The 72,089-nt window shown below is 43.8% G+C and overlaps 1 protein-coding gene across 1 annotated transcript; it reads left to right on the top strand.

Annotated features, from left to right (window-relative positions):
- Nucleotides 1-28,707: 28,707 nt before the first annotated feature.
- On the top strand, nt 28,708-39,369 carry LOC138367650 (tubulin alpha-1 chain). The gene is made up of 5 exons (XM_069329381.1): nt 28,708-28,848; nt 33,527-33,749; nt 33,921-34,093; nt 37,386-37,514; nt 38,365-39,369. Exons 1-5 carry the CDS (start codon nt 28,846-28,848, stop codon nt 39,190-39,192), a joined length of 1,356 nt encoding a protein of 451 aa, XP_069185482.1. The 5' UTR covers nt 28,708-28,845; the 3' UTR covers nt 39,193-39,369.
- The last annotated feature ends 32,720 nt before the right edge of the window (nt 39,370-72,089 follow it).

Raw genomic sequence — 72,089 nt, forward strand, 5'->3', positions numbered from 1 at the left:
CCTTTCCTCCGTTTTATGAGCTGTGGAAAAGAAGTTCCTGTAAAATAGTCTAATAGGGGGTATAGGTGTTGTGTTAGTTGTCTCTTCGGAGGTTGCATGGCTTTTCACTTTCCTTCTTATGATGTCTTCGATGAAACCATTGGAGAAGCCGTTATTGACTAGGACCTGCCTTACCCTACAGAGTTCTTCGTCGACTTGCTTCCATTCTGAGCTGTGGCTGAGAGCACGGTCGACGTATGCGTTAACAACACTCCTCTTGTACCTGTCAGGGCAGTCGCTGTTGGCATTTAGGCACATTCCTATGTTTGTTTCCTTAGTGTAGACTGCAGTGTGGAAACCTCCGCCCTTTTCCATGACTGTTACATCTAGAAAAGGCAGCTTCCCATCCTTTTCCGCCTCGTAAGTGAAACGCAGCACGGAACTCTGCTCAAATGCCTCCTTCAGCTCCTGCAGATGTCTGACATCAGGTACCTGTGTAAAAATGTCGTCAACATACCTGCAGTATATGGCCGGTTTCAAGTTCATGTCGACTAAGACTTTTTGCTCGATGGAGCAAAAAGTTTTTGCCATCGAGCAAAAACTCGATGGTTTTGGTTTTTGCCAAAAGTTTTTTGTTTTTGCGAAGAGACAACTAACACAACACCTATACCCCCTATTAGACTATTTTACAGGAACTTCTTTTCCACAGCTCATAAAACGGAGGAAAGGGTCCTGAAAGATATTGTTAATAGAAACGTTATCCCTACAGACAAAAATCAGAGGATACAACTGACGATTTACTATAAAACCAGAAAAACGGCCAGCCTACTCATGAGAAACTCTCCAGACACAAAACAGAACGCTTTAAAAGAGACTAACGTCGTCTATGCCTTCAAATGCCCACTTGGGGGCTGTAAGCTCCAAAAAACCCAGTATATAGGCAAGACAACAACATCTCTTTCTAGGCGTTTAACGATGCATAAGCAACAGGGCTCCATTAAGGAACATATAATCTCTTCCCATAACCAAACCATCGCCAGAGAAATCCTAGTAAACAACACAGAAATCATCGATAGATACAGCGATAGCAGGCGGCTTGACGTTTGCGAGGCACTACACATCAAGAAGTCAACACCAGCAATCAACAGCCAATTATTGCACAACTATATTCTACCCACCTCAAGACTCCGCTCCAATATAGAAGCATCAAGAAATATGGACCAATAGGCTTTCTACAAACACTTCTATTCAATACCCATTGTTTCTGTTCTGTCTTGTGTTGATACTTTTAATACCCTATTAATATCCCCTATTGTTCTGTCTTGTGTTAATGCCACATCACCCTTCCCACCTCACTCAAATGTAGATATAAAATCAGAGAAACGCAAGTTCTAATCAGTTGTGTATTTGTGAAGTCTTTGAAAATGTAATAAGTTTTACGAAACGCGCCCGTGTCGCGTCAGACTAGAAATAAAAAATGAATTTTGGAGAAGTGATTTTTGATTTACCTCCAACAGTGAAGCGTAATGTACGAAAGATTGAGAAAATTCGTGTTAGAATTATTAATCTTACTTTTTCGGTCATATTTAATAATATATGTCTACAGGAAAGACTGCTACCAAAATATACTAATATATATATATATATATATATATATATATATATATATATATATATATATATATATATATATATATATATATATATATATATATATATATATATATATATATATAATCGCAGACCTTAGGAGGATGGAAGACAGGATAGGTGACATCGATGCCCGCGATGCTTTTTATCTCCTCACCAAATGCCTATCCCTTCCGAGGCTAACCTACTTTCTGAGGTGCACCCCATCTTACGACAGCCGAAAGCTTGAAGAGTATGACCTTTTACTGAAGACCATGCTGGAAAAAGTTGTTAACCTCTCCCTCAACGAATGCCAGTGGAAACAAGCCACTCTTCCCGTTAGGCTCGGTGGCTTGGGTGTCCGCACGGCTACCCAAATTGCTGTCCCAGCCTTCCTGTCTTCCTCCTCAGCATCTGATGACCTGGTTAAGGAAATTCTACCTGACACCCTGAGTGATGTAGCGGGGATACAGGACCCCCACTACACGTAATGCGACACGAAATGGGATGCCATGGCAGACCCAGCACTAAGACCAGCGATGCCGAAAGCCAAGAAATAATCCAGTTGGGACAGCCCCATTGTAGACAAAGAAGCCACAGCTTTGCTGGAGGCAGCAACAACCCCCAGTGATCGTGCACGCCTCACAGCTGTGCAGGCTCCCCATGCAGGGGACTTCCTTTTGGCAGTCCCTATGTCTGCGACAGGCACACGTCTTGATCCGCAGGAGCTCCGTATTGCAGTCGCTCTCCGTCTTGCTGCCCCTATCCACACTGTTCATAGGTGTATTTGCGGCGAGGCAGATGCTGACGAATATGGATTGCATGGCCTGCACTGTGGAAAATCTGGTGGTTGGCACACTAGACACGACGAAGTCAATGACATCATTAAAAGAAGCCTTGCCTCTGCTCAGTGTCCAGCGGAGAGAGAGCCCCGCAACCTACTGAACCGTGACTCTGTTAGCTTTGCTGGCCGACCAGACGGAATCACACTGCGACCGTAGAAGGATGGCAGACAGTTGGCATGGGACTATACTTGTGTATCCACCCTGGCAACCACATACATCAACCTCTGCCGGCACAGCAGGAGCCGCGGCGACACGCAGAGAAAGAGACAAGTCAGCCAAGTACAGGCAATTAGATCATCGGTACAACTTCGTTCCAATAGCGTCTAACACCCTAGGCCCATGGGGAGAGAGTGCAAGAAGGTTTCTTAAGGATCTTGGTTCCAAGCTCATTGACACCACAAGAGACCCTAGAGCAGCAAGTTTTCTCTTTCAGCGCCTCAGTGTCGCAATCCAGAGGGGAAATGCTCGCTGCATACTCGGTTCCTGCCCGGCGTCGGAGGAGTTCGAGGAAATCTACAGCCTCTAGGAAGCGAACTTTTTTGTGTGTCCTCTTAATGTTCATTTTTTGTATAAAATCAGATATGTAACTGTATAGCCTTGCATAATAAAGTGTACACCATAAAAAAAAGGGGGGGGGGGGGGGGGTAGGAGAAGCGAACACTCTTACGTATTCAGAGTTAAATGGCAAGTTTTTCCCTGAATGCTCTGTGTTCCCTTCTCTGAGGCTGTGGGTCCCTATAATTGCACCAGAGGTGTTACCCCCCCTATATATATATATATATATATATATATATATATATATATATATATATATATATATATATATATATATATATATATATATATATATATATATATATGAAATCCTCTCCTTTTCTGCTTAGTCATCAAACAAGTCACAGAGGTCCTGTCCAGCGAGCTTAACATCTGGTTCTTGGATGATGGTACCCTAGCTGGTTCCCAAGACTCCCTCCTGGAGGATATCAGAAAAATCCAGGAGCAAGGTGCAGTTTTAGGCCTCACCCTGAACCCTTCTAAATGTGAAATAATATGTTCCAACCAGGGCATCGTAGAGAGAATAGAGGGTCTTCTGCCAAATATCCATAAAACTAAACCTAAAGACAGCACACTCCTAGGAGCTCCCCTGGGGTTGAAAGCCATCGATGAGGTCCTTGATAAGAAAATCGCCGACCTTAAGAGGATGGATGGGAGGATTGAGGATATTGATGCTCATGATGCACTCTACCTCATCACCAGATGTCTGTCCCTCCCCAGGTTAACCTACTTTCTGAGGTGTTCACCATCTTACAGTAGCCAAAAACTAAGTGAGTATGACCGGTTACTGAAATCAATGCTAGAAAAAGCCCTTAACCTCTCTCTCGATGACCTACAGTGGAAACAAGCCTCTCTTCCCGTAAGACTTGGGGGTCTCGGAGTTCGAACAGCAACGCAAATCGCTGTTCCAGCCTTCCTGTCCTCCTTATCAGCATCCGACGACCTTGTGAAGGAAATTCTACCTGCCCCACTTACATCAGCTGGCAGGTGTACATGATCCCAATTTTACACGTTGTGCCACAGAGTGGGCCTCTCGTGCAGGCCAATCACCTCAACCACCATCCCCAAAAGCCCACAAGCAATCCAGCTGGGATGGTCCCATTGTAGACCAAGTTGCTGCAGAGTGCCTGGGTCCTGCAACAACTCAACACGACATTGCTCGCCTCACAGCAGTAGCAGCACCACATGCAGGGGATTTCCTGTTAGCAACCCCAATGTCGGCAACTGGCACGCGTCTCACACCACACGCCCTCCGAATTGCTGTGGCCCTCCGCCTTGCTGCCCCAATCCACACCAGATATAGGTGTATTTGCGGCGAGGTGGTGGCTGACAGGTACGGCCACCATGACCTACTCTGCCAAAGCACAGGGGGATGGCACTCGAGGCACAGTGAAGTTAACGACATCATCAAGAGGAGCCTCACCACAGCTGGATGCCCAGCTGAAAGAGAGCCCCGTTACCTAACGCCCCGTAACTCTGATGCTCTTATTGGTCGCCCAGATGGTATCACAGTGAACCATTGGAAGAATGGCAAGCAGTTGGTATGGGACTACACGTGCGTATCAACCCTGGCTAACACCTACATTAACCTCAGTGTTGCACAACCAGGTGGCGCTGCCACCCACAGGGAAGCAGCCAAATCCCGTAAGTATAGAGAACTGGATCACCACTACAATTTTGTCCCCATTGCTTCTGAGACACTCGGCGCCTGGGGTAAAAGTGCTACCAGTTTTTTGAAGGAACTGGGTTCTAGGCTCATTGAAACAACAAGGGACCCGAAAGCTGCAAGCTTTCTTTTCCAGCGCCTCAGTGTGGCGATACAGAGGGGAAATGCGCACTGCATCCAGGGTTCCTGCCCGCCATCTGAGGAGCTGGAGGAACTCGACAACCTATGATAACCATCTTTGTAACCCATATGTAACTCCTTTTTTGTAACAAAGTTCAAATAAAGTAAATATATATGTGTACATACAAAAGAATGGGGGTGGTAGGAGAAGATAATATTAGTGTTCAGTGAGAAACCACAAGGTCTCCTCTGAATACTTTTTATTTTCTTCTCCGAGGCTATGGGTCCCCACATTGGCACCAGAGGTGGTACCCTCACAAACTTTAAAAAAAAAAATATATATATATATATATATATATATATATATATATATATATATATATATATATATATATATATATATATATATATATATATATATATATATATATATATAGTGACGGTAAAGCGTTGGTGTTCGGCTGTTTCAAAAGCTAGGGGCAGGGCCTCGTCACATTAGAGAAAAAAAAGAGAAAAGCTGGAGCTTTCGTCTGTGGTAAGGTAATGGGAAGACACACAAAACACAAGTAAATTTAACAATGAAATTTTAATTACTTTAGAAAAACAAGACATGAATAAAGTTAAGCACATAAAATATAAAAGACAAGTCAACAAACAAAATAATATGAATAATCACTGGCAAATGAAAAGTTACGTTAAGACAAGTGAGTTACAGTGATAGCAAAATAAATATGAATGGAGCTGGAATATTGGCTTCGAGCTGCCACCTCCCTTAGTACATGAAAGCCAAGGCTTAGTCTACCAGCGAGAGATGTCAACTGCAAGGAGCACTGAGATATTCTGACAATACTGGGCCACTGCAGCCCAGACATCAACTTGTGGCGGAGGGCGGAGGGCAGGTGCGACGGGACACCAGCCAATCAGCGACAGGCAGGCAAAGGACAAGCAGTTTGCTGTTTTACGGTGGCGGTAGCTAGCAGGTGTCACTGTGTGCTGGGTACGTTTTGCTCTCTGGGCAAAACGTTTGGCGATACTTGCTGGACGTATCTTCTATATTATCTTTTGTTTTTACGTACTTTGTAGGGAAGAGCAGGCTCAATCTCTCTTGAAAGAGATTATCGTCACAATATATATATATATATATATATATATATATATATATATATATATATATATATATATATATATATATATATATATATATATATATATATATATATATATATATATATATATATATATTAAATATGACCGAAAAAGTAAGATTAATAATTCTAACACGAATTTTCTCAATCTTTCGTACATTTCTTTTCACTGTTGGAGGTAAATCAAAAATCAATTCTCCAAAATTCATTTTTATTTCTAGTCTGACGCGACACGAGCGCGTTTCGTAAAACTTATTACATTTTCAAAGACTTTAGTTTACAAATACACAACTGAATAGAACTTACGCATCTCCGATTTTATATCTACATTTGAGTGAGGTGGATGGGGTGAGGTGGCATTAATAGGGTATTAATTTCATCAACACAAGACAGAACAAGAGGTGGCATTAATAGGGTATTAATTTCATCAACACAAGACAGAACACGAAACAATGGGTATTGAATAGAAGTGTTTGTAGAAAGCCTATTGGTCCATATTTCTTGATGCTTCTATATTGGAGCGGAGTCTTGAGGTGGGTAGAATATAGTTGTGCATTAATTGGCTGTTGATTGCTGGTGTTGACTTCTTGATGTGTAGTGCCTCACAAACGTCAAGCCGCCTGCTATCGCTGTATCTATCGATGATTTCTGTGTTGTTTACTAGGATTTCTCTGGCGAAATAACAGTGCTCTTCAAATGCCCACTTGGGGACTGTAAGCCTCAAAGAATTCAGTATATAGGCAAGACAACAACATCTCTTTCCAGGCGATTAACGATGCATAAGCAACAGGGCTCCATTAAGGAACATATAATTTCTTCCCACAACCAGACCATCACCAGAGAAGTCTTAACAAAAAACACGGAAGTCATCGGTAGATACAGCGATAGCAGGCGGCTAGATATCTGCGAGGCACTACACATTAAGAAGTTGACTCCAGCAATCAACAGCCAATTAATGCACAACTATATTCTACCCACTTCAAGACTCCGCACCAATATAGAAGCAAGATCATATCAAGAAATATGGGCCAATAGGCCCTTTGCAGTTACTTCCATTCTTCCCTTTAACTTACAAAATATTATACCCATTGTTTCGTGTTCTGTCTTGTGTTGAAAGTTTGTTTTCACCTCATCCAAAACTGTTGTAACATATCACCTCACCCATATGAGGTGAGGTGATATGTTACAAAAAATCGAAGCTGTTTTAAACTCTGTTCAGTTATAGTTGTGTGTGTGTGTAAACTAAAGTCTTTGAAAATGTAATAAGTTTTACGAAACGCGTTCAAGTGTTGCGTCAGACTAGAAATAAAAATGAATTTTGGAGAATTGTATTTTCAGTTACCATCAACAGTGAAAAAGAATATAAGAAACATTGAGAAAATTTGTGTTAGAATTATTAATCTTACTTTTTCGGTCATATTTAATAATATATATATATACACTTGAACGCGTTTCGTAATAACTTATTACATTTTCAAAGACTTTAGTTTACACACACACAACTATAACCTGCAAACACTAAACAGAGTTCTACTATGCCATAATTTAATTGTTGTTGTTTTAGATTTAGCTACTCAGAACGAAGTGTCCATGTAGCACGGGCTATGGTGAGCCCGTAGATGAGTTTGGTTATACGCGATAACCTTAACCTTGTTTCTGTGATATTTGGGTCTAAGTTTAAAATGGAGGAGGAGATTCCTTCGTTTTCCCTGCTTATTTATCACTTCTGTTTTAGTGCACTGGTTTTAATCTTGTTTTATTAACATTATCTTGGAGGCAGATGTAGAGGCAGAATGCTCACTAATGAGTTCCATTCCTCAACGGCTTTTCTAATCATTGTAGTCGCGGTGGAATGTGCATCCAATGCAGCTGCTGTCGTTGGATTAATGTTGAGTTTGATGCGCAGGGCTTCAGTAGCTTCACATTCCAGTAAGTAGTGCAATAGTGGCGCCTCTGCTTCAGTTTCACAGATGTGACACTCTTTAACTATTGGGTTCATTACCTCCCAGCAGCACTTGTAACCAAGTCTGAGTCTGTGTATGGCTACTGCAATGTCTCTGGATATCTTGAAAGAGGAGTAACCAGTGGCTTGTTCGTACCATATCGCAGTGGATCTTCCTTCCGCTACTTTGGCTCTGTGGCAACTTTTGATAGTTGAGAATATTTTCTTCTTGATTTGCTCCTTTATCTGTGAGAAATTTGGAGGTATTTGAACCTGTACAACTGGTAGAGCAGTGGCAGTTTTTACTAGTGAGTCTGCCTTTTCATTACCATATATGCCAATGTGACTTGGTATCCAATTTAGGGTGATTGACAGCCCTCGATTATGGGCTTCTTTTCCTATACCTTGCCTACCTTGAGGTTACCTTGAGGTGCTTCCGGGGCTTAGCGTCCCCGCGGCCCGGTCGTCGACCAGGCCTCCTGGTTGCCGGACTGATCAACCAGGCTGTTGGACGCGGCTGCTCGCAGCCTGACGTATGAGTCACAGCCTGGTTGATCAGGTATCCTTTGGAGGTGCTTATCCAGTTCTCTCTTGAACACTGTGAGGGGTCGGCCAGTTATGCCCCTTATTTGTAGTGGAAGCGTGTTGAACAGTCTCGGACCTCTGATGTTGATAGAGTTCTCTCTCAGAGTACCAGTTGCACCTCTGTTTTTCACCGGGGGTATTCTGCACATCCTGCCATGTCTTCTGGTCTCATGTGATGTTATTTCTGTGTGCAGGTTTGGGACCAGCCCCTCTAATATTTTCCACGTGTAAATTATTATGTACCTCTCCCGCCTGCGCTCAAGGGAGTACAGTTTTAGGCTCTGGATCAGAAATATGTTGAATTTATGCATATTTGAAAATATGCTCTCACAGAAATATGTTGAATTTCTGTGAGGAGTTGTATATTATCTCTGTGCTGACTGGATAACAATGCCTGGAGCGAAGATTTAGAGTCTGTATGAATGATGACATCATGTAAATTATTCTCAATTGTATAGTTTATTGCCTCCTTCAGGGCATATAATTCTGTTTGCAATGTTGAGCACCCACTATTCATGCTCCAGTAAGCTTCATGGTTGGTAGTGTAAACTGCTGCCCCAGCAGAACCTTTTTCTTGATCAACTGATCCGTCTGTGAAGATGTGAGTCGTTGTGGGTCTAGAGATAGTTTCCATTTGTTGTTCTATTACTTCCTTGAGCCTCTGCGGGCCCCATGCTGATTTTTTAACTGGTAATCTTTCAATGATAATCTTTAGATCCAATTCTTCCCATGGAGGAGGCTGTCGAAAGTATTGATATGGTCTATCTTCCCCTTTGTTTTTAATGGTCCATTTCATGTCCATTTTCTCTAAAATCTTGACCACATTATCCATCCATGAGCTTGTTCTATACTGTAGGTTTTTCTGAAAGGATCTCTGTATGCTGTCTTTGATTGACAGTCTGGCGGTTGTTCCAGTAAGTTTTCCTGTTATGGTGGCTATCCTTTGTTTCATCCTGTTTTCTAATGCTGGTAAATTTGTTTCCATTCTAAGGTTCTCTCTACGCGTCCATATAGGTGCTCCCAGCATTGTTCTCAGAGCATCATTTTGAGACACTTCCAGTTTCTCCCACTGGTTATCACTGAGGGATGTAAGAGCAGGAGCAGCATAGTCGATGAGTGACCTAACTGCTTGAACGTAGTACATTTTGAGTACTGGTAGAGATGCACTATCTTTAAAACTGGTCAGAGAGCGCAAAGCTGAGTTTCTGGCTTTACAGCGTTGCCGAAGATATTCAGTTTCTTGAGTGAATTTCAACTGGTTGTCTATTATGACTCCTAGGTATTGAAAAGTGGTAACCCACTCAATTTCTTGTCCTTGTATTGCGAGTCTGATGTCTTGAGTTCTCATTTTAACAGCCATTGCTTCTGTTTTATTGCTGTTTATTTTCACTGCTATGCGTTCCGCTTCCTTGCTGATAATATCTAGGCATTTTTGTGCATGGTTCATTGCGCCTTTGCCATTGATGATGACCACAAAGCCGTCTGCATAGTTAAGAAGTTTGGCTTTTGGTAACTTGAGCTTCATGAATTGTTCCATGAGACAGTTGAAGAGGAAGGGGCTTAGTATTCCTCCCTGCGGAGTCCCATTTTCCAGCCTCTTTGTGGTCGATGTTTTTCCTTGGAATTTGACTTTAGCTTCTCGGTTAAGCAGGCTTCCTTTGGCAAAAGCAAGAGCGTGTCCCTTTGATTTCCTTATCCACAAGGCAGCACAGTGTAGCTGGAGCACTGGCTAACTCGAAGGCTTTTTCAAGGTCTAGAAAAATAAGGATTCCAGGTTTGTCATTGATTTTATCCAGGAGGGAGGTAAGGCATTCTGTGGTTCCAACACCTTTTCTGTAAGCAAACATATTTTCTGTAAACAAGTTCTGTAAACAAACATCAACCCTCTAGGCTGGGTTGAATTGTTTTATGTATCACTGGATGACGAGTTGCCAATTTAGCAATTTCATCAGCTTTTTCATTTAATGGGATTCCAATATGGGATGGGATCCAGTTTAAAGTTATGTTGAGTCCTTTGCCTTTAGCGACTGCTCCAAGATACAAAATGGTGGTAATTATTTCCACATTATCTTTCCACTGTTTTTGTCCTAGTATTTGAAGTGCAGCTTTTGAGTCTGTGTGAATGATTGCATTTTGAGTGTTTTGTGCAATCACATATGCGAATGCCTGTTGTATGGCAAACAGCTCAGTTTGGGTTGATGATACTAGTCCTCCCAGTCTCCAATATGCCTGTACGCTGGTCGTGCAAAGAGCAGCGCCAGCACTCTCATTTTCTGTGTCCACCGATCCGTCTGTGAAGATGTGGGTGGCTCCTGCTACTGCTATGCTATACATTTGCTCTTCTATTATGCGCCTTAGGGTTGTCGGATCATAGGCAGCCTTTTTCATTGGGAGACTTTCTATTACTATTTTGAAAGTAGGCTCTTCCCACGGCGCGGAAGGAGTGTAATTTGGGTGTGGATGATCACCCTCTCTATCAAGAATCAGGTTTTTTAAATGTAGTCTGTTTACGACTTTTCCTGCTCTTGCAACCCAAGAGTTTCCATTGTTTTGGCCTAGTCCAACCACCAAGGCCTGCCGTACTGGGATTGGATCAGAAGAAATAATTATCTTACTAACAATTGTAGCTGTCCTTTGTGATATTCTTTCTTGTAGAGAGGGCAAACCCGTCTCCAGTCTAAGAGTTTCAAGCCTGGTCCACATGGGGGCTCCCAGTGCCGCTCTCATAGCATTGTTTTGGGCAACTTCAAGCTTTTTCCACTGTTGGTGTGATAGATTTGTGAGTGCAGGTGCGGCATAATCGATCACTGATCTGACTGCCTGTACATAGTATGTGCGAAGGACTTGCAGATTGGCTCCTCCAGAAAGGGAGGTTAGCGACCTGAGTATTGCCGTCCGGGCCGCAGTTCGCTCTCTCAAGTAAGTGACCTCAGCATTAAAATTCATGTGTGTCCAGGATGATTCCTAGATACTGATAGGTGTCGACCCATTCAATTGGTTGACCCTGTACTGTGAGTTGGATGTTGGGCTTCGCTATTTTTATGGGCATGGCCTTTGACTTTGAGGGGTTGAGTTTGATCCCAATCTGTTTTGCCTCTTTACTGATGCAGTCTAAGCATTTGGGTGCAAGGCGCGCCGCATCCCTTCCTTTTATGATGATGACAAAGTCGTCCGCGTAGTTTAGCAGCCTGCAGTGATGTGGAAGTTTCAACCTCATTATTCTTTCCATTAAACAGTTGAAGAGAAGAGGGCTGAGAATACCTCCTTGCGGTGTACCATTTTCATGTCTTTTGTACTCAGAGACTGTGCCATGAAGTTTTACTCTTGCTTCTCTGTTTATGAGACAGTTTTTGGTCCAGGAGAGCAGGTTGCCTCTGACCTCTTTGTCAATGAGGCAGCAGAGAATAGCTGGGGCGCTAGCGTAGACAGTGGGTCGCAAAGCTCCTCTTTACATTCTTTAAGCACCCTGGCAAACACTTCATCCGGCCCTGGGGATTTGTTTGGTTTGAGTTTAACTATTTGTTTAATTATATCCTCCCTGGTAACTGCTAAACTAGTCAACCTGTCCTCGTCCCCACCCACATATACTAGTTCGGCTGAAGGCATATTGTTAAGTTCCTCTTTAGTAAATACAGATATAAAATATTTATTAAAAATACTACTCATCTCTTCATCATTATCTGTTATTTGACCTGTCTCAGTTTTTAATGGACCTATCCTCTCCCTAATCTTTGTCCGGTATAACTGGAAAAACCCTTTAGGATTTGTCTTCGCTTGGTCTGCTATGCGAACTTCATAGTTTCTTTTTGCTTTCCTTATCTCTTTTTTAGTATTTCCAACCAGTTGTACGAATTCCTGTTCTAAACTGACTTCCCCATTCTTAATCCTTTTGTACCACGCTCTCTTTTTACCAATAAGGTTCTTCAGATCCTTTGTTATCCACTTTGGATCATTAGTATTTGATTTATTCAATTTATATGGTATACTACGTTCCTGGGCTTTGGTTAGAATATTTTTAAATAGGTTATATTTTGAGTCCACATCGAAAACCCCTTTTACGTCACCTATCGCTGGGTTCACGCCTAGCTCCAAGACCGGCCCACCCCCCATACCCAAGACTTTCCAATCTATTTGACCCCAAAAAATTCTTAGGCTATTAAAATCAGCTTTTCGAAAATCTGGTACTTTAACAGAATTTTCTCCTACAGGTCTATTCCATTCTATGCTAAATCTGATTTCTTTATGATCACTGTTCCCTAGCTCACTCCCTATTTCGATGTCATTAATTTGTGTTTCCCTGTTAGTTAACACTAAATCTAAAATATTTTCCCGCGTTGGTTCCTTAATGTGTTGCGTAAGAAAGCAATCGTCAATTAATTCTAGAAAATCTTCTGCTTCATTATTCCCTGTTTTGTTCAACCAGTTTATTCCACTAAAATTAAAGTCACCCATGACATAAATACTGTTAGATCTAGATGCTCTAGATATTTCATCCCATAGATGCTTTGCTTCCATTCTCTCTAAATTTGGTGACCTATATATAACTCCTATTATAATATTATTTGTTTTTTTCGTTTAATTCTATCCAAATAGTTTCTGTGTGTGGCTCAGCTTTGATTCCCTCTTTGAGACTACATTTCAAATTGTCCCTAACATATATGGCTACTCCACCTCCTCGTCTAATATATCTATCTGTGTGAAATAGTTTAAATCCATTTATTTGATATTCAGCTAATAGTTCTCTATTTTCTACATTCATCCACATTTCGGTAAGTGCAATAATATCTATTTTTTCTGTGCAGACAAGAGCATTTAATTCGTTTATTTTATTTCTTAGACTTCTACTGTTAATGTAATATATCCTAAGTGAATTGTTATTTTGAGGCCCTTCAATTTCCCTGATTATTTTGCCAATTCCTTTCTCCCCCAAACACATACTTTTATTATCTCCTTCCTCCAAATCAATTCCCATACCACTATCTACTAACAGTTTAAACCCAAACAAACACCTCTAACCACTGGTTCCAACGAGTTCGCAACAGCAACAACCCCAGCCCTCGATAGATGCACCCCATCACGAGCATACATTTCATTTCTTCCATAGAAGCGTTCCCAGTTGTCTATGAAAGCTCTTGCATTTGATTTGCAATATCTTTCCAGCCGGCAATTGACACCAAGTGCCCTCGACATCCATTCATTTCCCACTCCCTTTCTTGGAACAATGCCACATATGATCGGGATTCCTCCCTTGCTCCTAACTATTTCAATGGCTGTCCTAAATCTCTGTATTAGTTCCTCACTCCTAACTCGTCCAACATCATTACCCCCTGCACTAATACAAATAATGGGTTTGTTCCCATTTCCCGTCATAATATCATTCATGTTTTCAACAATATCACCAATTCCAGCTCCCGGATAGCAAACCCTTAATCTGTTCCCCCTATCTCTGGCACAAAACGTTCTGTCTAAATATCTCACCTGGGAATCTCCCACAACCAAAATTCGCTTCGGTACCGCCTTAACTTTCTGAGCAGCCTGAGGGGCCTGCGCTCCGCCGTTCCTCGCTGATTTCAAGTTCAAGTTCAAGTATGTTTATTGAGATAAGCAATAAATACATCTCAAAGGGATAGAGTAGCTTAGGCTATTTCTACCCCCCTCTACTTCAAGTCCCTCAAGGGGCGCACAAATTCAGTGAGTACAAATAGACATATAACAGTACAAGAATCCCATTTAACATTGCATACAGCAAGTACAGCATATAATTGTTACATTCTTGAGGTAAAATTTTTGTAGCTCCTAAGTATACTGTCTATTATACCATTATCACACATCCAAACAATTTGGATGTGTGATAATGGTTTCCAGATTTCCTTCAAGTTTCTGTTACTCCCAACTTTCTCTGCAAATTCCTGCCAATTCTTGCTCCTAATTTCCTTTCTCTTCTCCCCACACAGCCTAGCAACTGCCAGTAAAGCATTCTTCCCTTCCTCAGTCCTACCATTCCTATTCCAATCCCTGTGAGCTCTCCTCATTGTTAATGTCCACCCCTTAAGCATCTTGTCATGTGTATAATTTTCTTTTCTGGGGGGATGCCTTTTTATACTAGATGGTTTCCGGTTCAATGTTGCATTAAATACATCTACCTCCTTAATTAAATCTTCATAAAATGCTTCTGCCGAAACCGGCTTATAAGTATCATACCAAGACTTAATATGGCCAACAAGACCCCTTAATTCTCCCTCATTAAACTTTAACCTTTTCCTCTGAAGGCAGGCATGCTTTTTATCTAGTTTAAGCTGTATTTGTAATGCAAAATGATCACTTAGCATTTCATCCACAGTAAGACAATTCCCCTCTATGCCCCCAGCATTTATTAAACAAGCATAATCTAATCTCCCTCCCCTCAAATGAGTAGGAGAGGGCTCGCCCAGCAGTTGAACATCTTCATGTTCCTAGCCTAGACATCATCAAGCTGATGATGTCTAGGCATTTTTGTGCATGATTCCTAGCACCTTTGCCATTATTCTTATCTTAACTTATATTTAATTAATAACAAGTCAGGCAGCTTCAAGCAGCCTGCACACACACCTCACTCTCCAGGCATATCACGTCATCTCCTAGTGCGACCTATATATTAACTTGTAGAGCTGATCAATTCACGGGTTCACCATAGCCCATGCTATATGGACACTTTGTTCTGAGTAGCTAAATCTGAAACAACAACAACTGATCAATTATTCACTTGTATTTGGTTGTGTGTTGAACACCTCTTACTGTGTCATAGTGCCATAGTTACAATTTCCCAGACAATGGATACCAATACTTTAGCTGATTATTTCCCTAGTCTTCCACAATCGATCTTAGGCAACGTAAGGACCCTCTCTGAAGAATTTTCTGCGGACCAAATGTTAAAATTTGTTGAAGAGTCACTTTTGGATAATAATTTAACGCATGTCGATGCCGAATTTCAGCTTGGAATGTTGTGCGCATTAACTCTTTCCTTGCGTACGACGTCGGTCAGAATGACGGAGCAATGGCAGGATGTCCTTTGGAAAATTATTCACCTAACATTCTATCGATTCTCGAGGATACATGAAGAGGGTACGAGGATAAATTTCTATGCACTCATGTCTACTACCTTGAAACCCTGGATACTAACAATGTTCACAGACGCGGAAATTTGCCCTAACCCATACCAGCGTTTGAAAATTATGGCCTTAATCAACATGTTTCCAGATTATTTCTTGCAGGATGCCACCTCGGGAAGGCAAGCAGCTGCAGGGCTGTTGATCAATAGTAAATATATGGATAACAAACATATTAAGGTATCTGGTTTTTATAATATTATAGAGATGTTAACGAGGCTTGAAAAATATGACCACCTTGCTGCTATTGTTGCTGCAGCCGTAGACCAAGTAAGAAGAATTAATATTGGACCAGAAGTATCTTTACTCTACAATGTATTGCAGACCTCAAAACAAGTGGCAAAGGATGCTCTAGATAATATCAACCTATTAGGTTCATATGAGTTCGAGATATTAATCCCTTTGTATGTACGTGTTTTGGTGGATTTAAGGACCACCAAGAAGGCTTACGCAGCTCCTGGTTTGGCTAATGCCGCTGCAGATACCCTGGTTTCGCTCACGGTTTTAGTTGTTACAATTGGCTCGAAGTTAGAAGATGAGTATGGAGATCAATACAGGTTGTACGTGAAGCACTTAAATAGTGTTTATAAAGAAATATCAGAAGACAGCGAATATAGATCAGTTTATCAGGTTCTGCGACTTAACCACGGACAACATCTGTCTTTCCTTAGCAAGAAGGCAGCGGATTTCGGCTGTTGCGTCAGTCATTTCCCAATACCATTTACGGAATCATCGGAGGAGGTCCCGGAGGAGTTCACAGACAGCGTGACACAGGAGGTGATGGAGGCGCCGGTACTGCTGCACTCGTCCAAGAAGGTGATAGACGACTCGACGCTGCTTCGCCTGCTGCTGGAGTCCCCCTTCGACCCCTTCACACGGCAGCCTCTTGACCATGGCTCCTATAGTCGCCTTCCCGAACTCCAGGCGGCCATTCTTGCATGGAAGAAAAACACCAAATTTATGGAATAGTATAATTGATGGAAAAATCAACAATGGATGATAATATTGAAGACGTTAGAGTTAGAGAACGCCGCCATCAACTTGCAGCTTTATTCTGGTAATGAACTTTACTAAATTTAAGAGAGGAAGAAATTTAACTGTTCTATTTTTGTAAATTTTCAAGTTTTGGTAATTAAATTTAAATAAGTGTTTAAATGTGTAATTTTCTTGTAATAAATGAAGGCGACAATTTATTAACAGCGATTTATTCTCACCTATTGACAGGGTGGACACTCACCTGTCAAAAATATTTGAAAAAGTAATGCACAAACAGCTGAACTATTTAACTAATCAATGTTCTTGCCAATATGATCTCTTGGGAAGACAAGAACAGTTACATTTTTTGCTGGGATATTCCTGTGCGGGCCCTAAGTCTCTGGCTGGATCACTAAGTGTTACTTGTTTCTATTTTACTTTTGTTTTACTGTTTAGGCGGAGTATGAGTATTTATTTATGACTCGTATGTTCACTTCAGTAAGATTATGTTTAACAACTTCTGCTCTGTGGAATCTTAGTTGAGATCTTATTGGGTTTATAACTGTGTTAGTTTTTTTTATTATTATTTTCTACCACAGACGTGGCCACAATGCTAATTAGCATATATACATTTTCTTCTGTCCTCCATGGACAGGGTTAGAGATTTGTTAAACATATAGTTCAGGACAAATCCACAAGGCAGTGTCTGGGATGCTCCCGGACGCAGGTTCGAATCCTCGTCATGGCCCTTGTGGATTTGTTCATTTGATGCATCACGTTAGTGTGATCTCTGTGTGTGATATAGTTCAGGGATTTATTGAACATTCAACCACAGAAGGTGATTGTATAGTGCTTTTAAAATGTTAGGCTAAGCTACATACGTAAATACATAGATGCACCAATTTACGTATGCCCTACATAAAGTGTTCGATGTGTCTTTTACATAGTGTCATTAATGTGCATTTACAAAGGTGAAATGTAATTCTGATCAGCTTCCACATATACTTTATACACATACACACACATACATACATAAACCTATATACATATACATATTTTACTCTGACAGAGTGAGATAGCTGATTGAGAAACTAGCGTGCAGTTGAGCACTTAATCACTGAAGGTGATTAAGGTGCTTTTACAAGCTCAGGTTATATAGTTACATCACATACATACATTGTATAATTGGTACATTATATGGTCAATCTAGGGTACAAGTCCAATATATCATCAAGTGTTCCAGTACTCATATAGTAATTACAGAGTTCAGCATACCTTAGCCCACGAGGGCGAAAGTCAGTCAATATGGGACATTCTACAATATAATGTTCAAGAGAGTGCATGTTTCTCTTTCACAAAGTTGTTAGGTAATGGTCTGTCGGACATTTCTCCACATTTCTGTAAGTTCTGACATATATATTGGAATTTGTAAGTCATTTTCCCATGCACATGGGTATCCAGTCCTGAGGCGATTGGATACGGCTTTGGGCTTTGCCCCAAGACGAAGCTTGGGCTGATCTCTAATTTGTTTCTTGGGTGGAAAGGGAAGGATTAAAGTTAGAAAGGGTGTAATATCCCACGGTGCAGGAAAGAGCCGGTGTTATCTGTCTTGGTACAATTTATTTATTTATTCACCGTGGGATATTACAAAAAGGCACAATGTGTTTTATGAAGTACATAGCATTGATGTTTTTACATCACACAGAGATCACACCAACGTGATGCATCACCAACGTGATGCATCAAATGAACAAATTTACCCTGTCATAGCTCAGTCGATTAAGGCAGTGTCTGGGATGCTCCCGGACGCAGGTTCGAATCCTCGTCACGGCCCTTGTGGATTCGTTCATGTTTTTACATGAACGTAAAAGCCTTTGTAAAGCCATTAACACGCAGAGCGTTTCGGGCAAGTCCTTAATCTAACAGATAATTTTAAGTAGGAAATTTGTAGTAAAATTTAAAAAAAAAGTTAACAGGTACATTGTAATTAAATTTGAAGACAGTAGATACATTTTATTAAAATTTGAAGATTATCGACAGGTAGTTGTATCATAATTTTAGAATTATTTCTAGGTACATTGCAGTACAATTTGCTTTCAATATATCAACCATGATGTAAGATGATGGCAGATTACGGGCTATTCATGCCCGTGCCACCTCTTGGGTGGCTTAATCTTTATCAATCAATCAATCATGATGGCAGTCATTAAAACGGTGAAGTTGTATGACAAAGACACAAGATACAGTGCGAGTTTGAAGCACCTGGTAAAAAAAAAAATATGATGAAATTAAGAACTTTTTGGTATTACTTTTGAATAAGTGGTAGGTTGGACAGCATTTAAAGAGTGAGTTCCATAGACTAGGTCTTATTATGTGCACGGATTTAGTCTAACTAGAGATATCAAAGATATATTTATTTCTGTTGACCAGACCACACACTAGAAGGTGAAGGGACAACGACGTCTCGGTCCGTCCTGAACTATTATCAAGTCGATTGTGATGAGGGTATGTTGTTATAGATTCAGCTACTCGGAACAAGTTCCAGGTAGCACGGGCTATGGTGAGCCCGTAACTTACTTGGAGGGTATGTTGTTGTTGACCAGACCACACACTAGAAATTGAAGGGACGACGACGTTTCGGTCCGTCCTGGACCATTCTCAAGTCGATTGAGAATCGACTTGAGTATGGTCCAGGACGGACCGAAACGTCGTCGTCCCTTCAATTTCTAGTGTGTGGTCTGGTCAACATACTTCAGCCACGTTATTGTGACTCATCGCCTGCGTATGTTGTTGTTGTTTCAGATTTAGCTACTCAGAACGAAGTATCCATGTAGCACGGGCTATGGTGAGCCCGTAATTGAGTTCGGTTATTCGCGATAACCTTGTTTCTGTGATATTTGGGTCTAAGTTTAAAATGGAGGAGGGGATTCCTTCTTTTTCCCTGCTTATTTATCGCTTCTGTTTTAGTCATATTAACACGACTAAAACCTCCTCTATCTTGCAGGCGGATGTAGATGCAGAATGCTCACTAGTGAGTCCCATTCCTCAACGGCTTTTCTAATCATTGTAGTCGCGGTGGAATGTGCATCTAATGCAGCTGCTGTCGTTGGATTAATGTTGAGTTTGATGCGCAGGGCTTCAGTAGCTTCACATTCCAGTAAGTACTTTGGTGGTAAGTACATTCCAGCTACTTTGGCTCTGTGACGACTTTTGATAGTTGGGAGAATTTTCTTCTTGATTTGCTCCTTAATCTGTGAGAAACTTGGAGGTATTTGAACCTGTACAACAGGTAGAGCAGTGGCAGTTTTTGCTAGTGAGTCTGCCTTTTCATTACCATCTATGCCAATGTGACTTGGTATACAATTTAGGGTGATTGACAGCCCTAGATTATGGGCTTCTTTTCCCCATATGCTGACTAGCATATGGGGAAAGCTTATGCTAGTCATGAGAGACATGAGGGATAATCATGAGAGACATACTCTCACACCCCTGAAACCCCACATCAAGAGGATTTCTTCAGTGGTATATTCTAGGTTGGCCAACATAAGAACTGCCTTTAGAAACTAATGTAAGGGATCATTCAGAACTTTGTATACTACATATGTCACCCCAATCCTGGAGTATGGAGCTCCAGGGTAGAGTCCGTATTTAGTCAAGCACAAGGCTAAACTGGAGAAGGTTCAAAGGTTCACCGAGCTGAGAGGTATGAGATACTAGGAGAGAATATGGGAACTAAATCTCATGTCGCTAGAAGAAATAAGAGTTAGGCGAAACATGATCACTACATACAAGATTCTCAGAGGAATTGATAGGGTAGATAAAGACAGTTTATTTAACACTGGTGGTACACGCACTTGGGGGACATAGGTGGAAACTGGGTACCCAGATGAGCCGCCAGAGAACTTAGAAAGAACTTTTTTATTTTCAGAGTTGTTAACAGATGGAGTGCACTAGGCAGTGATGTGGTGAAGGCTGACTCCATACACAGTTTCAAATGTAGATATGATAGAGCCCAATAAACTCGGGAACCTGTTGATTGAGTTCAGAGGCAGGACTAAAAACCCGAAGTACAATTAGGTGAGTATACCCAAGCACTACAGTACTATGGTTAGTATACCCAAGCACTACAGTACTATGGTTAGTATACCCAAGCACTACAGTACTGTGGTGAGTATACCCAAGCACTACAGTACTATGGTTAGTATACCCAAGCACTACAGTACTATGGTTAGTATACCCAAGCACTACAGTACTGTGGTGAGTATACCCAAGCACTACAGTACTATGGTTAGTATACCCAAGCACTACAGTACTATGGTTAGTATACCCAAGCACTACAGTACTGTGGTGAGTATACCCAAGCACTACAGTACTATGGTTAGTATACCCAAGCACTACAGTACTGTGGTGAGTATACCCAAGCACTACAGTACTATGGTTAGTATACCCAAGCACTACAGTACTATGGTTAGTATACCCAAGCACTACAGTACTGTGGTGAGTATACCCAAGCACTACAGTACTATGGTTAGTATACCCAAGCACTACAGTACTATGGTTAGTATACCCAAGCACTACAGTACTGTGGTGAGTATACCCAAGCACTACAGTACTATGGTTAGTATACCCAAGCACTACAGTACTGTGGTGAGTATACCCAAGCACTACAGTACTGTGGTGAGTATACCCAAGCACTACAGTACTGTGGTGAGTATACCCAAGCACAACAGATATACTGTTGCGTGTGTATACTCGCAACAGTACTGTGGTGAGTATACACACGCACTACAGTACTGTGGTGAGTATACACACGCACTACAGTACTGTGGTGAGTATACACAAGCACAACAGTACTGTGGTGAGTATACACATGCACAACAGTACTGTGGTGAGTATACACAAGCACAACAGTACTGTGGTGAGTATACACACGCACTACAGTACTGTGGTGAGTATACACACGCACTACAGTACTGTGGTGAGTATACACACGCACAACAGTACTGTGGTGAGTATACACACGCACAACAGTACTGTGGTGAGTATACACACGCACAACAGTACTGTGGTGAGTATACACACGCACAACAGTACTGTGGTGAGTATACACACGCACTACAGTACTGTGGTGAGTATACACACGCACAACAGTACTGTGGTGAGTATACACACGCACAACAGTACTGTGGTGAGTATACACACGCACAACAGTACTGTGGTGAGTATACACACGCACAACAGTACTGTGGTGAGTATACACACGCACAACAGTACTATGGTGAGTATACACGCATTACGGGAATCAGAGAGTAGATATTATACCAACAATAGCATGGGAAGTCCGGAAAATGTTGAGAGACAAGACTAGGCTATTTGTCATGGGTAGTACACAAGGGAGGGAGCTGGTAATAGGCCATTTGTCATAAGTGCCAGACTGAGCCACCGGGATATGACACACTGTTAACTGCAGTGCGTGTACTCACCTAATTGTGCTTGCGGGGGTGGAGCTTTGTCTCTTTGGTCCCGCCTCTCAACTGTCAATCAACTGGTGTACAGGTTCCTGAGCCTACTGGGCTCTATCATATCTACATTTGAAAATGTGCATGGAGTCAGCCTCCACCACATCACTGCCTAATGCATTCCATTTACTAACTACTCTGACACTGAACAAATTCTTTCTAACGTCTCTGTGGCTCATTTGGGTACTAAGTTTCCACCTGTGTCCCCTTGTTCGTGTGTATACTAACAAAAGTACTCGCCAAATTGGGCTTCGGCATTTTAGTCCTGCCTCTCATCTCTCAATCAATAGGTTCCCGAGCTTATTTTTTATAGGGAGCCGGTGGATGACTGGACAGCACATTGGACGCGTGATCCTGAGGTCCCGGGTTCGATTCCCGGCGCCGGCGAGAAATGATGGGCAGTGTTTCTTTCACCCTGCTGCCCCCTGTTACCTATCAGTAAATAAGTACCTGAGAGTTAGTCAGCTGACACGAGCAGCTTCCTGGGGAGTGTGTGTGTGGTGTAGGGAGAAAAAAATAGTAGTTAGTAACAGTTGATTGACAGTTGAGAGACGGGCTGAAAGAGCAGAACTCAACCTCCGCAAGCACAACTAGGTGAATACAATGTTTGTTCATTGTCAGACTAGTAAATGAATGGAGAATCAAGTGGTGAGCAGACTTCGTGCAGCGGTAATGAAATATATCATAATATGATGGAGCCCACAAACCTATCTTTACACCAGCCAACTGTAGGATGATAGGCGCGGGGCCCATGAACTCAACCCCTCAGGGACAGCTATAGATGTGTATTCACACACCCACGGGTGTATTCACACACCCACGGGTCTATACACACACCCACGGGTGTATACACACACCCACGGGTGTATACACACACCCACGGGTATTGTGTATAGACACCCACGGGTATTGTGAATAGACACCCACGGGTCTATACACACACCCACGGGTGTATTCACACACCCACGGGTGTATGCATTTTCAAATGAGCACCTTTGGAAATATTAAAGCGTGGAATTTCCGCTTCTCAAGAACGTATGAAAGACGAAGACGGTCGTTCTTTTAAAAAAACGTTCGTTCCAACCGAGGCCATGGGTAATAAATGCATAGAAAGTAACGACAGTGAGATCTGAGGTGAAATGTCGCATTGTTTGCTGCAGTTTAATGTCGAGGGAGAGAATTATTAGGAGAAAGCGCCAAGCCTATTCAAGTTGGCTAGAGAAAGCGGTCTTTTTAAAACTCGCGATAACATACCTAGATGTAGTTGTAAATTATTAGAAGGTTGTAATGTTTTATCCCTTGCTGACTATCTGCCTACTGCTACCCAACTCAAGCAAATCAAATAGTGAGAGTAGACTGGAATCGCGAGCATTTATGATGAAACTCATTAGCCCATATATAAAAGATATCAGGCAGAGGCTATCATATCATAATATAATTGATGTTATGAAATGCAGTAATACAATCTCGAACATGGTAAAAAAAAAAAATTGTGATCGGAAGTGTGTCTGTATTACAAAATAATTGTTCTTTTCGAGGTAGATTTCTATAAACAGGGATTATTTTATTGCAATCATCGTAATGACTTTCGAGGGGACTGATGCAAGACCTCTACATCTGTAGGCTACTGACGGAGGCTCTGCCTTGGGGCTGTTTACACTTAAGGAGTATACCATGAACCCCAACAATTCATGGAATTGCCGGGGTTCATGGAATTGCCGGGGAAAGCTCAAATTTACGGAGAAAGTCGGAAATGCTTCGAGGCTGTAGAGTAGGTCACGCGCATGCATCGCCAGTCTTGAAACTATAGGAAAATGATTATTTAATACCAAATGGCTTAGAGATTTGGAAAGAATAACAATAATTTGCGAGGATAATTCCTTTCGAGGGTAGGAGTGAGGGTAGCATGTTAGAGAGATGACAGAGAGGAGAGCCCCGGCACTCCCTGCGTGGCTTGCCTCACCACAGATCACGTCACCCTCACCACGCTAAAAATAAACGTGGTGTAATGCCGCTTCCGGTAGAGGTGTTTGTCACACAGTAGTGTGGACGAGATGCAAGGCTTCACTTTGTAAGCAGATTTTCATTTGATTTGTCTATTTGTATATTTAATATTGTATATTTAATAATATACAATATTAATATCATAGTGACATCAATTTACGAGGGGAAAATACTACATTTTATATAGGGCTATATAATTATCAGTAAACAATCAGATTTAATTAGTAGCAAAAAGCTGTTATGATAATATTGATGTCAGTTACACTATAACGGGAACAAAAATAATAATGTCAATAATTTTAGAGAAATTTATTTTATACGTAGACACAAATATATTCAAACAAGAAATATTAATTTTGTCCTGAAGACTGAATTTATTGGATAGCGTCACTTACCTGATGAGTGAACACACTGTGATAGCAACATGCTCAGCATTCCTTAATAGGAAGAAACCCCGCTGGGTTGTCCATCCCGGCACCTGTGCCCAGACCCAGCTGGGAGTTAATACTTAGTCCCACTTAACCTTTAATAGTATTTGCTCCCTATTACTTGTATGGGTTCTCTTTTGCCTACTTTTGAATAAATATACCATATATGGAGCCTTCCTTACCACACCTGTCCCCCAAAGATTAAGTGCACCTTGACTATATTACGCATACTGATGAAGTTCGTGTTCGATCGAGTTCCATAGCTTCCTGTTCTCATGACACATTAAAAGTATTATACTGTAGTAATATTGTAAGTAGGCCTACAGATGTACAAAACTGCTCAATGCATTTTATATGTGTTAGTGTAAGGTTGCGAGGAGAGATTATTGAGTTAGAATAGGTTACATCTAATTACACTGAACAACTAAAGTACTAGAGATAAACTCTTAATTTAATATTTTAATTCTATGTTCGTACAAATTTAAATTTTGGCTTGTTGAAGAACAATGGTGGTTTTGCACATATCAAATTTCTAAGAATGAAGCCTCTTTATGAAAGCTAAAGGATTGTGAAATAAGAACAATTTGTACTAAAATTGTATCTAGAATTATTTGTTAATTACTTTTTTTTGAATGTATGAAAGTTGTGTAATTAGCTTTTACCTGTCTCCTCGTTTTGATCCAACCAAACCCACGTTGTAACAAGAAGGATAGGCGTGTCTGTCAGTAGACTGAGAAATCACACCTATTGTTGCTAACAGTGGTCAGGTCACGTCAGGTCAAGAGCAAAGGATATAATGATGTCATATATGTCGCGGTGTTAAGAATCTGATTGATATTATCACTCAAGATTAAAAGGTACTGCCGGGGAAACATAGTTAGGATCTCATTAAGTAACTCAATAACTATTGTCTTTTAAATTTCACCTCTTTTGTGTTAATCATACTCGACAAACATACTTTTGGGCTGACCTTCAGCGTTATACACAAGTCCCTTGTCCTCCTGTGTCCTTAATTGGTATTATTCCTCCCCGAGTGAGCTGAGGGGATGTTTGAAGAGAGGACAGGATAGAGGAAAGACAGGAGAGGGGAGAGAGGTGGAGAGGGTTCTGTGAGAGAGGATGAAGAGGGGTGAGTGGAGGGAGACGGGAAAAAGAGGGAGAAGGAAAGAGAGATGAGCAGTGGGGAGAGAGAGGCCTGGGAGCAACCGAAGGTAGCCCCCATTAGTAGTATATGTACTGTATATATATTTATATATTTTTGTTCATTTATTTATTTATGCATAATTTACATGTCTGCATCATGTGCAAGTTTTGTACTTTTGTGGATATCGTAGACATTGAGACCAGCCTATATTTCTTCAAATATTATTATGTATAAACTCTTGAACTTTATGCTGTCAAAATAGAGGGACTTGCATGATAAAGTGGCTAGAGTCCAGCAACCGTTGACAACATATCCTGGTAAGAGCATGCATGGCACGGTACTACACAGCCTCACCTTCAACACATACGGAGTGGATCGAGGCGTGTATATGTTATCCCACCTGCACTCAAATTACAAGAGCGACCTTCCCTTAGTTACCTACAATGATGAGAGCGACCTTTAAAACTCTCCGCTGTGACAAATAGTTGACGTAGGAAACTTTTTAGGCAACTATAATAATTTAGAATGATTGCTTAATAATATTCCAATTGTAAACTATGTGAATAAGAGCTGGGACATACTCTCCAACTCTATATCTGTGATTGCCCTGTTATCAGTGACCAGATCAAATGGTATGAAGTACTTTGAGCTCTGTAATTACTTCATACACTCAGGAATATTGGAAGATTTTCTTGTGCTGTACCCAGATTTTGATAGTGGAGGCTAATAGATCAGCCTTATATATCATGATCTCTCCTGATTACATGTATGACTAACCATCCTGTGAGATGGGAATATTCGATGAACTTATAGCTAGTTATTTATTTACACTGTGTAATCTTTCATACAGAATAGGGTAGTAGCACATGCTTGCTCTGTATACCTAAGGTTGCCAAAAAAATAAGACATTAGGCACTGTTCCTAATATACCTGGGAAAGTATAGGTCGACTCAGTCATGTGTCTGTAAATGACTAGGTTATATATGAGAACTTTATACTTATGGAATATACAGGAATGGACCAACATAATGAACAGCGTAGTTAGGACAACTTGCTTAACAAGCCGAGGTTTCTTAATATCATATATTTTTCATATTACACGCATTATATATATATATATATATATATATATATATATATATATATATATATATATATATATATATATATATATATATAATGTGCTTGCGGGGGTGGAGCTTCGGCTCTTAGGATCCGCCTCTCAACAGTCAATCAACCTGTATACAGATTACTGAGCCAATTGGGCTCTATCATATCTATATGTGAAACTGTGTATGGAGTCAGCCTCCACCACATCACTGCCTAATGCATTCCATTTGTTAACTACTCTGACACTAAAAAAGTTCTTTCTAATATATCTATGGCTCATCTGGGTACTCTGTTTCCACCTGTGTCCTCTAGTGCGTGTGCCCCCGGTGTTAAATAAGCTGGCATTACCTACCCTATCAATTTCTCTGAGAATCTTGTATGTGGTGATCATGTCTCCCCTAACTCTTCCCTCTTCCAGCCACGAGAGGTTTAGTTCCCATAGTTTATCCTCGTAGCACATACCCCTCAGCTCAGGTAAAAGTCTGGTGGCATACCTCTGAACCTTTTCCAATTTAATTTTGTGTTTGACGAGATACTGACTCCATGCTGGAGTTGCATACTACAGGTCTGGTCTGACATATGTGATATACAATGTTCTGAATGATTCCCTACACAAGTTTCTAATGGCCGTTCTTATGTTAGCCAACCTGGTATATGCCGCTGATGATATCATCTTGTATATGTGTGTGTGTGTGTAATTACCTAAGTGTAGTTACAGGATGAGGGCTACGCTCGTGGTGTCCCGTCTTCCCAGCACTCTTTGTCATATAACGCTTTGAAACTACTGACGGTCTTGGCCTCCACCACCTTCTCACCTAACTTGTTCCAACCGTCTACCACTCTGTTTTCGAAAGTGAATTTTCTTATATTTCTTCGGCATCTGTGTTTAGCTAGTTTAAATCTATGACCTCTTGTTCTTAAAGTTCCATGTCTCAGGAAATCTCCCCTATCGATTTTATCAATTCCTGTTACTATTTTGTATGTAGTGATCATATCACCTCTTTTTCTTCTGTCTGTGTGTGTGTGTGTGTAGGTATATGTGTATATATGTATATATGTGTGTATTTGTATACAGGGTATATGGAAGCTGGTCAGAATTGCATTTCACTTTCCTAAACGCACATTAATGACATTATGTAAAAAGACACCTTGATCACTGTTTATGTAGAACAGACGTAAATCTGTGTTTTTATGTTTGTAGGTTAGCTTAGCATTTTAAAATCACTACAATCATCTTCTGTGGCAAATTGTTCAATAAATCAATGACATATGTTTATCAGATCTCTAAGCCTATCCATGGAGGATAGAAGAAACTGTATATATGCTGGTTGGCATTGTAAATGCGTGGCCACGTCTGTGGTAGAAAATAATAATAAAAAAGTATTCAGTAAAAGTAAAAACGTAATCTGCTGGTGTACAGATTCTCGAGCCCATTGGGCTCTATGTGTGTGTATATACACACACAAAGAGTCATGTATATACCAAATTAAATACGTACTTTAGTATGACAGGAAAGGAAGTATATTACGAGAATAGGAAAGATATTTGACGAGCCTGTAAGTACGGTGGATCACAAAATTATGACGCAAAGCACACATAGGCTAACACAGCAGCATACCAAAAGCTGGTAAATGTAAGACCAGCCGTATATCCCCCTAAGAGGTGGGGGGGGGGGGGGTGTGGAGGCATGAGGAATGATAATGGAACTTTTTGAATTTGACTCCACCACCTGCGTTCCCATAATGTATTCAACTGCCATTTTGTATGAGCATATTTATAAAAAATATTACTATCCACCATATTAAAGTACATATAACATTGTTAGTTAATGTGACTGAGTGAGGTGGTTGTAGGTATAATATACTTGTGTTGAGTGAAGGGTGTGGGAGCCGGCCAGACCTGCGCACTCCCGGGGGCCGGGTTCTGCGCACGTCACGTGACCCGAGCTTATAAATACGCGTGCAACGTGGCGCCATCATCCAATTGCGGGAACACCCAAGCTGCTCCTGTGAGACGGACCGAGTCTTCGTGTCTTACTACCAAATCCCTTCAAAATGGTGAGTTTAGAGATCAATATTTACGTTAGGAGCAGCTAGTGGAGGAGGAGGAGGCGTGTGTGGCGGGGCGGGCGGTGTTTACGGTGATGAGAGCAACAGGTGGGTGTGGCGGGCCGGGGTGTCGGCCTCCTGGGTTGACGGGGTGCTGTGGGGGCTGTACATGGGCCGGTGTGTTGGTGAGGTTTGGAGTAAAGTTTGTGGCGGCCCACAGTTGTAGCACCCCAGGTTTGTCCTCCCTGGTGTGGCGCCCCCCTAGTGTGGCCTCCCTGGCCGGCCGCACCATGATGGTCGCCGGCGGCCCTTGACGGGCTTCTCTCCTGCCTGAATTGCGCGTCTCCCGCCTCTTGCTCCGTCACCCTCACGATGCTCCAAGCCCGGAGATGGTGAGGCTTTAGGCTTTAACAAAACTTGGTTTCCTGGGAGGCTGTAGTCACGTCTGAGGTGAAAGTTGAGAGCATGAGAGAAAATGGCTGCGTGGTGTGGTGAGGGCCGGTCATGCTTGGCGGGGCTGTAGCCAGACTAATGGGGAGCGGTGATAAGCTTCACTGCCACACCCTTCTTCACGTTAGCTAATTGTTGTTGATTTACTCAAATTCAAGGTTAAGAGTTTTTGTTATTGCATGGTGGGGTAGGGTTGGGGAGTTATGGTAACGGGCAGGGAATGGTGGCGTGCTGCTCCCCGAGCCCCGGCACGTCTTGCCTCCCAGCATCCCTCTACTGTGGTGCCTCTTGCCTGGCTCATGAGTAACCACCATGATGGCAGGAGATCTTAAGATGGATGGAGATAGGGATGGATGAATGGGGAGGAAGAGATAGGGATGGATGAATGGGGAGGAAGAGATAGGGATGGATGAATGGGGAGGAAGAGATAGGGATGGATGAATGGGGAGGAAGAGATAGGGATGGATGAATGGGGAGGAAGAGATAGGGATGGATGAATGGGGAGGAAGAGATAGGGATGGATGAATGGGGAGGAAGAGATAGGGATGGATGAATGGGGAGGAAGAGATAGGGATGGATGAATGGGGAGGAAGAGATAGGGATGGATGAATGGGGAGGGAGAGATAGGGATGGATGAATGGGGAGGGAGAGATAGGGATGGATGAATGGGGAGGGAGAGATAGGGATGGATGAATGGGGAGGAAGAGATAGGGATGGATGAATGGGGAGGGAGAGATAGGGATGGATGAATGGGGAGGGAGAGATAGGGATGGATGATGGGGAGGGAGAGATAGGGATGGATGATGGGGAGGGAGAGATAGGGATGGATGATGGGGAGGGAGAGATAGGGATGGATGATGGGGAGGGAGAGATAGGGATGGATGATGGGGAGGGAGAGATAGGGATGGATGATGGGGAGGGAGAGATAGGGATGGATGATGGGGAGGGAGAGATAGGGATGGATGATGGGGAGGGAGAGATAGGGATGGATGATGGGGAGGGAGAGATAGGGATGGATGATGGGGAGGGAGAGATAGGGATGGATGGATGATGGGGAGGGAGAGATAGGGATGGATGGATGATGGGGAGGGAGAGATAGGGATGGATGGATGATGGGGAGGGAGAGATAGGGATGGATGGATGATGGGGAGGGAGAGATAGGGATGGATGGATGATGGGGAGGGAGAGATAGGGATGGATGGATGATGGGGAGGGAGAGATAGGGATGGATGGATGATGGGGAGGGAGAGATAGGGATGGATGGATGATGGGGAGGGAGAGATAGGGATGGATGGATGATGGGGAGGGAGAGATAGGGATGGATGGATGATGGGGAGGGAGAGATAGGGATGGATGGATGATGGGGAGGGAGAGATAGGGATGGATGGATGATGGGGAGGGAGAGATAGGGATGGATGGATGATGGGGAGGGAGAGATAGGGATGGATGGATGATGGGGAGGGAGAGATAGGGATGGATGGATGATGGGGAGGGAGAGATAGGGATGGATGGATGATGGGGAGGGAGAGATAGGGATGGATGGATGATGGGGAGGGAGAGATAGGGATGGATGGATGATGGGGAGGGAGAGATAGGGATGGATGGATGATGGGGAGGGAGAGATAGGGATGGATGGATGATGGGGAGGGAGAGATAGGGATGGATGGATGATGGGGAGGGAGAGATAGGGATGGATGGATGATGGGGAGGGAGAGATAGGGATGGATGGATGATGGGGAGGGAGAGATAGGGATGGATGGATGATGGGGAGGGAGAGATAGGGATGGATGGATGAATGGGGAGGAAGAGATAGGGATGGATGAATGGGGAGGAAGAGATAGGGATGGATGAATGGGGAGGAAGAGATAGGGATGGATGAATGGGGAGGGAGAGATAGGGATGGATGAATGGGGAGGGAGAGATAGGGATGGATGAATGGGGAGGGAGAGATAGGGATGGATGAATGGGGAGGGAGAGATAGGGATGGATGAATGGGGAGGGAGAGATAGGGATGGATGAATGGGGAGGGAGAGATAGGGATGGATGATGGGGAGGGAGAGATAGGGATGGATGATGGGGAGGGGGGGATAGGGATGGATGATGAGGGAGGGAGAGATAGGGATGGATGGATGATGGGGAGGGAGAGATAGGGATGGATGATGGGGAGGGAGAGATAGGGATGGATGAATGGGGAGGAAGAGATAGGGATGGATGAATGGGGAGGAAGAGATAGGGATGGATGATGGGGAGGGGGGGATAGGGATGGATGATGGGGAGGGATAGGGATGGATGATGGGGAGGGAGGGATAGGGATGGATGATGAGGAGGGAGGGATAGGGATGGATGATGAGGAGGGAGGGATAGGGATGGATGATGAGGGAGGGATGGGGATGGATGATGAGGAGGGAGGGATGGATGATGAGGAGGGAGGGATAGGGATGGATGATGAGGAGGGAGGGATAGGGATGGATGATGAGGGAGGGAGGGATAGGGATGGATGATGAGGAGGGATAGGGATGGATGATGGGGAGGGAGGGATAGGGATGGATGATGAGGAGGGAGGGATAGGGATGGATGATGAGGAGGGAGGGATAGGGATGGATGATGAGGAGGGAGGGAGGGATAGGGATGGATGATGGGGAGGGAGGGATAGGGATGGATGATGAGGAGGGAGGGATAGGGATGGATGATGAGGAGGGAGGGATAGGGATGGATGATGAGGAGGGAGGGAGGGATAGGGATGGATGATGAGGAGGGAGGGAGGGATAGGGATGGATGATGAGGAGGGAGGGAGGGATAGGGATGGATGAGGAGGGAGGGAGGGATAGGGATGGATGATGGGGAGGGAGGGATAGGGATGGATGATGAGGAGGGAGGGATAGGGATGGATGATGAGGAGGGAGGGATGGATGATGGGGAGGGAGGGATCTTCTTGAGGTTATCTCGATTTCTGGGCTTAGCGTCCCTGCGGCCCGGTCCTCGACCAGGCCTCCTTTTTGTTACACCCCCCCAGAAAGCAGTCCGTAGCAGCTGTCTTAACTCCTAGGTACCTATTTACTGCTAAATGGGGAGGAGGGAGAGATAGGTGGATGTATGGGGAGGGAGGGAATTAATAGAGAAAAGCGACTAGCCATTACGACTATAGCACTTGAAAGGGGTTAGGATAGGGATTTGCCCAACCACTTGGACTGTCTGGGATTAAACACCAACCTGCATGAAGCGAGACTGTCACTCTAACGTCTAGCCCAAGTCAGAGATGGGGGAGGTGAGGTGGTAATATTAAAGATCGGCATAAAGCCAAAGTTGGTTGTCTAAGTGTAATTTTTATAGTAATAGAACTTTTTTCTACATTGATGAATCTCATAAATGTGCATTTTGAGTAAAAACTAAAAATTTAGTACAATAAAAATGAAAACTGGACATGACATGCCAGTCATTACATTGAGCCTTTTCCTATTAATGTATAAGTCGAGTACTGGAATTGTGGAGGGCTGCAACTTAGAGGTACAGATTTATAAGAGGGTAGACCACTTGCATCAACCTATTCACCATCTAGTATTAAATTTTATTAAAACAAAATTAATATATTGTGCATTCAAAACCCATTGTAAACCGTTTAGCAGGTTAGTTTTCCTGACACTAAAATATCCATTAAAATTATTGAAAAATAGATGGGGGAATGTCTTAAAAATTAATATTGAAAATTTTCCCCCTCCCCTCTTTTCAAATCTAAAATTGGTTAGAGGAATCCAGTGGGTGGATGTAGTTGCTGCTTCGATCCATTATGTAGAAGCCTGGATTTTAAAGTTTACACTGTGTATGGTATTCTGCAAATTTGGATCACGGTTACGGATTTTTGGAGAGAACATTTGAATAGATCTTAATTTAGTTGTCACTCATAGCTGATCAAATGTCCCCAAGGGTAGCCAACTTTACATGTTCAGAACTGGAATGACTCGTACAGGTTTCTGAGCTTGTTTGATTGTGGCCCCCATGCACCTAATTTGATTCGATGAATCAAAAGCTTAAATTAGGAAAGCGACTTGAATGCAATACTCTACTGCAATATTAAATTTCTTACTGAATGGGGTTTATTAAATGGTTGTGTGGTCCACTGAAATTTATGCAACTAAATATATGAAAATAATGACAAAGGGGATTTAATTGAACATTTGCCTTTAAAGATAAAAAGTTGGCTAGATCAAGGTTCTTTTCTATAATCGTGATTTGTTTTCAGCGTGAGTGCATCTCCATCCATGTGGGCCAGGCTGGTGTCCAGATGGGCAATGCTTGCTGGGAGCTTTATTGCCTAGAACATGGTATCCAGCCTGATGGCCAGATGCCCTCTGACAAGACCATTGGGGTTGGTGATGATTCATTTAATACCTTCTTCAGTGAGACTGGATCTGGAAAACATGTCCCAAGAGCAGTGTTTGTTGATCTTGAACCATCGGTTGTTGGTAAGTAAACTTTATTGTTTTTTAAGCAAAGATGTAGCATATGATACACTAAATTATTTGAAACCATTATGAAGACAAAGCAAAAGTATGATTGTACATGTCCTCCGAATTGATTTTTCTTTTTTAACTTGGCAAGTGTTGAATTGTAATACAGTATCTTGCATTTTTCAGATGAAGTACGCACCGGAGTATATCGCCAGCTTTTCCATCCAGAGCAGCTTATCACAGGAAAGGAAGATGCCGCTAATAATTATGCTCGTGGACATTACACCATTGGCAAAGAAATTGTTGACGTGGTTCTTGATCGGATCCGTAAACTAGCAGACCAGTGCACTGGACTCCAGGTTGGTATTGGCTAGTAGAGTACTGTAATAAACGTCAATCATTGAATTAAAAAAAAACTTGTTTGACAAATGGGTTATAAGTCTAGAATTAAAATTACATTTATTTTTCATAACCTAAAAAACACTTAATACAGAAAGTTCAAGGCAGCACACTTGAAGATTTTTAGTGGGAGAATATAGTTGTCTAGTCAGACTGGTTTTGAGCTTCAAAGTCTAAAACTTTTGTTTCAGGTGAACTTTAGTACTGTACTATACATCGTTGACATGGTTAGCACTGTCTCTAAAGGGAAGGGTCTGGCTGCACCTGGTGTTTTCTAAAATAGATTTGTCGTATCTACTAGACGTTGTGGTTTCAGTGACTAATTTGGGAACAATAAGCAACTCGCACAAATAGTACCTGTGATGGAATTAATACAGTAAAATTAGTTTAATGTTGGGGGGTGAGTTGGGCAGTGCTATTTGGATTGGTCTGCAGAATGGTGCTGATCAGTTTTTTAAATAATGAAATGGTGTAATTTAAATGCGTACTCAAAATAGTTTCAGGTAGATTTTATAATTTTTAGGATTTTGCCTACTAATTTGATAATTTTATTAGTTATAGTTGTAACTAAGTCTTAAACCATTCTTGTACCATACTACTTGAAAAAAACTTAATCTTTAATGAACAGTAATTAAATGATAATTTTTTGTTAGACTGTAATGTAATTATTTGTTAGACTGTAATGTCTGTTTAGTTAGTGAGTGGCACTTAATTGCTTTGGTTCCTGGCATGTTTACGGGGGTGGGGGGAAGGAGTATCCCATTGCTGCATGCAGTTTGAAAAGACTTGACTAGTATGTATTAGCCGCTAAATATTTATATAATTCCCCTGAATTTACCAGCAGAGCCACCAGTTCTAGTGGCCTTGCTAGGGCCCAGGAAATGGGCAGCTTACTAAAGAAACCCCTCCCCCTCGTTATTGCATATTTTTCCAGCTAGGCGTTTCCGGGGTTTATTACTGAATGGATAGGAAAAAGCATTTGGTTTTTAGTCCAACATGGTGGCTCCAGTGAGCTCAAGGCCATATTCACTAGTTACAACCTTGAAACTGCCAGTATACCTCGAGACAGTGAGCAGTGGTGCTCCTGTTGTCTGCAGAAAATTTAATGTATCTTGTAATATTCTAAATGCCTAAAACATTCTGTGGGTATTATCACTAGACATCTGACAATCATTTACCGTATTAGAAAAGTTGTAACATGTTTGGCTGCTCTCCTGGACATTAATACAAAAATTGGTAGCATGTTGGCTAAGGACCATTGGTGAATTTTATTACAGTTTGAGATGATCATCGATGTCTAGTTGTAGTGTTTTGGGTCCTTACGTGCAACAGTTTATTAGTTGACTGACTTCTGGTATATTTTCTGCTTTACATTTCTCCACAGCAACTGTCCTTTTTGAAGGTGGTCTGTGTTTATAGTAGTAGTGCAGATGTGGCTGCACTTGACTTGTACAGCTGAATGACGGCTTCTCTTCTCCTTAGTCAGATTTTTTTTATTCATTAAATTTGGATTTGATAAAAAAAAATCTGTACCCGTGTATTTTTTATCTTATCAGGCCTATAAAGTTTGTCATGCTTCCAACAGTGGTGTTGCCAATACACAGTTCCTCTTCTCTGAGTATTCAGTACATTTGGGCTTTTCTGTCCTTATCATTTATGATAAGGAAATGTTCAAGGACTGTCCTTGAACATTTAATTCTCTATGAATAAATAGTACATTTGGAAGTCGCTCAATGGTGGTCTAGTTTGACCTTAACTTGCTTTAAATGCAATGTATCAGTAACTGGTGTCTAAACATTGCTTCTGGCAGCTACTTGATCTTCACTAGTTTTGTTTTGATCATGTGTGGTTTTTCTTTATATTTAGCTTAGGAAGATCCTTGACTGGTCCTGTAAGTATTGTGGCTAGCTTCTTATTACTCTAGTTTTAAATGGTGTTGAACATGGTTGTCATGCTGTCTGATAACAAATTGTAGCTCTTGTATGTTTTCAAGCACTTCGGCAGTTCACTGCCTAATGTCTGATATAAAAATTTTGAATTCAAAATTTATTCAAATCATTTCCCCTAAATCATTGAGTGATTTAATTAAGGGAAACCGTGATAATGGTTTCCTAGTGTTGGTTTTGGGGCTTAGCGTCCCTGTGGCCCGGTCCCAGATCATTTTGTTGCTGGACTGGTCAACCAGGCTGTTGGATGTGGTTGCCCGCAGCCTGACGTATGAGTCACAGCCTGGTTGATAGGTATAATTTGGAGGTGTTCACGAGTTCTCTCAAACACTGTGAGGGGTCAGCCAATTATGTCCCTTGTGCATAGTGGAAGCAAGTTGAACAGTCTCGGGCCTCTGATGTTTGTAATTCTCTCAGGATACCTATTGCACCTCTGCTTTTCAGCAGGCACATCCTACCATGCCTCTTGTGTGTACAGGTTTGGGACCAGCTCCTCTTATTATTTTCCATGTGTAAATTATTGTCTCCCCCAGCCTGTACTCGAGAATACAGATTTGGCCATTTTAGTCGGTCATAATAGTTTAGATGTTTTACCGGGTGAATTCTAACAGGATCTCTGTACGCTCTCCAGGTCAGCAATTTCTCCAACTTTAAAAGGGGCTGTCATTGTGCAACAATATTCTACTCTTAGAGAGCACTAGCATCTCTAATCTGTATCATCATTGGTATAGCATCTTTAATCTGAAAAGTGTGCATTATCCAACCTCTCATTTTTCTTGCAGTTGTGAAGGCTACTTTGTGTTCCTTAAGGGTAAATGGACTCATTATTGTTTATGAAGTACTGTGTAAATTACTTGAGGTAGGAGTTTGTATCCATTTCCCTGCCTATAATGTGTAATTTGGTACAGCATCTTGACAAAACTTTTCTGTAGCACTTGGTCAGCACTTAATGGTTTCCATTCTTGTGTACGTGGAAAAAGTAATTGGCAAGTAGTGTGACAATCTTCATAAGGAATATTTTGGATTGTCCCTAAAATGAACTTGACAAGTGGTGTATGAATGTTAGGTAATTAAGTTATGGCTGAAACTAACTACAGTAGTTTTGGGTAAAATGAAAGCTAATGACATGCTGCACAAATGTGCATTATATTTATTTTGGTTAGGAAATTTAAATTTACAGGATTTGGCTCGATGGGTTATCTGCATTGTGATCTTGTATATTTTAATTTATTTATACTGTATATATTTATATATTTTGCAAATTTTCAACAGTTAAGATTTTAATTAACACAATGTTCCATTTCAGGGCTTCCTAATCTTCCATTCGTTTGGTGGTGGTACTGGTTCAGGTTTCACCTCACTGTTGATGGAACGCCTGTCTGTAGACTATGGCAAGAAGAGCAAGCTTGAATTTGCCATATACCCAGCACCCCAAGTAAGTTTTTGTTCTTTAAAATACAGTACATCAAGTATCCTCGTATGGGGGCGTTGGTACCCCAAGTTGAGATGGCTGGAAAATGTGTTTTGGTATCGACTCCATCCTGTGTTGGTACTGGACTGGAATGATCAGTGTTATTGGGCCATGTGTCCCACATAAGGCAGATATTAAAGCCCAACCTCCTGTTTACATAGTATTAGGCTAACAATGTAGACATTGACTTTAAAAGGCAATTTGTTCTAGAATGTGCCAAGCCATTATGACTATAGCACTTTGAATTAATAAAGATTTGGGATGGGATGGGGAGAAAAAGCAATTGCTGAAGCATAAATTGTTTAATTTGGTTATAAACAAATTTTCTATACCTTGGCATAAGAAAATAAATACTTCCTACCAGGGACAAAAAAGTTAACATGGTGAATTAGTATTGTATATGAGGTGGAGAAAAGGATGTGTGCGTGAATAAGAGATAGAATAGAATTAAATCTGGAAAAGTCTCCATATTTTGAGTATGAGGTCTCATTATATTGCAGATTAGTCAGGTTCTAGTCTTTTTAAGACATGGTTCACTTTTTTTAGCTGCAATAATTTCTTTGTGCAATTTTTAAGATTTGTTGGCAAATCAACAAATAAGTTTCTTGGGTAGGGAAATTTAATGGGTAAGGTTTTAAGTATAACTAGTCTGGTATACCATGAAGTTATATTGCAGCTTCTAGGTTTTAGTTTTATACTTTTCAGCCATTAGTGAAGGCAGTATATATTGTTTAGTACTTTCATGCCACCATTTGAGTATCAACATATATTGTGCATATAAAGGTTCTGATGTTTTCTTTTTTCCTCCCCATAGGTTGCTACTGCTGTTGTTGAACCTTACAACTCCATCCTGACAACCCACACAACTCTAGAACACTCCGATTGTGCTTTTATGGTAGATAATGAAGCCATTTATGATATTTGTCGCAGGAACTTGGATATTGAACGTCCTTCGTATACAAACCTGAACCGTCTTATTGGTCAGATTGTGTCTTCCATTACGGCTTCCCTCCGATTTGATGGTGCCTTGAATGTTGATTTGACTGAATTCCAGACAAATTTAGTGCCTTATCCAAGAATTCACTTCCCTCTTGTAACTTATGCTCCTGTTATTTCTGCGGAGAAGGCATACCATGAGCAGCTTTCTGTGGCAGAAATCACCAATGCCTGCTTTGAACCGGCTAACCAGATGGTCAAGTGTGATCCTCGACATGGAAAGTACATGGCCTGCTGTCTCTTGTACAGGGGTGATGTTGTGCCCAAAGATGTTAATGCTGCCATTGCCTCAATTAAGACAAAACGAACCATCCAGTTTGTTGACTGGTGTCCCACAGGTTTCAAGGTTGGCATTAATTACCAGCCACCAACGGTCGTTCCAGGAGCTGACTTAGCAAAGGTGTCACGTGCTGTGTGCATGTTGTCCAACACCACAGCTATTGCAGAGGCATGGGCTCGTCTTGACCACAAGTTTGACTTGATGTATGCCAAGCGTGCCTTTGTTCACTGGTATGTGGGAGAGGGCATGGAAGAGGGAGAGTTCACTGAAGCCCGTGAAGACTTGGCAGCACTGGAGAAGGATTATGAGGAAGTGGGCATGGACTCTGCTGACGGTGAAGATGTTGAAGATGGAGATGAATATTAAAGGAAAATTTATTCTCATTTACATACCGCAGTATTAGGTTTCTACTACACTTTCAGATACTGGAGCTTCACATTCCTGAATAGCCATACAAATACTTTCAGCCATACATTGATTATTTTTTTATGAACAAATAATTCTAAAGTTCAAATTTTTCATTTATTAAATTCTTTAATTTGATGTGATTAGTTTACTATCCTTTGACAACCTGAATGATGATTGGACAGAATGTTTAGTCTGAAAAGAAGGAACTAGTAAGTTTTGACATTGCACGTATATAACAGTGATTAGCAATTTGGTAGAGAAAGTACAGAGTTGATCACTGGCAAAACTTAGTAAACTGTGAATACGTTAGTGGGGCTAATACGCAATTGTGTAATGTGTACCTAAAGCTTTTTGACATATCCACTAAAAAGGCAAACCAATTGCGTTATTTGGTATAGTTTATTAATTACAACAATACAATACAATTTTATTTAGGTAAGGTACATACATTCAATAAATAATTACAAGGATTGTTTAACTTATAGGTATAGCTAGTACATACAATGCCTAAAGCCACTATTACGCAAAGCGTTTCGGGCATGATAAACTTAAATGACAAGCTTAATACTAATTGAGTAGAATGAAAACATAGATGAAAAAGCAGCACAAATACAATTATGTCGACAAACAGCGCTCTTTAAAGAAAAAAACAGACTGACAATAGAAGGGTAAGGTAGGTTACAGGGAATTTATTAGGTATAGCTTCGCTTTTAACTTAAACTGGTTGAGAGAGGTACAGTCTTTAACATGGTTGGGAAGGTCATTCCACATTCTGGGCCCCTTGATTTGTAAAGCATTACTAGTTTGATTAAGTCGTACTCTAGGAATATCAAAACTATTTCTGGTGTGATGCTCATGGGTTCTGATACAACCTTCTATGAAGCTTTTGAGATCAGGATTGGCATTATAGTTTAGCGTTTTATATATATATAATACACATGAGAGAATGTGCAGTGACTTAATGTCTAACATATTCAGAGATTTAAGTAGGGGTACCGAGTGATGTCTGGGGCCAGAATTGGATATTGTCCTAATAGCAGCTTTGTGTTGAGTAATTAGAGGACGTAAGTGATTTCGGGTAGTAGAGCCCCAAGCACAAATACCATAGTTGAGATATGGATAGATAAGGGAGTAATAGAGTCACCAGGGCAGGGCGTGGTACATAATATCTGATCTTAGAAAGAATGCCCACAGTTTTTGAAACTTTTTTTGATGTTTAGAATGTGTCCCTGGAAATTAAGCTTGTGGTCAATGAGAATGCCAAGGAATTTGCCATCTAATTTGTTACAATTTTTAATTTTTAATTATCCGTCCACATTAACGATGTGATGAAGAATGACTGATTAATCAAATTAGAATCTACCTCTAGCCAACCTCCAATCGCTGCCTGTCTGTAGAACAACGGTGTTCATGCAAGGTGGTGTTCAATCTCCGACCGTCCAAGTGGTTGGGCACCATGTTTTTCCCCCGTTCCATCCCAAATATTTATCCTACCCCCCTTCAAAGTGATAGTCGTAATGGCTTGGTCCTTTCCCTTGATAATTGCAGACAAAAATTACCACCCATCGTCATTTCTTAGAGGTGTAAATAGTTGCATCCTGGTAACGATAAATTTCATTTTTTCCATTGGCGAATATGTCACCGACTATGAGAATAGTATTATTTTTGAATGTAGGTAAAGATTTTTTTTTATTGGTATTATTCCTCTAGTGAGGCTTGCAATCTGATGGTATTGGAAGGCATAGAAAGTACAGAAGTTAATATTTTTTTTTAGTTGAATAACGTCTTGACAACGCATTATGCCTCACACGGGCCTGATAGCTGAGTGGACAGCGCTCAACATGCGTGGACATAAGTAGGTATGTTTGCGGGTTCGGTCCCCCAGTGGAGGCGGATATAAATGAGCAGTTTTTCGCCCTGATACCTGTCCACCTAGCAGTAAATAGGTACCTGGGAGTATGACGGCTGTTATCCTGATGGGATAACAAAGAGGAGGACCGGGCCGCGGGGACTTAAGGGACCAGATTAGTTTATTAAAAGTTGTTCAATGTCAACCAATATTTTTTGACTAGTTGTATATGAAAAGGGCTGCAATTGTTCAAAGTTTCAGTACTGCAGCCTAAATAGAAAAGAGGATTTTTTTTTTTTTTATATATATATAAAGAATATTGCATTTTCAAGTGTGTGTATACAACCACACGTTTCAGATATAACCATTCTGACACATCATATAATAAAGGATCTGTAGTTTCCAAAACCAGTTTAGTTTTCCTAATACAAAGTCAAAGTCCCCCCCCCCCAAAAAAAAAAATATACAAATGTAACTTTTATTGCTATTATAAAATCAATAAATGAACTTAGGAAAAAATGCTTTTTACAGATTTGTAGAGACAAACTTTACATATAAGTTTTATATAAATTGAATAAAAAATGAGTTATATGAACGTTTGTTACTTGAAATAAATAAGTCAAATACAGTCTAAGGTGCTGCAATCTGTGGCTGAGGTTGACATCAACCAATTTCCTGGCCCCCTTGGCATCCTTACAGATAGGCTTACGTGCCGTCAGGTGTATAAGTTGTATGCAAATCATCCGATAAACAAATAAAAATTGAAAAAAATCGATTATATATTTTTAACTTAATTTCTTTTTAATAAAACTGATATATATATATTAAAACTGATATATATATATATATATATATATATATATATATATATATATATATATATATATATATATATATATATATATATATATATATATATATATATATATATATATATATATATATATATATATATATATATATATATATATATATATATATATATATATATATATATATATATATATATATATATATATATATATATATATATATATATATATATATATATATATATATATATATATATATATATATATATATATATATATATATATATATATATATATATATATATATATATATATATATATATATATATATATATATATATATATATATATATATATATATATATATATATATATATATATATATATATATATATATATATATATATATATATATATATATATATATATATATATATATATATATATATATATATATATATATATATATATCAGCATATATATATATGCTATTGTGATAGCTGAGAGTCATAGACATGATTTCAGTTGACACTTTTGTTTGACAATCGTTTTTAACCATTTTGGGAAATGTATGACACCTAATTCAATATTTTTTCCCCTTCCTATCTATGCTACGATGCAGAGACTTGGACCAGATAAACCCCTTTTCCCAAACCCCAGTATAAATTTTACTATACAGTTAGTCGCATACAAGCGTTTGTCCGCTTTCGACAAGTAGTTAAGATCGATCGTTCAAATAAGTATTCTTATCTTCAAAGGGAAAAGTATCTACATAATGGTATAGTATATAAGGCTCGTCTTTCCTCACGTGCATTACGGGCTCACTATAGCCTGTGCTACATGGACATCTCGTTCAGAGTAGCTAAATCTAAAACAACTCAGCAAGTGCAAGGCTGCCGTTGGTAGGGGCGGCGGTGGTGAGGGCGCCACCCGCCCGTGTTTCACCTGTTGTCTCCACCCTCTTGATGCGTCAGTTTGTGTCCTTACCCCGTGCTAAAAGTGTATTCTTACATATACAAGCATTTTCAAGTAAGTTTTGGGGTTTTCTTTTGATTGTTACTTTCAAGCAAGTTTTCGTTTAGTAACAGAATTTTAAGTAATCCAAAGAAATACACTTTGCTATTGGGTTTATCATGCTGTTGACTTGCAGTGGCTATTTTTGCAATTTTACGTTATTCTATATCAACCACGGAACTTCACAGATTCAGCAAGATCCTGCGTGTCCACTGAATATTTGTCTGGTTTGTTGGTGGTAAACCTCGAAAGCTAACGCCTCCATGACATTGTACCTTCCAACGGCAGGTGCTGCTTTCAAGCTGGATAGTCTTGCATTTATGAGGCTTAATGTCTTGCATTGCTTCACCCCACCTGGGCAGTGCCCAGTGCCCCACATCCTTCACCCCACCTGGGCAGTGCCCCACATGCTTCACCCCACCTGGGCAGTGCCCCACATGCTTCACACCACCTGGGCAGTGCCCCACATGCTTCACACCACCTGGGCAGTGCCCAGTGCCCCACATGCTTCACCCCACCTGGGCAGTGCCCAGTGCCCCACATGCTTCACCCCACCTGGGCAGTGCCCCACATGCTTCACCCCACCTGGGCAGTGCCCCACATGCTTCACACCACCTGGGCAGTGCCCAGTGCCCCACATGCTTCACCCCACCTGGGCAGTGCCCAGTGCCCCACATGCTTCACCCCACCTGGGCAGTGCCCAGTGCCCCACATGCTTCACCCCACCTGGGCAGTGCCCAGTGCCCCACATGCTTCACCCCACCTGGGCAGTGCCCAGTGCCCCACATGCTTCACCCCACCTGGGCAGTGCCCAGTGCCCCACATGCTTCACCCCACCTGGGCAGTGCCCCACATGCTTCACCCCACCTGGGCAGTGCCCAGTGCCCCACATGCTTCACCCCACCTGGGCAGTGCCCAGTGCCCCACATGCTTCACCCCACCTGGGCAGTGCCCAGTGCCCCACATGCTTCACCCCACCTGGGCAGTGCCCCACATGCTTCACCCCACCTGGGCAGTGCCCAGTGCCCCACATGCTTCACCCCACCTGGGCAGTGCCCAGTGCCCCACATGCTTCACCCCACCTGGGCAGTGCCCAGTGCCCCACATGCTTCACCCCACCTGGGCAGTGCCCAGTGCCCCACATGCTTCACCCCACCTGGGCAGTGCCCAGTGCCCCACATGCTTCACCCCACCAGGGCAGTGCCCCACATGCTTCACCCCACCTGGGCAGTGCCCAGTGCCCCACATGCTTCACCCCACCTGGGCAGTGCCCCACATGCTTCACCCCACCTGGGCAGTGCCCCACATGCTTCACCCCACCTGGGCAGTGCCCCACATGCTTCACCCCACCTGGGCAGTGCCCCACATGCTTCACCCCACCTGGGCAGTGCCCCACATGCTTCACCCCACCTGGGCAGTGCCCCACATGCTTCACCCCACCTGGGCAGTGCCCCACATGCTTCACCCCACCTGGGCAGTGCCCCACATGCTTCACCCCACCTGGGCAGTGCCCCACATGCTTCACCCCACCTGGGCAGTGCCCCATATGCTTCACCCCACCTGGGCAGTGCCCCACATGCTTCACCCCACCTGGCCAGTGCCCCACATGCTTCACCCCACCTGGGCAGTGCCCCACATGCTTCACCCCACCTGGGCAGTGCCCCACATGCTTCACCCCACCTGGCCAGTGCCCCACATGCTTCACCCCACCTGGGCAGTGCCCCACATGCTTCACCCCACCTGGGCAGTGCCCCACATGCTTCACCCCACCTGGCCAGTGCCCCACATGCTTCACCCCACCTGGGCAGTGCCCCACATGCTTCACCCCACCTGGGCAGTGCCCAGTGCCCCACATGCTTCACCCCACCTGGCCAGTGCCCCACATGCTTCACCCCACCTGGGCAGTGCCTAGTGCCCCACATGCTTCACCCCACCTGGGCAGTGCCCCACATGCTTCACCCCACCTGGGCAGTGCCCCACATGCTTCACCCCACCTGGGCAGTGCCCAGTGCCCCACATGCTTCACCCCACCTGGGCAGTGCCCAGTGCCCCACATGCTTCACCCCACCTGGGCAGTGCCCAGTGCCCCACATGCTTCACCCCACCTGGGCAGTGCCCAGTGCCCCACATGCTTCACCCCACCTGGGCAGTGCCCAGTGCCCCACATGCTTCACCCCACCTGGGCAGTGCCCAGTGCCCCACATGCTTCACCCCACCTGGGCAGTGCCCCACATGCTTCACCCCACCTGGGCAGTGCCCAGTGCCCCACATGCTTCACCCCACCTGGGCAGTGCCCAGTGCCCCACATGCTTCACCCCACCTGGGCAGTGCCCAGTGCCCCACATGCTTCACCCCACCTGGGCAGTGCCCCACATGCTTCACCCCACCTGGGCAGTGCCCCACATGCTTCACCCCACCTGGGCAGTGCCCCACATGCTTCACCCCACCTGGGCAGTGCCCCACATGCTTCACCCCACCTGGGCAGTGCCCCACATGCTTCACCCCACCTGGGCAGTGCCCCACATGCTTCACCCCACCTGGGCAGTGCCCCACATGCTTCACCCCACCTGGGCAGGTGCCCCACATGCTTCACCCCACCTGGGCAGTGCCCCACATGCTTCACCCCACCTGGGCAGTGCCCCACATGCTTCACCCCACCTGGGCAGTGCCCCACATGCTTCACCCCACCTGGGCCAGTGCCCCACATGCTTCACCCCACCTGGGCAGTGCCCCACATGCTTCACCCCACCTGGGCAGTGCCCCACATGCTTCACCCCACCTGGCCAGTGCCCCACATGCTTCACCCCACCTGGGCAGTGCCCCACATGCTTCACCCCACCTGGGCAGTGCCCCACATGCTTCACCCCACCTGGACAGTGCCCCACATGCTTCACCCCACCTGGGCAGTGCCCCACATGCTTCACCCCACCTGGGCAGTGCCCCACATGCTTCACCCCACCTGGCCAGTGCCCCACATGCTTCACCCCACCTGGCAGTGCCCCACATGCTTCACCCCACCTGGGCAGTGCCCAGTGCCCCACATGCTTCACCCCACCTGGCCAGTGCCCCACATGCTTCACCCCACCTGGGCAGTGCCTAGTGCCCCACATGCTTCACCCCACCTGGGCAGTGCCCCACATGCTTCACCCCACCTGGGCAGTGCCCCACATGCTTCACCCCACCTGGGCAGTGCCCAGTGCCCCACATGCTTCACCCCACCTGGGCAGTGCCCAGTGCCCCACATGCTTCACCCCACCTGGGCAGTGCCCAGTGCCCCACATGCTTCACCCCACCTGGGCAGTGCCCAGTGCCCCACATGCTTCACCCCACCTGGGCAGTGCCCAGTGCCCCACATGCTTCACCCCACCTGGGCAGTGCCCAGTGCCCCACATGCTTCACCCCACCTGGGCAGTGCCCCACATGCTTCACCCCACCTGGGCAGTGCCCCACATGCTTCACCCCACCTGGGCAGTGCCCAGTGCCCACATGCTTCACCCCACCTGGGCAGTGCCCAGTGCCCCACATGCTTCACCCCACCTGGGCAGTGCCCCACATGCTTCACCCCACCTGGGCAGTGCCCCACATGCTTCACCCCACCTGGGCAGTGCCCCACATGCTTCACCCCACCTGGGCAGTGCCCCACATGCTTCACCCCACCTGGGCAGTGCCCCACATGCTTCACCCCACCTGGGCAGTGCCCCACATGCTTCACCCCACCTGGGCAGTGCCCCACATGCTTCACCCCACCTGGGCAGTGCCCCACATGCTTCACCCCACCTGGGCAGTGCCCCACATGCTTCACCCCACCTGGGCAGTGCCCCACATGCTTCACCCCACCTGGGCAGTGCCCCACATGCTTCACCCCACCTGGGCAGTGCCCCACATGCTTCACCCCACCTGGGCAGTGCCCCACATGCTTCACCCCACCTGGCCAGTGCCCCACATGCTTCACCCCACCTGGGCAGTGCCCCACATGCTTCACCCCACCTGGGCAGTGCCCCACATGCTTCACCCCACCTGGCCAGTGCCCCACATGCTTCACCCCACCTGGGCAGTGCCCCACATGCTTCACCCCACCTGGGCAGTGCCCCACATGCTTCACCCCACCTGGCCAGTGCCCCACATGCTTCACCCCACCTGGGCAGTGCCCCACATGCTTCACCCCACCTGGGCAGTGCCCAGTGCCCCACATGCTTCACCCCACCTGGCCAGTGCCCCACATGCTTCACCCACCTGGCAGTGCCTAGTGCCCCACATGCTTCACCCCACCTGGGCAGTGCCCCACATGCTTCACCCCACCTGGGCAGTGCCCCACATGCTTCACACCCACCTGGGCAGTGCCCCACATGCTTCACCCCACCTGGGCAGTGCCCAGTGGCCCCACATGCTTCACCCCACCTGGGCAGTGCCCAGTGCCCCACATGCTTCACCCCACCTGGGCAGTGCCCCACATGCTTCACCCCACCTGGGCAGTGCCCCACATGCTTCACCCCACCTGGGCAGTGCCCCACATTGCTTCACCCCACCTGGGGCAGTGCCCAGTGCCCCACATGCTTCACCCCACCTGGGCAGTGCCCCACATGCTTCACCCCACCTGGCAGTGCCCCACATGCTTCACCCCACCTGGGCAGTGGCCCCACATGCTTCACCCCACCTGGGCAGTGCCCCACATGCTTCACCCCACCTGGGCAGTGCCCCACATGCTTCACCCCACCTGGGCAGTGCCCCACATGCTTCACCCCACCTGGGCAGTGCCCCACATGCTTCACCCCACCTGGGCAGTGCCCCACATGCTTCACCCCACCTGGGCAGTGCCCCACATGCTTCACCCCACCTGGGCAGTGCCCCACATGCTTCACCCCACCTGGGCAGTGCCCCACATGCTTCACCCCACCTGGGCAGTGCCCCACATGCTTCACCCCACCTGGGCAGTGCCCCACATGCTTCACCCCACCTGGGCAGTGCCCCACATGCTTCACCCCACCTGGGCAGTGCCCCACATGCTTCACCCCACCTGGGCAGTGCTCAGTGCCCCACATGCTTCACCCCACCTGGGCAGTGCCCCACATGCTTCACCCCACCTGGCCAGTGCCCCACATGCTTCACCCCACCCTGGGCAGTGCCCCCACATGCTTCACCCCACCTGGCCAGTGCCCCACATGCTTCACCCCACCTGGGCAGTGCCCCACATGCTTCACCCCACCTGGGCAGTGCCCCACATGCTTCACCCCACCTGGCCAGTGCCCCACATGCTTCACACCCCACCTGGGCAGTGCCCCACATGCTTCACCCCACCTGGGCAGTGCCCCACATGCTTCACCCCACCTGGCCAGTGCCCCACATGCTTCACCCCCACCTGGGCAGTTGCCCCACATGCTTCACCCCACCTGGCAGTGCCCAGTGCCCCACATGCTTCACCCCACCTGGCCAGTGCCCCACATGCTTCACCCCACCTGGGCAGTGCCTAGTGCCCCACATGCTTCACCCCACCTGGGCAGTGCCCCACATGCTTCACCCCACCTGGGCAGTGCCCAGTGCCCCACATGCTTCACCCCACCTGGGGCAGTGCCCAGTGCCCCACATGCTTCACCCCACCTGGGCAGTGCCCCACATGCTTCACCCCAACCTGGGCAGTGCCCCACATGCTTCACCACCCCACCTGGGCAGTGCCCCACATGCTTCACCCCACCTGGGCAGTGCCCCACATGCTTCACCCCACCTGGGCAGTGCCCCACATGCTTCACCCCACCTGGGCAGTGCCCCACATGCTTCACCCCACCTGGGCAGTGCCCAGTGCCCCACATGCTTCACCCCACCTGGGCAGTGCCCCACATGCTTCACCCCACCTGGCCAGTGCCCCACATGCTTCACCCCACCTGGGCAGTGCCCCACATGCTTCACCCCACCTGGGCAGTGCCCCACATGCTTCACCCCACCTGGCCAGTGCCCCACATGCTTCACCCCACCTGGGCAGTGCCCCACATGCCTCACCCCACCTGGGCAGTGCCCAGTGCCCCACATGCTTCACCCCACCTGGCCAGTGCCCCACATGCTTCACCCCACCTGGGCAGTGCCTAGTGCCCCACATGCTTCACCCCACCTGGGCAGTGCCCCACATGCTTCACCCCACCTGGGCAGTGCCTAGTGCCCCACATGCTTCACCCCACCTGGGCAGTGCCCAGTGCCCCACATGCTTCACCCCACCTGGGCAGTGCCCCACATGCTTCACCCCACCTGGGCAGTGCCCAGTGCCCCACATGCTTCACCCCACCTGGGCAGTGCCCCACATGCTTCACCCCACCTGGGCAGTGCCCAGTGCCCCACATGCTTCACCCCACCAGGTTAACTTCCTGCCTTATTTTGATAATTACTTGCTTACATTTAATGACCAGATAATCAATCACTACACATTTAGATAAATCTCGTTCTGTCAGGGACAGACAGTCTGTGTGTATGTGTTATGTTGACCAGACCACACACTAGAAGTTGAAGGGACGACGACGTTTCGGTCCGTCCTGGACCATTCTCAAGTCGATTGTGATGAGGACAGGTAGGGACAGGCAATAAATAGGCAAGAGAGAGCTGAGGAGGAAAGTAAGGTGTAGGGGATAGTAGTAATAATGAGAACTGCAGAAAGCCTATTGGCCCATACGAGGCAGCTCCTATTATAACCACCGAAGGAGATAGTAATAGGAATAAGAAGAGGATAGCAAGGGAGCGTAGGAGAAGACAATGAACAGAAAAAATGGTAGATTCTAAGGGTAGAGGCCAAGATTCTAAACACTTTTTCTGTGCAGCGTTTATAATTGCTATCATGAGGTTCTTGATGTCGATCTTGCAGAAGTTTTCAAGTGCTTGAAGAGCATACTTTGAGATATTATTCCCCTCCTGTGTTTTTAATGTATTGGGAGCTAGTGGTAGTGCTTCTTGAGGTTATCTTGAGATGATTTCGGGGTTTATTTTTTTAGTGTCCCCGCGGCCCGGTCCTCGACCAGGCCTCCACCCCCAGGAAGCAGCCCGTGACAGCTGACTAACACCCAGGTACCTATTTTACTGCTAGGTAACAGGGGCATAGGGTGAAAGAAACTCTGCCCAATGTTTCTCGCCGGCGCCTGGGATCGAACCCAGGACCACAGGATCACAAGTCCAGCGTGCTGTCCGCTCGGCCGACCGGCTCCTCAAACCGTGCCGGTCGACCGTGCTGCTAGTCGTGTTTGTGTAGAGTTCAGCCAGTTTAAACTGACACTGATAGTCTGTGTGCAAGTATTGTTTCTATAAACCTACATGCTGCTGCTACAATCCGTCCTACTGATGATTGGACTGAGCCGTCGGTGTACACACAGTGCTCGCGAGATCTTGGGTTTTGGATAGAGGAGGGAATTGTTTCAAGTGTGACAGCTTTGAGAAGAGCAAGATTCTTATTACCTTTCTTGGTGATGGGTGTGTATGATACTTGTATGGTGGAGTACATATATAGGCATATCAATGACAGGTAGATTACATTTGAAAGGAATGTTCAGTTTGATTGTAGCCATTTTTACTCTGCCATTTATTATACTCCCTTTTGCCCCCTTACTAAATCGTCCTCTCACCAGGATTTTCATCTCGTCGCCAATACCAGTTGCGTTTGTAAGTTCCTCGACTGCATTGATACCTCCGTTCGATGATAACTTTAATGAAAGTATAATTTTAAAATAAACTAAGATTGTTCACTTAGGCACTAGGAGACTGGAACCGCCGCCCCCTCGGAAGGCGGCGGAAGCTTTTCCCCTGAGCTATCTGAGAGGACCAATAGGACAGATGTCAGAGGCAGCAAACTACTGCCCAACTGAAATTTTATAATTTCCTCGCCTTCCACTTCCAGGATAGTGTGGTTGACAATTTATTGACATAGGCATCGATCACTAATTCCTACGTACTTAAGAGGGAGGCGGGGAAAATATACAATTTCAGTTGGGCAGTGGTTTGCTGCCTCTGAAACCTTTCCTATTGGTCCTCTCAGATAACTCAGTGGAGGAGGTTCTGCCTCACACTGTGGGGGCGGCGGTTCTGAGTGTTGAGGCTGTGAGTGTGTAACACCGGAGTCGTGTACCCGTGGTAACAACGGCCTGGCTAGGTAATCCGGCATGATTTTCTTCATCATGTCTTTAGATTCTGAAAAGGAGGAGGGTAAGAACGCTAACAGAAATGTTGCGAACCCACTTAGCCAGTAACCGGTTCTTTTCATATCAAACTTTCTATGGGGCCTTAATGCCTCTTCTTACTTGCTCCAACCGAAGTCATAAATTAGTTGTTAGGAACTGGTAGTAATCGTCAATCTCATGGGAAAGTTGGTAAACAACACTAAACAGAACCATTACCAAGTGTACTTTTTTAAATATATACAGATATGTACATAACATAACACTGCAGGTGTCACTTTCGTACAAGACACTATAAAAGAAATTCTGCCACCTTCTTTCCCAGCGAGTCCACTTCTATCTTACACTACTCAGTGTTCCCCCCCTGAGTCTGTCTTCTATGGTACTCACGCTGGCGAGTTCACCTTTCTCAGTAAATCATGGGCCAGTCCTCTACAGTATCGTCACGGTGCCTAAACACCACTTCTACTCTTCAGCAACACACCGGCAGGGGTCTCCAGAAATTACTAATTAATTAATTAATTAATTGGTAGAAGTTTAATTGTGCCAGTTTTGTTTGCAATAAGCGAGCAGTTTGGAAGATGTTCAGATTTAGGCAAACGTCGTAGTCTAATTTTATTCAAGAGAGCTAGTGTTGTTGCTTGCAAGGTTATTCGTTCTTCTAAATGGGAGAGTTGGAGATATTACTTCTCCATTGTCAACTCTAAGACAAGTGTAAGACTACTACTCACTGTATTTAGAAGATTTGAAAGATACCAATTCTTTTTTTTTTGAGATATATACAAGAGTTGTTACATTCTTGTACAGCCACTAGTACGCGTAGCGTTTCGGGCAGGTCCCTGGAATACGATCCCCGCCGCGAAGAATCGTTTTTTCATCCAAGTACACATTTTACTGTTGCGTTAAATAGAGGCTACAGTTAAGGATTTGCGCCCAGTAAATCCTCCCCGGCCAGGATACGAACCCATGACAGCGCTCGCGGAACGCCAGGCGAGTGTCTTACCACTACACCACGGAGACTGGTGGTGTTCAACAACAACAATTCAACACCATCTTGGTGCTTAGCCAGTGACGATGATAACGGAGAACAGCTCGTACTGGCACTTGCTGACACCGGTTCCATCCCTCCCAAATTCCTTCCTCAAAGGTCAAGTGCTGATTCGCGTACTTTTAACTTTACTTAATCTGCATGATCATGTTCCGTTGATCATGAACCTCTCTTTGCTCTCCCACATTGGCACTGCCGCCGCGGCTTCCATGAGATCCACTCTCATATGCTTCACCATCTCCCCCTCCCTCCCTCACCTTGTTTAGAATATTCGTTAAATGCGTGTGATCACATGGTGGCCGCACCGGGGCACCGCCCTGAGAACCGGAGCCATACGGTCTTCCTCCACAGTAAGAAAATCTGAAAACAAAGGGAAACTTCGAGGGATAATTTCTGTCGCAGTCCTTTAGCCGCGTGAGGAGTTACGACCAAGGTGCGCCTTATGTAGTAGTCTGCGGAACACAACCATTGCCTCCTGCCACCCCCAATTTGGTTTCCGTAAATATGTCAAAGTAGTCATAGAGGTTTATACCTGAATTTACACGAGGTCCATTAACACTAGTGGCCTCGACGAGGACAGGAAGCTGGTGGCTTGTCGAAGGTCCTCCCATTTGCCTTCATCATATCGAGGACATGTTCTCCGCAAATAGTGCTCATCGTTTTTGACATAGAAGTTTGAAACTACCTGAACTACATCTGACCTTGAACCACAGTAAACTATTCCTTTCCTTTTGTTAGTGGATTAAAGTTAGTGGTTGGTGGATTTTGGTTAGTGGTTAGCCCGGTACCAGCCCGTGATACCGGGTCACGACCCCACCCGGCCCCGACCCCACCCGGCCCCGACCCCAGCGGGTCACGACCCCACCCGGCCCCGACCCCACCGGGTCACGACCCCACCCGGCCCCGACCCCACCCGGCCCCGACCCCACCGGGTCACGACCCCACCCGGCCCCGACCCCACCGGGTCACGACCCCACCCGGCCCCGACCCCACCTCTGGTGGCTGGCGCAGTGTTGTCAGCCACTTGTCAGACGGGACACCGCACATGTGTGTCCAGATGACAGTAGTGTTGCGTAGCCCGGCTGATGACCTTCATTATCTGAAACACATTATACACAATGGAGAATGTCATACTATTTATCAGTGACAAATTCCAGATATTTAGGTATGGTTAAAATGAAGAACTAAAACGAAATACAGGGTACACCTCAACTGTCACACACACGTACAGAAGAGTAAGGGGAGACATGATAACCACCTACAAAATTCTCAGGGGAATTGACAGGGTGGACAAACACAAACTCTTCAGCACGGGTGGGACACGAACAAGGGGACACAGGTGGAAACTTAGTACCCAGATGAGCCACAGAGACGTTAGAAAGAATTTTTTCAGTGTCAGAGTAGTTAATAAATGGAATGTATTAGGAAGTGATGTGGTGGAGGCTGACTCCATACACAGTTTCAAATGTAGATATGATAGACCCCAGTAGGCTCAGGAACCTGTACACCTGTTGAGTGACAGTTGAGAGGCGGGACCAAAGAGCCAAAGCTCAACCCCAGCAAGGACAATTAGGTGTGTACAATCTTTACTATACACAATCTCCATTATACAGAATCTTTACTATACACAATCTCCATTATACAGAATCTTTACTATACACAATCTCCATTATACAGAATCTTTACTATACACAATCTCCATTATACAGAATCTTTACTATACACAATCTTCATTATACATGATTTTTACTACACACAATTTCCTCTACATAGACTCTTTACTACATGTCTTTAGTTTTATGTGATTTACACTAAAGACGATCTTAAATCCACATAATGTTAAAGTTATGATCTCCCTGCGACTGTGAACCACCCTAAGATGTTCCATGAACAACTGTTCCTTGTTGCTTTGGTTAGTTGTGTGCATTTATAATGGAACAACTGGTGTGAATTTCACTTTGCCACAGTTTATTTTTTTAGTTTATGTTGTACGTCAGACGTGGCCATACACCTCAGGGCTGGTTGATTCTGTAGCAGGTGTCGGTATATTACAGCCTCGTGTCGCTCGCAGGCAGACAGACGGGAGATATCTCCCGTCCACGAGGCTCACCATAGCCCGTGCTTCTTGCCCCACTCCTGCGCCAGATAAGTTACGGGCTCGCCATAGCCCGTGCTACTTGGAACTTGTTCCGAGTAGCTGAATCTATAACAACAACAACAGCTCGCAGGCAGTCCTGGGTCGTGATCAACTCTTGTATGACATATTCCTTGACTCGCTGGGTTCTGTCACGCACTCGGGGCCTATATGGCACGAGATCCACAAGAGACTTAACTCCGACGCCATCACTGATTATTATATAATATCTGCCTCTTGCTTCAGACACAAGCATGTCACAGTTGTGTCTTGAGGAGCTCAGTGCAGTCAGGATCACAGTCGAATCGAACACAGTCACAATTAATATTTTAGCTTTGAACACACATTCGTTTGAGTACAAGGAATCTGGCATACAGTTAAGGTTTCGGTACTACAATTGGGTTAGTTCTCGACTTACAATCGGAAATTCCGGGTTCGATTCCCCTGACGGGACAGAAATGGTTAAGCACGTTTCCTATCACCTAATGCCTCTGTTCACCTAGCAGTAAATAGGTACCCAGGAGTTAGTTAGCTCGTGTGGGGTTGCACCCTGGGGAGGGTCAGTAATTCGTCCTGGGGGAGGGGGGGCCCTCGATATAAGCCTAACGTATATATATATATATATATATATATATATATATATATATATATATATATATATATATATATATATATATATATATATATGCGAACAAGCCTGAATGGTCCCCAGGACAATATGCAACTGAAAACTCACACCCCAGAAGTGACTCGAACCCATACTCCCAGAAGCAACGCAACTGGTATGTACAAGACGCCTTAATCCACTTGACCATCACGACCGGACAAAATGAGGTGATAGCCGAGGCTATCACCTCAAAGAATGAGGTGATTTGGTAAAATGCTATGCCCAAGATTACTATCCGAGTGCCGGCGGTGGGGTGGTTCAAATAGCCTCGGCTATCACCTCATTTTGTCCGGTCGTGATGGTCAAGTGGATTAAGGCGTCTTGTACATACCAGTTGCGTTGCTTCTGGGAGTATGGGTTCGAGTCACTTCTGGGGTGTGAGTTTTCAGTTGCATATTGTCCTGGGGACCATTCAGGCTTGTTCGCATTTGTGTTCCTCACGTGTGCCCCAAAGAATGAGGTGATTTGGTAAAATGCTATGCCCAAGATTACTATCCGAGTGCCGGCGGTGGGGTGGTTCAAATAGCCTCGGCTATCACCTCATTTTGTCCGGTCGTGATGGTCAAGTGGATTAAGGCGTCTTGTACATACCAGTTGCGTTGCTTCTGGGAGTATGGGTTCGAGTCACTTCTGGGGTGTGAGTTTTCAGTTATATATATATATATATATATATATATATATATATATATATATATATTTATATATATATATATATATATATATATATATATATATATACAGGCTGCTTGTCCCCGATATAATAATTAGTATTATAATTGTCTGTTGATTTACATACAAATTAAAATACTATAAAAAATAATGTGCTAGTGGTTAATATTTCTAAATATTAGAGTGATAGACAATATTGTAAGATATTAATATTAATAATATTAATTATTAATAATTAATACTATTAATTATTAATATTAATAATATTAATTAATATTAATATCCTGGTAGTACAGTCGGGTTCTTTCTCGACTCATTAGAGAATTTCGGGTTCGAATCCCAGGCGGGACAGAAATGATTGGACGCATTTCCTATCACCTAATGTAGCTGTTCACCTAGCTGTAAGTAGGTACTTAGGAGTTAGTCAGCTTGAGAAAATCCGTAGGAGCCGTGATGAAGATTGGAACCTATGTGGTGGGTGGTCCCAGGCCCCAGACAACCTGGCCACCACATGGTCAAAAGGATTACAACCTGAAGTTCTATCCAACTTATAGGTTCGAACCCTCATCACGGCTCCAATGGATTTTCTCGTTGATACATCACGTTAGTGTGATTACTCTCACTGTGTAATTATTAGTCAGGATGTTGTGGGGTGGCATCCTGGCCGGGGTCAGTAATTCGACCTTCGGCGGGGGGGGGGGGGCTGTGCGGGAAGGGAATAGTGGACTTCCATATAAACCTAGCATGTATGACTACACTCTGGCTGCCTGTCCCCGACCACAATGACTTAAATTATTAAGGCCACACCAAGACACCAGGAGACATCTCCCGTCCACGAGGCTAACCATAGCCCGTGCTTCTTGCCCTGCTCCTGTGCCAGGTAAGTTACGGGCTCACCATAACCCGTGCTACTGGAACTTATTGTTCTGAGTAGCGAATCTTAAGCAACAACAACCAAGACACACTGATTGATTGATTGATGAAGATAAAGCCACCCAAAAGGTGGCACGGGCATGAATAGTCTTTAAGTGGTGGCCCTTTGGAGCCATTACCAGTAACATTAGCTGATACTGGAGATCTGTGGAGGTGCGACTGCACCCTACGGACAGGTCGTGACCTCTGAAGACACACTGCAACATCACTTAATATATAACATGCAGTCCTCATGGCGCAATGGTAAACCACTCGCCCGGCGCTTCGCGAGCGTTAGCCTGGGCTCATATCCTGGCCGGGGCGGATTAACTTTGCGCCAATCCTTAACTGTAGCCTCTGTTCACCCAGCAGTGAATGGGTACCTGGTATGCCAGGGAAAATTAGGATAAGGAACCTGCACAAATAAAGCGTGCTAGTGACTTTACCAGAATGTAAGAACTCGTGAATAAATAAATATACTGTACCTGTATATCAAGAATGTCGCATTGAATATTTGGAAGGTTTTGAAGATCATTTATAATCAGTTCAGTTTACTTCGTGTATTAAGTTATTTCTAACCTTTGGTCCTCCCATACATTGAAATTTCTGCTCCCGATGCCTATAATCACGATATTATTAAATATAGAAGCTTCCCCATAAACACTCATAACAGAAAACAAGCACCGAGTTGGTTTTCTTAAAGGATAACCTAACATAAATCTTCAATGTCAAATTTCAAAGATGTTTATTTTCTAGTTTTATTTATTTATTTATATATACAAGAGTTCTTACATTCTTATACAGCCACTAGCACGCATAGCGTTTGGGGCAGGTCCCTAATCCTAATTTTCACACACCCCTCCCCAGGAAGCAGCCCGTAGCAGCTGTCTAACTCCCAGGTACCTATTTACTGCTGGATGAACAGACGCATCAGGGTGAAAGAAACTCTGCCCCTTTGTTTCCGCCTTTGGCCGGGGATTGAACCCCGGTCGATCCCCGCATCACTCCGTAGATGGGGTGATGCTATATCTATACAACCACAAGTATTTATAGTACTTGTCTTTAATAAATATTAAGTCTGCATATATGTAACCCTGTATATATATATATATATATATATATATATATATATATATATATATATATATATATATATATATATATATATATATATATATATGTCGTACCTAGTAGCCAGAACGCCCTTCTCAGCCTACTATGCAAGGCCCGATTTGCCTAATAAGCCAAGTTTTCATGAATTAATTGTTTTTCGACTACCTAACCTAACCTAACCTAACTTTTTCGGCTACCTAACCTAACCTAACCTATAAAGATAGGTTAGGTTAGGTTAGGTAGGGTTGGTTAGGTTCGGTCATATATCTACGTTAATTTTAACTCCAATAAAAAAAAATTGACCTCATACATAATGAAATTGGTAGTTTTATCATTTCATAAGAAAAAAATTAGAGAAAATATATTAATTCAGGAAAACTTGGCTTATTAGGCAAATTGGGCCTCGCATAGTAGGCCAAAAAGTGCGTTCTGGCTACTAGGTACGACATATATATATATATATATATATATATATATATATATATATATATATATATATATATAAAAATATATATATATATATATATATATATATATATATATATATATATATATATATATATATATATATATATATATGTATGCAATTGACGATCACAAAACACTGATCATTTTATGCGGAAAATCCACAGAGAAATATGAAATGAGCTGAACGTTTCGGCTTGTTAAAGCCTTTGTCAACACCAGACTGACTAAGGAGAAGGGTGATTGATTGATGAAGATTAAGCCACCCAAAAGGTGGCACGGGCATGAATAGCCCGTAAGTGGTGGCGGGAGATGTCTCCCGTGAAAGGGAGAAGGGGGGAGGATATATAGGCCGACACCTGACCAACCCATCCCCTAGGGAAAGAATTAACCAGAAACAGGTATAGCTTAGCTTAGAATGGTCAAAGAGGATTAAGCGGTCAGAGAATAAGGATGAAAGATTAAAGAAAAGCCTCATGAACACACAATATATGAATATACAATTATAAGGAGACATTGTAAGCCTCTCTATCAAAGTTGTTTCTTAAACTGTTGTGCAATATTATAACTTAAAAATGGATCAAGTTTGTACATTCCAGTACTAACATTAAGAAGATTTGGACACTGACTGATTAGAGCAGACTCAATCAAATTCCGTTCCACGAAATCCCCACAATTGGTAATGCTTTTTGCCCCATTCCAGTTAATATCTACATACGATCTACATACGAGTTTATGCGATCACAATATTAACTGGAATGGGGCAAAAAGTCTTTTGGGTTAAATAATATGTAATTAGGATTGAATTTTAGCCTTTCAAGAGTTAACAGGGAAATGAAATCGCATTAGACTTCTAACCCCTGCAACTCTAGTACGGGACATCCGTCCTGTACGAACAGACGCACAAATGTGTAATTACTAACTACTAACATCAAATTAATCTAATAATTTGAAGGAGGAGTATCGGTGTTCGTCTGTTCTAAAGAGGACTTCGACCCGTGAGCAGCCCCCCCGGGAAATTATGTAGGAAAATCCGACACCATTTAATAATATCATACAGGCAGATAATATTGCTGTGTTGTATAAACAAGTTAACCCATAGAAAATGTAACTTGTAGTGGAATTTCCGTCTATAGAAAACGGGATATCATTACCACATACTATTATAAATTCACCACCTATTATGGTGGGAATTATTCTTAAATACATTAGTCTTTGGACTTTACCATCATAAAAACATCTCATATAAATTAACTTAATTATCAGAATTAAAATAGAGTAAATGTGACCTTTCTATCACTTACTGTCATCTGGACAATGTAGGCCAGTAGCGTCAGTGAGGAGGGAGTGGTCAGCCATTGTTACTGTACTTAGACCAGAGGCACGGGAGCATTTCGGCTCCTGTTAATTTTACTTGGACGAAGTGTTATGGAAACCAAAGGTGTACCATCATCAACACACTGTCAACAAATACAAGTTAAGTGTTCTGCCGAAACCCATTTATCTAATCATTTATGGCCATTAATGTCAGTGGATAGGGTTAGCCGGTTAGAATACGAGATCACCTCATACTAAAGGTAATTAAGCCTAGGTCTTTATGGTTCCTTGTACAGTGTTTTCTCTGATATAGCTGTCATATATTAGGATTCTGGCTTCATAGCTAGCGCCCTTTTTGACAGGTCAAGTCGAGGAAGCATGCTTTGTGCATCAGTTACCAGGGTGATGGAAGCTACCTCACACGAGGGAAAATGTGGTGTCTACATCCTGGTTATACCTGGTGGACTAAGGCCTGCTGTACAATAAGATAAGGAACCTCTTCAATGTTTAACAATATATGTAGTTTAATACTGTAGTTTGATTGGCTGCATATATATAAATTCAATATAAACCCCCCTAATGTGTAGAGGATCGATTTGTGAGATTATTGCAGAAATACAGTCCACTTATCATCATACAAATTGCTATCGAAGTATATAAATTAACGTAAATATAAATTCATATAAATTAAATAAATATAAATCTCACAGGTCGGTTCCCACAATATATATATATATATATATATATATATATATATATATATATATATATATATATATATATATATATATATATATCCAACGACAAGCAGGCACAAAACCAACGGGACAATGTATAAAATAATTGTGTATAGCCCCGAGGAACAACGTCAGGAGTTTAAATTGTTTCTCCACAATTGCTTAGCTTAGCAAATTGCTTGCTTAGCTAATTAATTTTGGGGTTCAGTCTCTGAGCCCAGTATTTTCCTCTGTAACGCTTTCCACTACCACCCACAGGATGGGTATGGGGTACATAATAAATTAAGTAAGCTAACTAACGTCTACACAAATGCCAGAAGCCGGGTAAATAGACCTTTTAACCCCGTAAGTTCGTTCCCGGTGTCTCGCCGGTCCTTCACCTCCATGGTACTCTTGTGGCGGACCCGTTGCAGGCCGCGACCAAACTGGGTTCCCACTTTTCTTCTGTTAGTTCTGGTTCTCATCTTCCTCAATCTTTCCTTCTTCGTTAATCTGTCCTTGAATCTCTTCCTTTAGATTTCTGCACTCATCTCCGACTTCCCTATAATGATCCCTTTTTTTTTTCTCTCTCTCTCTCTCTCTCTCTCTCTCTCTCTCTCTCTCTCTCTCTCTCTCTCTCTCTCTCTCTCTCTCTCTCTCTCTCTCTCTCTCTCTCTCAACTTCGTTCTGCCCTGGCCCTCTGCGGTTCTACGGCGGCGGGCTCCGATGGTATTCATTATGAGATGCTTCGCCATCTCCCTCCGTGCACGTCTCAGTATTTACTGAGTCTGTATAATCGGATCTGGGAGTCGCCGTCAGTCCCTGAGGACTGGCTCGATGCCGTTGTCCTCCCTGTTCGGAAACCAGGGTCTCTGGGAACATCCTCTAAGGACTTTCGCCCTATTGTCCTCACGAGTTGTGTCTGTTTTTGTTTCTGTTGTGTTTTCTAAAACTTTTAGAACGTATGGTTAACGTTCGCCTGATGTGGTTCTTAGAACATTTTCACCACCTCTCCCCTTCTCAAATTGGTTTCCGCAAGTGCCGCAGCACAACAGATGTCCTGGTGAACTTGGAGGTCTATATTCGTACTGCTCTTGCTGCGAAGACCTCCGTTGTTGCCGTCCTTTTTGACCTGGAAAAGGCTTACGACACCACTTGGCGATATCATATTCTGTCCCAACTTCATTCTTTTGACCTTCGTGGTAATCTCCCTCTCTTTCTCCGCAGCTTCCTCTCTCGACGTTCCTTTCGAGTGAGGCTTGGTACCACTTTCTCTGCCCCTTTTTAGCAATAGGAGGGTGTGCCCGAAGGTAGTGTTCTGAGCACTACCCTTTTTCTGGTTGCCTTCAATGGTCTTCTTTCCTCTCTTCCTTCTGGCGTCTTCTCCGCTCTCTATGTCGACGATCTTACCCTACGCTGTCGGGGTGATGATTCACCTCTCCTTCTACGCCGGCTTCAACTTGCGATTGATGCCGTGTCGTCTTGGGCCACCGATCATGGCTTCAAGTTCTCTACGTCTAAGACTTGTGCTATGACTTTTACTCGAAAGCGTGTCGTTCTTCGTCCTTCCTTGTTGCTTTATGGTCACCCCATTGTGTACAAGGATTTCGCTAAGCCTTTGGGGTTAGTCTTTGACACTCGTTTGTTCTGGTCGCTCCATATCTCTTACCTCCGAGTTGAATGCTCTAAAATCCTTACCCTTCTTCAGGTATTGTCCCATACTTCTTGGGGAGCAGATAGGTGCTTTACATTCCTCTCTCGTCCTGTCTAAGCTCGATTATGGTTGCCTTGCTTACTCATCTGCTTCTCCTTCTACTCTTTGTTGTCTTGATGCTTTGCATCATACTGGGTTGCACTTCAGCTCTGATGCCTTTCATTCGACTCCCGTCCTCAGCTTGTATGTTGACACTGGCTTCTTATCTCTCCAGGACCGCCTTGATCGCTACTGTCTTCGCTATCTTGCGCGGTCCTTGCAACATCCTTCCTCTCGCCTCTGTCGTGTTTTAACTTTTACCCCTCCTGTGGTTCCTGTTCCTCTTCACCACCTCCTTATCTCTGTCCGGTTATCACGCTTACAGAATTCTCTTTCAGTTCGTATTTCTAATATTTTCCCTCATGTTGTTCCTTCCTTTTCCCCGAGGAGAATCCCCTTCCAAAGTTTTGTACATCCTTAACCCACATCACTAAAGCTTTTACCCCTCCTACAGTTCTGAAACGTTTTTCCTTGAGCACTTTTCTTTGCACTCCCGCTCCGTTTCCATCTTCACCGATGGGGCCAAGTCTGCTGACGGTGTGGGTTACTCTGATGTTTTTCCTGACAGCACTTGTATATGTCGCCTACCTCCGGAGACTAGAATTTTCACAGCGGAACTTATGCTATTCTCTACGCTCTTCATCTCCTGCTTTCTCGTTATCAATCTACCTTTGTAGTTGTTGTTGATTCTCGTAGTGCCCTACCTTGAGTTTACCTTGAGTTTACCTTGAGGTGCTTCCGGGGCTTAGCGTCCCCGCGGCCCGGTCGTCGACCAGGCCTCCTGGTTGCTGGACTGATCAACCAGGCTGTTGGACGCGGCTGCTCGCAGCCTGACGTATGAGTCACAGCCTGGTTGATCAGGCATCCTTTGGAGGTGCTTGTCAAGTTCTCTTGAACACTGTGAGGGGTCGGCCAGTTATGTCCCTTATGTGTAGTGGAAGCGTGTTGAACAGTCTCGGGCCTCTGATGTTGATAGAGTTCTCTCTCAGAGTACCTGTTGCACCTCTGCTCTTCAACTGGGGTATTCTGCACATCCTGCCATGTCTTCTGGTCTCATGTGATGTTATTTCTGTGTGCAGGTTTGGGACCAGCCCCTCTAATATTTTCCACGTGTAAATTATTATGTATCTCTCCCGCCTGCGCTCAAGGGAGTACAGATTTAGGCTCTTTAGTCGGTCCCAGTAATTTAGATGTTTTACTGAGTGGATTCTAGCAGTAAAGGATCTCTGCACGCTCTCTAGGTCAGCAATTTCTCCAGCTTTGAAAGGGGCTGTCATTGTGCAGCAGTACTCCACTCTAGAGAGCACAAGCGTTTTGAAAAGTATCATTGTCGGTATAGCATCTCTAGTGTGAAAAGTTCTTGTTATCCAACCTGTCATTTTTCTTGCAGTTGTGACGGCTACTTTATTGTGTTCTTTAAAGGTAAGGTCTTCCGACATGAGTACACCCAGATCCTTTACATCGCCTTTTCGTTCTGTTATGATTTGCCTGAGTTTTGTACGTGGTTTCCGTTTTTATATTTTCATTTTTTCCATAGCGCATGAGCTGGAACTTATCTTCGTTAAACACCATATTATTTTCTGTAGCCCATAGAAAGACCTGATCTACATCTGACTGGAGGTTTGCTGTGTCCTCTATGTTGCCTACTCTCATGAAGATCCTAGTGTCATCTGCTGTTATAATATAAATATAAATGGTTGGCTTGCTATGGGGGAACTGGTACTATTAAGGGGTAAGGGTAGTTAGAAGACAGAGTATCAAATATGGGAGAGCTAAAAGGCCCGGCCCCCAAAATAAACTATCCACAGTAATAATAACTTGCTACTAGACCATATATGTCAGTCTAAGGGTTGATCAATGCACTCCCACACAGGAAGAAGGGATACTCTTATAATTCATGTACTTATTTATTAACCCCTTAACAACCCCCCATATACATTCACACCAATAACAATAATAATAATAACTTTACCACACTACCTTACGTTAAAAGCCTTGGTCCACATAAGCAGGATACAAGGTTTTACACTGAACACAAGCTAGGGTAAAGCTCTACTATTGAATAACTTGAAGTTAGAGTCAGCTTAGGGTAGGGGACCACGTGGTTCCAATGTGACCCCCTTTAGAATACTAGTAATATAAACCCTAAAAACACCTACTACACACAAAGTATACTACTAAACACATAGGACATGAGTATGCCAGACATGCATAATACTGTGCTCAATATACTTATCTTGAACAAGACACAGAAATAAGGAAATGAAGAGGAAGGGTAGGAGGTTCCTGTCCACACCACGCCAGCTCAGAAAAAGATGGAGTCCCAGTCTCCTTCCCCACAGCTGCCGGCAGACTGCTCAACTAATCGTACCGCAGCCCTATACCAAGTTTACTTAGGTTTACTTTACAAATGATTAGAAAGTATTAGTAAGCAAAGTTGGTGCCTATGTTATTATTTAATACTCAACCCCCAGCTCAGTCTTTAACTGCTCTTTGAGAAACAAGAATAGTCTTACGTCTGGCAGGGAAGATACAAACAAAGCCACATCGGGTTGCGATTTCCTACTTTAACGTAGCTTAATTAGTTAAATTTTGACCTCTGGTTTCCACTGAAGAACCCAGGGTCGTAACATCTGCAAAGGATGATACAGTGCTATAGGTTGTGTTCTTGTCTATGTCCGATATGAGGATGAGAAAAAGTACTGGAGCAAGCACAGTACCCTGGGGGACTGAGCTCTTCACGGTTGATGGGCTGGATTTTATTTTGTTGACTATTACACATTGGGTTCTGTTAGTCAGGAAATTGTAGATCCATCTGCCTATTTTCCCGGTAATTCCTTTTGAACGCATTTTATGTGCAATAACACCATGGTCACATTTATCAAAAGCTTTTGCGAAATCTGTGTAAATTACATCAGAGTTTTGTTTATCTTCCATAGCATCTAATGCCATGTCATAGTGGTCCAGCAACTGTGACAGGCAAGAGCGCCCTGTTCTGAAACCATGTTGTCCGGGGTTATGGAGATGCTGTGATTCCATGTATTTTGTGATCTTACTTCTTAGCACTCTCTCAAAAATTTTTATGATGTGCGATGTTAGTGCTATCGGTCTGTAATTTTTTGCCTCTGCCTTATTTCCTCCTTTATGGAGTGGTGCTATCTCTGCTGTTTTTAGTATGTCAAGGATAACGCAAGTATCTAGGCTTTGTCTCCACAGAATGTGGAGGGCCTGCGATAGTGGTTTTTTACAGTTCTTGATGAATATGGAGTTCCAAGAATCCGGGCCTGGTGCAGAGTGCATAGGCATACTGTTTATGGCTTCTTCAAAATCTAGTGGGGATAGGGCGACGTCTGATATATGATTTGATGTTGGTATCATATCCATGAAAAATTCATTTGGGTTATCAATCTTTAGTGCATTTAATGGCTCGCTGAAAACAGAGTCGTACTGCTTCCTCAGTAACTCGCTCATTTCTTTGTTGTCATCTTTGAAAGTTCCATCTCCCTTTCGCAGGGGCCCGATACTAGATGTGGTTTTGATCTTGATTTTGCATAGGAGAAAAAATATTTCGGATTTCTCTCTATTTCACTGATGGCCTTTTGCTCTCTTTGCCTCTCCTGGGTTTTGTATGATTCTTGTAGCTTGAGTTCAATTGTTTCTATTTCTCTACCTAACCTTCTCCGCCGTTCTTGAGATAGGGTGCGACTCTCAAGTTGTTCCGCGATTCGTTTTCTTCGCCTATATAGGGAACGACGTTCCCATTCCAATCTGCATCTCTTCCTCTTTTTTCTTAGGGGTATGTCTCATGGCTCTTGGGTCCTTTAATCCGGTCCATCCAGTGGTTGTCGAGATTCAGCATTGGATGTTTCATATTTCCAGTAAATTTAAGTCATTTGAGTTTTGCTGGGTTCCCAGCCATTAAGGTGTCTCTTTAAATGAGCGTGCAGATGCTGCCGCTCTTGTCCCATCTCCCGTAAAGGTATTCCTTATTCCGACTTTTACCCAGTTATTCATTCCTCCATCCTTACCCGTTGGCAGGCTTGTTGGTCTTCTGTTACTGGTAACAAACTGCGTACTCTTAAGAGTAGTGTGTCCTCATGGCCGTCCTCCTACCTCCGTAACCGGCGATGGGAAACGGCTCTGGCGAGGTTACGTATTGGCCATACGTGCTTAACTGACGGTCACTTAATGGAGCGCTGCCCTGCTCCTTATTGTCCAAATTTTATTGTCCCTCTTACAGTCGTGCATATCCTTGTTGAATGTCCTGACTTCCAGGACGAGCGTGTGTCTTGCTTTCCGACCGTCCCCTGCGGTTGCTTGTTCCTCGATAGAATTCTTGGTGAATCGGATACTTTTGATATCGTTCGCCTTATGCATTTCTGTTCTCGTATTGGCATCCTTGGTGATATTTAGCGCCCTCTGATTATTCCGCACATTTGATGGTGCTACATAGCCTTCCCGGTTTGGTGCCTTCTTTTGATAATTACTTACTTTGGTTAGTCTAACTAAACTAACAGAAGGCTGCAGTCATATAATGGATCGAGCGTATTCTTTAACATTAACATTAGTTATTAACATTGCATCTAAATTAATAATAAAATGAGATGCACTATAAATAAACAAACGAAGAGAGGGCGGTACAAAAATGGTTCGGCACATTTTCTATCACCTAACACTCTCTGTTCACATCAAAAAGTCAACACCAGCAATCAACAGCCAATTAACACATAACTATATTCTACCCACCTCAAGACCCCGAACCAACATAGGAGCAGCAAGAGAAAATATGGGCCAATAGACCTTCTGTAGTTACTTTCATTCTTATGTTCTCATATGCAATTTATACTCATTGATTCGTGTTCTACCTTTTGTCACCTCACCCAAAAACATTTGTGTCATATCACCTCACCCAAAACTAATAGAAGTATGAAATGATATGTGTAAACCTGTCTTTGAAAATGTTTAGGCCTCGCCGATGTTGAGCCTCCTGTTATCGTTGTATCTGTCGATAATTTCTGTGTTGCTTGTTCAGATTTTTCTGGTGATGGAATGGTTGTGTGTGGAGATTATATGCTCCTTGATGGAGTCCTGCTGTTTGTGCATTGTTAATCGCCTAGAAAGAGACGTTGTTGTCTTGCCTATATACTGAGATCTTTGGGGCTGACAGTCCCCAAGTGGGCATGTGAAGGCATAGACGATGTTGGTTTCCTTCAAGGCGTTCTATTTGGTGTCTGAAGAGTTCTTTATGAGTAGGTTGGCCATTTTCTTGTTTTTGTAGTAAACTGTTAAGTGTATCTTCTGATTTGTGTCTGTGGGGATAACGTTCCTATTAATAATATCCTTCAGAACCCTTTCCTCCGTTTTGTGAGCCATCAAAAAGAAGTTCCTGTAAAACAGTCTAATAGGAGGTACAAGTGTTGTGTTAATTAACTTTTCAGAGGTTGCATGGCGTTTCACTTTTCTTTTGATGACGTCTTCAACATAACCGTTAGAGAAGCCATTGTTGACTAGGACCTGTCTTACTGTAAAGGCAGGTCGTTTCTGTGAGTGCTGTTACATCTGGATTTTCTTCTTGTACCTTTTCGTCCAGTTCACTTGCTTTATTTGTAATCCCATAAATGGGACTGCAAAAATCCCATAAATTTGAGTACATTACCCTAAAGCTCACTTTCCTACGTTCATTATCACATATGCTCTCCATTGGTGTAGGAAGCTGTTCCATGGGCAGGGCTATTTGGGTAGGTTTGTCCTCCTGTGGGGTAGGTACCAGAGGATTGGAGGGAGGTTGGGTGGGGTTGGAGGGCTTAGATCTTGCTTACGTCTGCTTGGGGCAGGGGGAGAGTCAAAGGATGGAGAAGCAGAGGTTGCTCGGGGTGAGGGGGAAGGAAGGATTCGGGTGGCATGGTAGACATTAAGTAGGGTTCGGGCTTGGGGGTGTTGGGGGGTCTCCTTTTATGGAGTGTTGCATTTCTCTCTGGGTTGCCTGAATTGCTGGTTGTGGGTTCTCCACTCCCCTCTGGTAGAGCGCTGGTCCAAGTGGTTATCCAACCACTTGGGTTAGACGGTAGAGCAAGGGTCTTGGTTCATGCAGGTTGGTGTTCAATCCCCAACCGTCCAATGGATGGGCACCATTCCCTTCCCCAGTCCCATCCCAAATCCTTATCCTGACCCCTTCCAGGTGTTATATAGTCATAATGGTTTGGCACTTTCCCCTGATAATTCCCTTCCCTTCCCCTCTGGGATTGCTAGGTTGGGGACTGTGGCTCCCTGGTTCCCCTTTCTCTTCCTGCACCTTCTCCTTGCATCTGCTGCCTAGATTATCTCGTTCCTGGTCATGTCCCTCTGAAGGAATACCTTTTTGTATTCCATTACATTTTGCAGTTTGATCTTCTTTTTTTACTAGATTACCAGAAGGCTCTTTGGTGGCCTCGTTCATGAAAACGACCTTTATCAATCGATTTTTGTCTTTGTTGTACCAGCCAAGCCGGAAAACCTTCTCTATACATTACTCAGCCCCTCCATTTTAAGCCCTTCAGGATCCCTTACACTGCAGCTTTGTCTTTAGCCCTCCACTCTTCCTGACTGGAACTTCTTGTCCTTTAATACCTGCCACGACTACACCTCTTTTCCTTTCCAGTAGCTGACCTATGCGCCTTGCTGCCTCCTGTGAAGTTGCTGCTCTCATGGGTAGTGTTGGTGTTTGTGTGATGTGGTTTAGGTGTTTAATTTATAAATATATGAGAACAAACCAATTTCTGATACACAGTATATATAAATTGTTGAATACATCTGGAAGGGGGGAAGCAGTCAGCCGACTCTCTAACGAGCCTGGCCTGAGGATGGGTTGCGAGTCCGATGCATAGAAAACATAGATATTTGTGAGGCGTTAATTGTCAAAGTAGTTCCATTTATTTGTTATGTTGTTTCCATAAGGTAAGAAACATGACGTATTAGTTAAGAAGATGGGTTGGACTCCCAAGTGTCTCCGTGGGTGAGTGTAACATTGTAACGGTTATGACAGTGAAGTACTGCTGTTATTGTACAACTATGGTAACACTGTAATGGTTGCTGTAACTGGTAACCCTTTAGGCAGTAACAATTGCATTGATATAACCCCCAAGAACTGGGAAGAGTCCGCCCTCGCAGCAGAAAATGCTCAAACAGGTTATCAGGGTTGAGGGGAAGTAATGACCAAGATGTTAAAAATATCTTTATAATCCTTACAGACCAGATGGAAGATCAAGTTACTCATAAAACAAATAATGCCGCCGCCACCACTCCTCCCGGAACATTAATAATGAGGCTAATGACTTGGGAGGAGACGAGTCAACTAATAACGAGTGTTACGGAACTTTGATATTTTTATACTTACTGGATCAATGGCATTCCTTCTGCATTTACTTCCTGAATTACAAGGGAAATAAGTTTACTCATTAAAATGCTCATAAGATCACTGGTAAAGTCTAAATCAATTAAAGGTTTATGTCTCGGTTAATTATACGAAAAATATATAAAATACACAGGAGAATAATTTACAGTAACTTTAATGCAAATTAATTAAACCTAAGCTATTGACATCCTACACCTAGAGGTCTGGTAATGGAATATAAATTGTACAGGAAACTTAACCAGACAATTGCCTTGTATCGTCTACCTCTCAGCCTGTGTTAGTGGCCTGCTGGTTGATCCCCCCCCCCCCCTCACTAGTCCTGGGCACACTGACGATCTTTTGCTCTCCATCCTTCAAGGTAGAGTCCTGGCTCCACCTCTCTCCTGGGCCCATGTTCAATCAATTTGAACCAGGGACGGAGAAAACCACCAGAGGCGGCTAGTTTATTGTGCACCCCATACTCATCCTGTGAGCGGTAGCGCAAAAGCATTACAGAGGGCACAAAAGGTCTTTATCAGACCTCATCTCAGATTATTACATAAACAATTTCATTTATCCTTCACACCTTATAGTTACAATGTCAGCTAGTTACAGAGAAAGTGCTATTACAAGAGCTACATATTTACAGTAAGTCATCATACATTAATGGTAGGTCTTATCGCTAATACATAATAGTTTGGCCAATGGGGATATTACAGAGTCATAGGGGAGCTTCTGTTTATTATTAGTCCTCACAATGCACTACTTGTTTCTTAATCTCATATGTCGTTCATCTACTGGAAGCGAAATATGGATACAGTGCAAGGATTTCAGGTATTTTATCCATGGTAATAAGATAGGGTGCCATATCATACAGAGTGAGCTTAGATTTATCTCTAAATGGCTCAATTTTACTACAATCCAAGATATAGTGTTCGAGTGTGTGTCCTTGTCTTTGTCCACACACTTTACACTTTACTTCATCTAGATCCCTATACAAGCCGAACTGCCAGAGATACTTGTAGCCAAGTCTTACACGAGCTGTGACAACATCTGTTAGTCTACTGACTTTGTTACTTGCCCCATACACATGTTTTACTTCACACATTTCATTGTGATAAACAATGGACCTGCTAAGTTGACCAGACCACACACTAGAAGTTGAAGGGACGACGACAATCGACTTGAGAATGGTCCAGGACGGACCGAAACGTCGTCGTCCCTTCAACTTCTAGTGTGTGGTCTTCTTCATACTTCAGCCACGTTATTGTGACTCATCGCCTGCAATGGACCTGCTAGTTCCAGTTTGCACTGTTCTACTTTCTTGAAATCCATCCAAGGGTTCTCGTCTAATGACACTTTTTAGGGACCTATTTGATAACTCAAGATTCCGTTCAATACTGTCTTTATTTACTGCAGCCTTAGCAAGGACGTCAACTTTATCATGTTCCTGCAGGCCAATGTGAGAAGGAATCCACAACATTTTTATATTTACCCTCTTCCTGTTCCCAAAAGACCTGTATGGGACTCTGGCTTACAGAGGGGAGATGTACCAGGCCTCTCTGTACCCCACAACACCAGGGGAAACTTGCGACCTAAAGTTTATGGCATCAAGGTGGGTGTGACTAACCTGCCTCCAGCAGTCAAGAGGGGGGAGGAGATTAGTGCAGCTACCCTAGACTATATGAAGTGGAGTACAGTGTGTCAAAAAAGCTAACTAGGTGATGCTAAGAAATCCCCATCACACAGGATGGTTAGTCATACAGAGGCATGTGATAAGCGGTCTGCACTGGCAGACTCCGGATGCATTTTAAGGATATCAACAACACAAGAGTGAATAAGGTAGCAGTGGTAATACAAGTCCCCATCTCGCAGGATGGTTAGTCATACAGAGCCATGTGTTTAATAGCCTGCACTGGCAAATTTTGGGTATACTGTGAGGATATCTTCAAGAATACAAGAGTGAATAAAGTAATTGCAAAGCTCCAGGTACCTCATGCCAACTGGTCTGAAAGGTCTAATAACTGGGCATTCGGTGATGTAGTGTGGGAGATCATGCCGCAGTTCCTGCTCACAGAGTTTACAACTGGAGTGCTCAGGATTGGGAGACCCGTCACCTGTAGCCACCTGCCACAGGTAACGGGGGAGGAGAAGAGAGGAAGAAGGGAGAGGGGAGAAGAGAAAGAAGGGGGTGAGGGAGGGAGGTAAGGGGAGGGGACGGAGAGGCTCACTTGTTGAGCTGACCATAGATCGGTGCCACCTCGTTTGAAGGCCATGCTCATGTGTGTGTGTGTGTGGGAGGCATGTGTATTTACTATTTGTATCTGCAGAATCAAGCTATTAACTCTTGGACTCCGCCTTTCTAACCAATTTAATTTTCCTGTATTATGACTACTACATATATTTCTCTAACACACACACACACACACCAGGAAGCAGCCTGTAGCAGCTGTCTAACTCCTAGGTACCTATTTACTGCTAGATGAACAGGGGTATTAAGAGTTAAAGAAACTGTTCATTTGTTTCTGCCTCTGCAGTGGATCGAACCCGGGGCCTTAGGACTACGACCCCAGAGCGCTGTCCATTCAGCCGGCAAGCCCCTGAGTGTGTGTGTGTGTGTGTGTGTGTGTGTGTGTGTGTGTGTGTGTGTGTGTGTGTGTGTGTGTGTGTGTGTGTGTACTGACGTAGCAGTGCTTGGTGTGTGTGTGTGTACTCACGTAGCAGTGCTTGGTGTGTGTGTGTACTGACGTAGCAGTGCTTGGTGTGTGTGTGTACTCACGTAGCAGTGCTTGGTGTGTGTGTGTACTGACGTAGCAGTGCTTGGTGTGTGTGTGGGTGTGTGTACTGACGTAGCAGTGCTTGGTGTGTGTGTGTGT

The sequence above is a fragment of the Procambarus clarkii genome, chromosome 22 (genome assembly GCF_040958095.1).
Source record: "Procambarus clarkii isolate CNS0578487 chromosome 22, FALCON_Pclarkii_2.0, whole genome shotgun sequence".
Taxonomy (NCBI): domain Eukaryota; kingdom Metazoa; phylum Arthropoda; class Malacostraca; order Decapoda; family Cambaridae; genus Procambarus; species Procambarus clarkii.

What these genes read in the sequence shown, in the direction of transcription:
- LOC138367650 (XM_069329381.1), top strand. An exon ending in TCTTGAACCATCGGTTGTTG is followed by an intron (nt 33,750 to 33,920) that starts GTAAGTAAACTT and finishes TGCATTTTTCAG; the next exon opens with ATGAAGTACGCACCGGAGTA. An exon ending in ACCAGTGCACTGGACTCCAG is followed by an intron (nt 34,094 to 37,385) that starts GTTGGTATTGGC and finishes GTTCCATTTCAG; the next exon opens with GGCTTCCTAATCTTCCATTC.